At 36.1% G+C, this 72,089-nt stretch overlaps 3 protein-coding genes and 1 long non-coding RNA gene across 4 annotated transcripts in view; all 4 read left to right on the top strand.

Moving 5' to 3' along the window:
- Positions 1–19,180: 19,180 nt before the first annotated feature.
- Positions 19,181–43,109, top strand: LOC144436483 (glutamate receptor ionotropic, NMDA 3B-like). The gene is made up of 8 exons (XM_078125284.1): positions 19,181–19,761; positions 20,599–21,637; positions 35,397–35,586; positions 36,561–36,728; positions 38,434–38,570; positions 39,803–39,931; positions 40,840–40,913; positions 41,393–43,109. The coding sequence occupies exons 1-8, from the start codon at positions 19,181–19,183 to the stop codon at positions 42,237–42,239; spliced, it is 3,165 nt and encodes a 1,054-aa protein (XP_077981410.1). The 3' UTR covers positions 42,240–43,109.
- A 14,192-nt stretch (positions 43,110–57,301) lies between these two features.
- LOC144436482 (C-type mannose receptor 2-like) lies at positions 57,302–61,316 on the top strand. Its single transcript, XM_078125283.1, has 8 exons — positions 57,302–57,635; positions 58,037–58,319; positions 58,753–58,823; positions 59,001–59,271; positions 59,765–59,835; positions 60,013–60,283; positions 60,781–60,851; positions 61,033–61,316. The coding sequence occupies exons 1-8, from the start codon at positions 57,302–57,304 to the stop codon at positions 61,314–61,316; spliced, it is 1,656 nt and encodes a 551-aa protein (XP_077981409.1).
- A 742-nt stretch (positions 61,317–62,058) lies between these two features.
- Positions 62,059–63,644, top strand: LOC144436774 (uncharacterized). The gene is made up of 3 exons (XR_013480979.1): positions 62,059–62,137; positions 62,881–62,951; positions 63,441–63,644. It is a non-coding gene; the product is annotated as an uncharacterized LOC144436774 (long non-coding RNA).
- Positions 63,645–69,918: 6,274 nt separating this feature from the next.
- Positions 69,919–72,089, top strand: part of LOC144436481 (nucleotide sugar transporter SLC35D1-like) — a 24,631-nt gene continuing 22,460 nt past the window's right edge. The window contains exons 1-2 of the mRNA XM_078125281.1: positions 69,919–70,043; positions 71,604–71,637. Coding sequence (XP_077981407.1) covers positions 69,919–70,043; positions 71,604–71,637 — 159 coding nt within the window. The remainder of the gene's footprint in view (positions 70,044–71,603; positions 71,638–72,089) is intronic.

Raw genomic sequence — 72,089 nt, 5'->3', positions numbered from 1 at the left:
TGATGGTGAAGACAGGATACAACAGTGTTAGGACCATGACTTTTTGTGCCATTTTCACCTATGGTTTCCTGTTCACTGATTAGATAATTAACTTGTCTTGGCACACCTTCACTACATATGCCAAATAACTGAACTTTCAATGGTGTTTTAAAAAACATTGGCCCAACCTGCCTTACTCTATGAGGGAGAAAGACATTTTGGGCAAAATCAAAAGTGTAATGAACTGAAATTAAATCATTACTACATGGTTCAATTGGCAAATCATACTCAATTGGTAAATCATAATCGATCAGTTCTTCTTTAGCTGCATTGATACATTCTCTATAGTATGCTCTGCCTGATTTAGCTTCATTGATGTGTGTTGTCAGGTCACAGCATGCATTCAACTTTTCTTCTTCAGTGCGTGCATTGAACACTTTTTCTCGAAAGTCCTCACATCTCTGACAAACATCAGATTTTGGATTTGCAAATTGCACATGAGGACAAATCTGATGCCATACAAGTCGAAAGCTGTCATATCCAAATGGTCTCAGCTGGGCTTCATCACAAGCTGTACAGTACAGGCCATGCATTGTTTTATAATTTTCAGATGCTGGTAAATGCACTGGTGGTTTGTTATCTGTACCTCTTGGGGCTGCTGGCTGTGGAAGTCCATGGTCTTCAGCATACCGAAGAATAAATTCAACACAGTGTTTAACTTGTTCGTATGTTAAGGCATGCTTTGGATGTTTACCAGTGTTTCCATGAATGCGTGGGACTGGACCATTTTGTCTCATATGTGCTTTTATGGTCTTCAAATACTTCAAAGTAATGTTGTGTAAAAATAAAAATGCTTCCTTACAAACTTCCCTGTCATCATATGCATACTTGTGTCTTATTCTTTTCTTGGCTGCATCTGGGTCGTCATCACATGACTTTGGATCAAACCCAAGAACAAGTAGTTTACCCATTATCATGGCATCTTTCACTTCACGGTTGCAATCAAGTATTGAAAGTCTAATTGCAGTTATTTCATCAACGTCAAAGTTTTTGAGACAGTTAGCACTGCAACAACCATTTCTGACTTTGTTTTCAACTTCCTTACGATCGCTAGTACTACTGGAATTTAGATCTGACTCGTTTTCACCACCACTAATTGATCTTTCATTTGACAATTGTTCTGTGAGACGTGATGCCGCATGTGACGAAAATTCATCAATATCGATACTAAGCTCGTCGTGGATATCATCTGAATCAGGACAATCGTCAACTTCGTCATCACCAACAACTTGCATACCTGAGATACTGTTTCCGTTGATATTGACATCAGCGGAGGATTCAGTTGACGGCGACGCTGGTACTTCATACTCGTGTTGGCTGCTCGAAAATTCTTGACTGAGATCTTCATCTGGGAAGTAGATTTCTCGCTCCGGTCGCTCACAACTCATGTCTACTATGGATATGTCTAAATTATAGGAGAGTTAAAGGCACAATACTTATATTTCAGTTGTAATGTATGTCCGCTGCATCCGAATTCGAAGTAAACAAGGTTGACCTCAATTTCATGAACAGCTAAGTGACCTCAGAAAATCTACTTCCCGGGTCAAGTGACCTCGATCGCGATGAGTGTACATCGCGCTGGTGACACGACAATATATAACGTAATACGAGAGCATTCAAGACTAGAAATGTGTAGGATATCATCATTTCAACTAAGATTGTACCATATTTATTATTATTACTATCTAGTAATACCAGCTTTCAAAGACCGACAATCTGAAATGAAGTGACATGTGACACACGCCTGTCGTATGTAAAAGTAAATCAACGCCGCTTGTTGAAATACTAACCCCGTCGCACAACCTTTGTTCATGTATTTAATCTTTAAAAACTTCGGGTAAAATCCGCAGGAAAATTCATTTTGGCTATTTAACTACTGTATTTACATCGTATAGAACGTGAGTGGTAGTTCTATAACTTAGTATAAGTATAATAACAGTATAAGTACACAGTCATGAATGAGTGAAAGATTCGTTTGTCACTGCGACTCTGCAGATTTACAGTGGACGCGTACCACGTATAAATCGAACGATTACTCGATTTCTATTGGATGGCGTTAAGGTCCCTTTTGTCATCTGACGGCTCATATATATATATATATATATAGTTTGTGTCTGTATGTCTATGTGTCTGTGTGTAACAATATCAAGGGCATTTTTTGTAAAACAAGTCCCACCATAACTCACAAATCAGTGACTGTTTTTAAAGAACATTCTACTAGATATATATGCAATCAAGTAATGAAGATGTCTGTTTATGTACATTTTAAACAGACTTTTACTTTCTTAGTACATGGTAAAGTCGTTCATTGAATAATGAAAGCCGATCTGTAAACGTACAAGCCCGTTAGGAATAGAAACACAGGAATTTACCTGTCTAACACGACATATATGCAAATGTATTCTCAGTTAAGACTAGCTTAGTGCGATGGTATAACATATGATAAGAACAGACCATGTTCTTGCCTCTGCATCTATTTATTTTATATGGATAACCCATGCTCCGTAGAGAGCTACCCAAAGCTTTTAACGTGAGTTGATTGTAAGTGGTGCCGGTGTAGCAAGTCTCAAACAGATCGGCTTTGTTTATGCTGTCGTTTATTCATGAAGTGCCTTATGTTGAATTCACCAGGAGGTTGATTTATAAATGCAAGACTTTCCGGATGTTATTTACTGTCAATGTTGCAAATATGAATTGCTTTGTTACCATATAAGGTGTTGTGGATGTTTGCAGTTGTCACTCTTTTCAACTTGTATATTCTGTTAGCAATATTAAAGAAAAGCAATTGCAATTTGAAATAAATGTTGCCGAAACAATTTACTTACAACGGAAACGGTGTTGGTGTTGGGTTTGGATGTACAAACTGACAAGTAATCAATTTGCTTATCAGTCGGAAAGTAAACAATTATATCCATTAAAACCATCCTGTTCATGTACAATTATTTCAGCAGAAACCATTTTTACTATACTAGTAAATAATATACTTTAAGGCGTAAAAGATTGTGTGGTTCCGATTACATTTTAGAACAGGTGGGGGCAGGTAGATGTTTTATTTTATTTTTTTAATTTATTTTTTATATGCGAGTGTCTAGTTCAGGTAGTTATGTTTTTCTGTTGTTTTCCATATGGTCTCTGTGTTATTGGCTTCTTCTCATCAGATGTACAGCCATTACAGATTGGAAGAACCGTCTTTTTCAGTTGATATAAGTTTCCGCATCCACTATTTCTTGCGAGACTTCACAATTTTCGCAATTTTCTTATTTTTTTCTCGAATATGTAAAAAAACAATTTAGGGTCGGCGTGAAAAACTAGGTGGGGTCGGGTAAACGGAACCAAACAACTTTTTTATTTGGCCTAATCACCTGTCAATGTATTGGGTTAAAGAACCCTACTGCTGTATGTGCTGTACTTCATTCATTGGGTTTAACATGTGACCACCTTTTCCTTTTATTCTTCGGATGTTGGGAATTGCTCCCATCGATTTTCTTTCTTTATGTACACATATACACACAATCACACATAATGTTGCCATTATTACGTCCATTAGTGGACTGTCCCATCAACCCCATGACCGTTGTAAAATGAAATGTTATGAGGAGGGGGACAACTACAAAATAAATGTTACGAAACAATACAAACGTGACTGTTAGAATGAAAAAACAATTTGAACTTACAAATTTCAGGACTGGTGGCATTGTTAAAGTAAAAGAAACCTCAATATAAATATCACTCACAAATCAAAATTACATTACAGGAAAACAACTTCAAAAAAGCAGGCAGTAATACATCAATGAAGTCTAGTGATGCAAATCATAAGAGTTTCCGGTTTGATAGAAAAAAAATACAATCGTAAATAAACCGTAGCGGTCAAACTTGTCTAGAAAAACACCTGTTGCAGAAATTTCTTTTCCCACTCCAATTGATCAGCTGGGAAATTTACCAGTTCATTAAACTGCCCTCGTACAGAGTATTATATATTCAAGTCAACAGCTTGTATTGACATGGTGGTTCCGTGTCCAAAAATAGTTATGGAAGTCCCAATTAGATGGACAGACCAACCATATGCTACATGTTATATCAGCAGTATATGCAAAGACTTCACCTCATTTTCCACTTCTCATATTGACCGACAGCTGTATAAATGATAGTGGGCCATAAGCCTACCGATCTCTGTAGGACAACGATATTCCAACAATTCACACAGACGATAGAGTTATATAAAGTTGTATTCAATGAAACTCATAGACCACTGATTATTTTCAATTAAGCTATCATTAGAGGGATTGAAGTTATTTGTACACGTAATTCGAACCTTCCCTACATCATAACAGTTTACTTAAGGGGCATTGTATGTGATGTTATGGTCTTCAATGGCAAGTGGTAATTCATATCGAAAAGTATGTATGTTATTCCAACTGCTGAAACATGTCTACCAATCTGTAGTAAGAGTTGAAAATGTGGTTTGATACAAACATTACTTTACGACACATCTTTAGGGACACATGCCATCGTTTACGTTTCTACGCTGTTGCGTGCATGAGTTAACCATCTATTGCATTACGCTGTGTTCGACTCAAATATTTGTATTATTAATTAGTAATATTGGGTATTACCATGTACCTATGCCCACATCAATCGTTCTTGATGACATTTAACGCGAAATATCACTTCTGATATGGGACGTTAAACGTCATGATATTCAAGTTAAACGTCATCAGAAAACACCTCTCTGATTGGACAAAGCATGTCGATTCTGAATTTAAACAAACATAAATAAAATGGTGGGTGATCTTCGACGTTGATGTTAGAGATATCGCGTATGGCCACAACACTGAGGAATTTTCAAAACAGGGAAATTTAGACGGAAATATCCATACCTATTTATGGTCGTAAATTCATAACAACATAGTACAGGTACATACATTTCATAACGGTATCACGGGCACGACTGTGAGTGTAAGCCATCCACTGTCACTGTGTACGCTACCCATACCACACTATCGTACTGCAGTATATTTAGGCTCGCGGCCGACCATCTAGTGTTATTAACATTGTCAAGCATTTTCTGAAACTTTTAGAGAACTCTAATACCAATATTGTATTTCGAAATAATTATGGAAAGTTACATCGAAATCTGATGAAAATTGATGATCCTCGGAGCAGGTTGAGCAGGGTTAGCAAACTAAGTGTACGTGAATGTCACTTGATAACAGGTCACGCAACACATGAAGGGCACTGCATAGCAAGCCGTGCTCTTTTTATTTTTCGTAATATCCCTTTGAACTACTGGGCATAGCCATATGACAAATTGGTTATTCCCCGATATCACCTTCATTCGTCGTACCACCGTCCATGCAGTTTCCGTAACGTGACACTCGTCTAACGACTCGTGTTACGTTACGGAAACTGCACTGAAGGCGATATGACGAAAGAAGAGGTGATATCGGGGAATAACCTCATATTATTATTTATTTAGTATGTGTAAATCAACTATAGCAACAAATGAGGACCGTCTCAGTTAAGAATGTGTGATTGTACAAATATACGTATACGATGAAGAGTGCTTTTGTTTGGTGGGGGTGGGTATGTTCAAAATTGATATGGATGTGGAATGCAAGTACATTTTTAAGTATAAGAAAACTAGTTTACTGCAGGATTACGTTTCATACACGCCATGAAAATGACACGGAATGTCCACTTTATCGCTGCGTCGTACGAATATAATGAGTAAACCATATCACCTGCTTTCAAAGTTCACAATAAATAGAAAGTACCCTCGCTGGGATTTTGATGTCAAACTCATTCGAATGACAAGTGCAGTTTGATGGACAGTTCGAAGTTCTTTGAGCAAACATACAAATGTCTCACACGACTCATGGCAATTTCTCATACTGCAATAAAAGATATTTTAGAGAAATTTACTATTTTGTACAATTTGAGAGGAACATTCCCAAATAAATGTTGTTTATTTTCGGAAAGTTTAAGAGTTGTCTGTGTAAGTACAAGAGTTTTATTTTAATTTCAAACCAGTAAATTTACTTCACTTATTATGTCTCTTGATGTTGAATTGGTCCAAGTGTATGTAGGTCTCTACGGACGGATAATTAAATTATTCAGGTCTTTATAAAAACTTATTTTTTAAATGCTTTTTTCCAATAACGCGTAATAATAAAACAAATTCTGTAGTTCCAATTACACTGAGTCTCAATTTTAGAGTAGGTGGGGTAGGCAGATTTTTTTTTATTTTTCATGTGTGAGTGTCTTGTTCAGTTTTCCATTGTTTTCCAAATTTTTCTCTGTGTTATTTATTTCTTCCTATCAGATGTACAACCATTACAGATTGGAAGAACAGTTAATTAACTTTTTAAGTTAATGTCTGTTTCCGCATCCACTATTTCTCACGAGACTTCAAAGTTTTTGCGATTTATTATTGTTTTATCGAATACGTAAAACAAGTTTAGGGTCGGCAGTGAAAAATTCGGTGCACTTCGAATTCACCCGCCTGACGAGTGTGACCAGCTCTACTGGCCATACGAAACAAATTTGTAGTGGAGAATCGAATGTAACGAGTAACTAAGTCACCTTTTTTCACTCATTTATCAAGCTCTATATCCGTATCGAGCACTTTACACCAGAAGATCTAGAACCTACATTTGGATATATATATATATATATATATATATATATATATATATATATATATATATATATATATATATATATATATATATATAGATATAGATATATAGACGAGGATAGACATCAAGTCTTGAATTCTGCCTATCAAGTCTATCTTCATGTGGAGACAGTTGTCATTGAATAGTAACATTGCTATTCTGTATCCATATATTACCATCTCATTGGACCAAGATATGACGTCACCTATAATCTGAGTGTGGTTTAAAGGCTAGCCTGTATAAATGGCGTCAATGCAACGTCACGCTTAACATTGTAAACAACTAAGATTTTATCAGAAATACATTCGTACAATAATACGGTTTCACTGCAATTTTCATATTCACAGAATTAGTGAGTGGGTAACCTAAAACAATTGATGACGTCAGGATCAAAATGACCATGATAATTATTGCAATATTTATTCTATATACATGTATTTTAAAAAAAAAAAAAAAAAAAAAAAAAAAAAAAAAAAAACGGGGATCGGATGCCACCCACACTACAATATCAATATCAAACCGACAGTTTCGAGATAAAACGGTGTGACTCTTTCGATATGTTAATACAGGTGTTTCAAACGTGTAGGTGGAATGGCTATTTAGATACTAAGCATTTTCATGATCAAACGAAATATGAGAAAACGACAGCTATTGATTTAAGTTTGATAACTTCATAGGCAACACTCCAACCCTTACTTATAGTTGATTTATCAATCGCTAACCTATTCAGCAATACTGTGATGTGATACAATTTTAATTAATATTTCTGTACGTGCCCAGACGTTCAAATATCTAGCAAAGCCCTGTAGGACACTCGGCAGAAATTGAGTTATTTTTCACGCTGTGTTCCGTTATTTGTTTAATGTGCACATATAACGTGACGTATAGAGAGTGCCCACTCGTTACTTCTTCAATTCTAAGTAGACGGAAAATGAAATTCTCCTTATGTAGCTTTGCAGAGGAAGACACAGACGTCTTGTTTTTGTTCCAATTAAGTCAGTACCTTCATTCAAGGGCATTGAGGAACTCATCCTGACAAGTCAGTGTACTGCTAGGTTGAATCAATATATCTCCTTTGGGTATGTGTATCGCCGCCATATATCTCACGATTGGAAAATCGAAAATGTACTCGCCCTTCGCGGAATCCTGAATATTCATGACACTTTGTCATCAATAAGTACTTTATCTGTACCTACAACAGTGGTCTTTGTTTGAGCAGTTATATACCTCCTTATTTGGTGTGACATTCGGAGTGGACACATTCGTCGTAAACCATCTTCATGCAAGAATGGAAAATAATTTGGAAGATATATGGTATATCAGGATTCATATCTCGTCCAGATTGACAAAAGTTAAATATTTATTACCAGCTTTTCTAACACTGTGTCTATCTCTCGTTTATGAAAATAGTTGATAGCCTTGCCCATTACATATATGTATGCCATTCAGTGTAGTTCCCTTTTTTCTTTTCTTTTTTTTTTTGGGGGGGGGGCAAGTATATTCAGTCAAATGGAAGGCCCAGATATTGATTGTTGATACAACCTGTGCTTTTGATAGGAAATAAATCAGTACGGCTTTCCGTTGTTAGTGATTGCGATGTATTAAGCCATAGTTTGGTACGTTCCATTTATTTGCATGTTGATGAATTGCGTAACAATATTATGTTAAATGAGGTGTGAATGTAAATGATCATTTAAGACATGACCTAATGACCATATTAGTCACAATACTCGTGGGAAAGATCAAAATTGTTGTATGCACGAAAAAACATAAATAGTTTGAGTTGGTGTTATGTAACTCAAGTTGGCATGTTATTCATAATCTGTAATTCATCAGCTAAGAAAGATTTTCGCATCTGACATTTCGAAACAACGACTTGAGAGTATTAATCTTTATTATGCTGTTCTTAACTCACACATATTTCTTGTAGTTTGAATTGACAGGCATACTTATAGCATTAACCCAAATTACAGATATTGTGGAATAATTTTCATGTGTTTTAAAGTTATTATTCTAATCTGATTGTATCAACCTTGTATGTTTTTTGTTCGACGTGACCTTTTTTACCGAAGTGATTTCTTTTTTATTGTATATATATTTAATGAATGTCTTCAGCGTAGACATTATCATCGACATGTTGCGATATTATCGTGATCATGCAGTCTAATGATAAATTGATATTATCGTGATCATGCAGTCTAATGTTAAATTGGTAGTGGTCATAACATGAAGTGACATGGGACGACACATCGTGACAAGGCACGAACTCACACGTCACGTCACGTCACGTCACGTCACGTCACGTCATGTCACGTCACAGCACACCACACCACATCACATCACATCACACCACGGGATCACATCACATCATACTAAACGAAACGAGACGAGACGACACAGTATGATACGTCACGACATGACATGACATGACATAACATGATACCATATGACATACTTGTCATCACTGCCATAGAATATATATGCAAAACTAATATATTTGTGATATCAATGTGTGCTGAACTTTTCAAAATATAACATCCTGGTCTCGATGGGGGCCACATATTCATCAACCTTTTGTTATCAAAATCAATTAATTGAATGTTTCCACGGTTCTCTTCTATTCTCTAACTACCCTGGCCACAGAAAATGGATTGTAATTTACCACAATAAATATCCTCCGCTATGACGCTGATAGATAAATAAATCTCCAACTGACTCTAGCACAAGGGAGTTACTTTTACTCCCGTGATAACATATTTGCCTTCTATTGGCAGTGGTGTTAGAAACAACGTCAGATCAGGTTTGTACATAGACGTTCTATGATTCAGTTATAGCTTTGGTGGGCAAATATTGTCGTAAAGCACGGCCTCTTTTACGGCACCGTCCAGTTTCAGCAGAAATATGTGCTCTAGCTTGCGGGAATGCTGGCAAAAAAAAAACAGATGAAATAATTTGGAACCATTGCATCTAGATTTACTGTGAGACACTTTATAAACAGAGCACGAATCGATAGCAATGAATATTCAAAATTGATAATGAATCATTTTGATTAAATTAACATACGACAGCAAAACTCATTAACATATCTAACATAAATAAATAAATGAATACCGATTGCCCTCGGATTATGTGTTAGATGTGTTAAGACTTTTCAACATACAAAAAAAATCAACATTCATTTCCGCAGACTATAAATGTTGTAGTGGATTAAGTTAACCACCACTGTTGTCCCGTAAGAGAGCTATGGTGAGAAACACAGCCAAGACGAAAATCGAGATTCTATAAACGTCTTCAGATTATCCGTCGATAACGAATGGTCTTCGCCTGCAAGCCATTTCTTATGCTGTTGGCAGGCAAGCCATGTATGTGTAATTCATTGAGGCAATGAAATAACATCAGTGGAGTGATTCATTAAATTGGCACATATTTTCTTTTGCCTATTTTCAAGCAAAACTGATTTGTCTATCCTGGAGTGAGTCAATAAAATACCTAGAATCTTTCCTGTGCTTGATGTTATATCCACTTAAAAATTTGTAATTTACTGCTTTGGAAAACATTTCGGGTCAAACTGAAATTGAATTGTATCACTCGCCAATTTGATATTCAGCCAAATAAGAAAATTACGATTGGGGGTCGATGAAAAGGAAATAACGCGTTCAATTGAAACCCAAATGTAGTTTTCGTCTGTAAATTACATTTTCTGAAAATGTGGCAATACGAGAGATGATTGCTTGTGCCTGTTTTCTATTGCTTCTATGGTTTCCATGGAGACAAAGTCTCCGACAATTGTAATTACTGGTCTGTATGTATTGATAATCTATCTGGTTTTCAAGACTAGTTTGTCTTGCTATTGTTACGATGTACCATGTTACTTATGCACTGACATATACCTATCCAAACGCCCCTTACAAATTAATGAAATATAAAATTTATTTTGTCAGGATGAAATTCCATCAAATAATGTGATTTGACCAATTACCCGCTGGTGGACAGTTGTAATTGATTTAAGTATAATTCTATGCAATTTGCATCGTTATCAAAATGTGGCTTTCATAGAGAACATTGAAGAATAGAGAAAATGTGTGAGATAGGTGACAGTGTAAGTAAAGTACTTGATTCAGATATTTAAATAACGGCTGCAACTAATATGGTTTTCCCCTAGTGTCAGGTCATTCATGACAGGGGGTTATATTTCATCAATGTTGAACTCTCACCTTCATGTATACATTGCATCACAGGGGCCGAAAGGTCAAGAAAATGGGTCATGATTTGATTTTTATATTAAAAAAATGAAGCATTTACTTTTTTCCGTCTACCTTTCACTAAAAAACGCGGTTTAATTAAACATAGAAAAGTTTCAGACGGTAGAGTACGTGTATCATACAATAGTGGTGTATATAACTGCATATATATTGAAGAGTTTATTTCACAGATTAATCTTCCGGCGACGTCGCTAGAGATTGTTAAAATTCATTATTTATATAATGGCACTGTTGATCGGTTTCAAGTATATTTTATTCGACAAAAAACATGACATGTATAGGAAAAACGTGATATGCAAATTATATTTTCAAAGAAGAAGCGACAGAACAGATAATTATTTGCATAGCGCAGGGAGAATAAATGGTCGCGTTGAATATTTTACCTAACACTCTAAAATATTGATTAAAGGGGCTTAAGATACGACTTTATACGTTTGTGGACGTACTGCTTGCTACATATTCAAAATGTACTCACAGTAATGTATTTATTGAAACATATACAAAAACATCACTTGCAATTGACTGAATTCAAACGTGGTATAAGAGATACCTTGTAAACAATCCAATGACGTAATTCTTCATACGTATAAATAAAATCATGAGTAAATCCTTACTATACAATCCAGTGTTTTAACATTGCAAGAAAACAACTATAATATCATACAAGACATTCACCGACAGTAACATTATACCAATATAGGTTAATATATGTTTTATGTCACTTTGATCACACGTTTTTAAGCTCAAATTGTGACACTTTAACCAAGTAACTCATTTCCTGCGTATACAATATACCTGTTATATTATATTAATATTAATATTACTATTAATATATTTTGTTCGCTCCACCTTGGGCATCGATATTACATGCATTTGATAAATATTCCAAACATTGCAATATAGTTTCTTCTAATTCTCCGACTGTATTTAATACGGTATGGTGACCAGGTATACAAGCCGAATTGAAATGTCGCCGTTCAAGGCTGAGTTAAGCTTTCAGATCGATTTATTTGACTAAGTCTGTGAACAAGGCAGGTGTTTATGCAAATCACACAAGTAAATGTACTTATACAGCCACTGCCATATAATCTAAATGTCTCATGTTTCTACGAAGGGCATATTTGTGTTTTCCAACTTCACACTGCTTTTCGTTAGCACAACATTTAAAATCAATATTTCACTTTTCACAGTCGTTATATATGTATGTATGTATGTATGTATGTATGTATGTATGTATGTATGTATGTATGTATGTATGTATAATGTATATATATACAATGTATACATATAGTCATTTCCTATATATTATGTGTATGTGTACAGACATATATCCTTTCTAGATATATATACACACACACACACACACATATATATATATATATATATATATATATATATATATATATATATACATATATATTATATATATATATACATATATATATATATATATATATATATATATATATATATATATATATATATATATATATACCTATCTACTTACATTATTATTATTTAATTTTACATTTAATCTAGTAGTCTATTTATTCATTCGTTCGCTTGTTCATTTATACAAGAAATTGGCTTTAAATGCCCACTAGTACTATTTGTGAATTAATTTTCTATACCTGGTTATATAAAATTCTACAACTGTCAACTCCTGACACGACATAGTTGATATTCCGTACAACGGTAGCAGTGTGACCCATATAGCCTTCTATCCTTGAAATCCCCTTCGGGTTATGAATGAATGATCATTTTATACGGATGACAAATGGCCAATTCCCTAGTTCTTATGCCTTCCTGGTAGAGTCAGATTTACACTCGATTTCAGACATTTTTCGTGTTCCTCGTCAGATGATTTGATGTATATAAAGTCACGATTTTTTATGGTTCACAGAACGATTGGCTCGTTCAAAGCACCGATGTCATTAACGAATTGACAGAGGTCAAAATGCAATTTGAAATTACACTGAAGTGATCTTACTGGCGGTAAATATGTATCTGACATATATATATATGGGTATAGACAGTTCATTGAAGAAACAAGAGATGAATTACCTAAGAAAGTCGGTATCTGTAGTAGTTGTCTGGGGGGTTTTGAGGCAATTAAATTGTTATCAATTCCAACAACCATTCTTGTTATTTGTGTCTGTTGGATTCTTTCTTGATAATTGATGGCGATGATGATGACGATGGTGATGGTGGTGGTGGTGGTGGTGGTGGTGGTGGTGATTTTAGTGATGGTGGTGACAATGAGGATGGGGTAATTATAGTGGTGGTGGTGGTGGTGGTGGTGGTTATGCTGGTTGTGCCGGTAATTATGCCACTGTTGATTATTTGGACACCAGCTATTGCCATGTTATATGTACGGTTATAGCTAGTCTCATCATATTGCCATGTTATATGCATGGTAATAGCCAGTGTCCTCATATTGTCATGTTATATGTATGGTAATAGCTAGTCTCATCACATTGCCATGTTATATGTAGGGTAATAGCTAGTATCTTCATATTGCCATGTTATATGTATGGTAATGGCTAGTCTCCTCATATTGCTATGTTATATGTAGGGTAATAGCTAGTGTCCTCATATTGTCATGTTATATGTATGGTAACAGCTAGTCTCATCATATTGCTATGTTATATGTATGGTAATGGCTAGTGTCCTCATATTGCTATGTTATATGTATGGTAATGGCTAGTGTCCTCATATTGTCATGTTATATGTATGGTAATAGCTAGTCTCGTCATATTGCTATGTTATATGTAGGGTAATGGCTAGTGTCCTCATATTGTCATGTTATATGTAGGGTAACAGCTAGTCTCATCATATTGCTATGTTATATGTGTGGTAATGGCTAGTGTCCTCATATTGTCATGTTATATGTATGGTAATAGCTAGTCTCATCATATTGCTATGTTATATGTATGGTAATGGCTAGTGTCCTCATATTGTCATGTTATATGTGTGGTAATGGCTAGTGTCCTCATATTGTCATGTTATATGTAGGGTAACAGCTAGTCTCATCATATTGCTATGTTATATGTGTGGTAATGGCTAGTGTCCTCATATTGCTATGTTATATGTGTGGTAATGGCTAGTGTCCTCATATTGTCATGTTATATGTAGGGTAATGGCTAGTCTCATCATATTGCTATGTTATATGTATGGTAATAGCTAGTTTCCTCATATTGTCACGTTATATGTAGGGTGACAGCCAGTGTCCTCATATTGCCGTGTTGTATGGTAACAGCTAGTGTTCTCATAATCAAGATAGCTCTAGTATATTGTAAACGCATATGTCCAAATGTTTCGTCGTATTCTTTATCCCTCTTGTACTATTCTGGTACGTCCCTTCATCAGTATTCCTGACACGGTCCTTCAAATGTTCAATCATCGAGTCAATAAGCTGTTCATTAACAATTTAGTTTCTGTATTCATAGTAGTTTATCGCTCGCTTGAGGCTGCATTTTCACACGTCTTAAAGGGGGCAATGCGGCTGATCACAGCATTATTTCCCATATTTCTTATTTTAAATGACGTCTGATTATACAGTTCTACTCGCTGGAACACGATTAGCTTTTCAAGTGACGGAGTTCGGTGTAGGTCAAAGGTTACGACTCAGTTACTATGTTTGGTAAACTGAATTCGTTGTAGTACAAGCAACGCAATCAAATTGACTTGTTTCGTGGTCATTATCATACGGCTGAGTTGCCAATCAAGCTTTGTAACTCACCGAGTGGTTATCTTTCAATAGGAGAGATATATACACGAGTAACCACTTAAATAATTATCCCAAAAAAAACAAAATGTCACGTTAAAATTTCTTTCAGTGTGAAAGACATCGTGGTGACAAAAATAGTCTTCAAGATGAACGCCTGCATATTATAAGAGAATCCCTTAGGTCGATATTAAAAATATTCATCTTAATTAGCATATCTTCTTTTCTAATTATCCATATATCACCGCATCTTATATATAAAGATTACTTTGGCAATCTTTAATTGTTAACATGTACTGATACATTGAACGGTAGACAGAGTTTGACCTATGGTATTACCGAAATGTCAAACTGATAACCTAATTATTCCGTTGATACTACGTTGGTCTAGATGTGAGCAAATAGTCAATCGTGATCAATTTGCAAATTTCGTCATCTTCAAACCAAAATTTTAGCAAGAAATGATAATTTACTATGACGTGGCTCTACTGCAAAATAAAATTAATATATTTTTTATTAAAATAGCAGAAAGGTTGACATTTTGTTCAGAAGAAATGGCGGAAAAGTTTAGGTATTTTCCTTATAAGGGGAACGATCCGCGATCAAGCTTTACATAAACACTAGTATTAAATATGTCGGATTTACGTATTAACCAAAACATATATTTTTATAGGTGCTTTTTGATTTTAGGCACATACCATTTGTGATATACTGGTAATTGTACGGATATGATCGTTGTTGCTTTTACCAAAACTAAAATATAAATGTCCATCTGCTAAATAGATGCCATGAATGAAACAACACTTCAGAATTCCCGAAGTTATGAACAACGTTTGAGCTCTAGTGTCAAAGAAAGACAACCAAACGTCTCAATAGTACAGTGAAGCAAGTTTGTTATCACTACTATCTCCATCTGTAAAATCTTCACGTGTCTTGTGTGTCGACTATACATTATGCCAACGTTGTACAAAACACTATTCCATGCGGAATGCGAGTTTCATCGTGGCGTTAGAGAAACAAGCTGCTTAAATGCACTCGATTACTGTAATGTAAAATTACGCTATTGTATCGCCTTCTTTATCATGTAATTGCATCTTCAGAGTCTTCACTAGTCTTACAGATACAGAGATTGCTTTTTTTGCCTTCATTGGCATTCTTCTAATAAGAACACGGTCTTAGTTTCAGTTCGCTGAGAGATACAGATTTACCAAAGCCGGATTTAATAGTAAGAAAACAGCTATATGAGGCAGGATATCATTTTGCAATTGTTTTACGTTTATATGGTTGATTTCTATCCGTAATTATCAGTTAGTTTTACATCATAATAACTGTGCTTTATCTGTACTATTAGTCAATCTCTGTATCAGACGTTTACAGGTTTATACAATATATAACAATGAACTTATTAATTATTCAATATTTAAAATAAATTACTGACACACCAAACTTAGATGACAACAACTTAGATAATGAACTCAGATACTACTGAGGAATTCGAAGGTAATGACTTGTGTACAGTTTGTAAACATATATGTAAGAGACGCATATAACACAGGTAATATATGTGACGTTTGCCGTCTGCGGGCGCTATTTCATTTGCCAAGAAATCTTGTTTGGCTAACGCAGATTTAGCGTTAAATTTAAATCCCATAGCGGGCTCTGTTAAGAACACAAATGTGAGAAGCCGGGACTGTTAAATTACTTGATTTTTTGTTTCAAATTGAAAGGTGCATATTTTATTCCACTTATCCAAGTTAATTTCTAAATGTTTACACCACATTTCCAGATTTTATTACAATAGACATGTACAGTCGGTAGCCAATTGACTCGGATTGTATGAATATTTGTGAAATCTGAATACAAGCGAGGCGGAATGCACGTAGTGTCCAGGGCCATGACAGACTTCACTAACATGCAGCGAATTAATCTACACAAGGGTGGTTCACCTGGAAAAGAATACAAGGGCCTAGGTTTTCTGTCGACAACGTAATTGAACACGACCAGACTGACATTTTGAACGTTCTAGAAGAGATGTCACTGTTGATTGTCGATTTCTTGATATATTAGGTACATAAGATTGCAGTATCAAGCGACGACTGTCATGTATATTGATATAGTCCGAAAGAGTTGAGTTATAGAGATTCCCTCATTAAACTACAGTACATCACAGTCTTTGCAGTATTTACATTACGTGTGTAGTGATATATCAGTTACATGTACATATTGCAAACCTGTGTCATTATTTTACAATGACTCCTAGTCTCAAAGTACATTTGTACATTAAGATAGAGCGAGTTGCACAAATTGATGTTTAGCTCGAGGGCGACTAGTGTGCGCAATTAAACTTTAGCAGTAACGTTCCGAGGAGTATGACTTCCCATTTCATCTTGAACTCTGAAAACTTGTTCATTTAGAGACGATCGTATACACACAATCTCAACAAGCGAACTGCGTTCGTGTAATTAGGGGAAGAAGGGGGTCTGGCGTCAATGCGATTGCTGAACTTCACTTTGAATCGCACTTCTAAACAAATTTTGAAAACATTCACGCCTTCAGTACGGCAACTTCTTTATTTACTACTGAGATGTTGATAAGGTGATACAAATTTACTTACGATGGGAGATACAGTGTTGGGTTTATGGTAGTATTTTGATTGTGTTTACCATCATCTCAGTAAACAGGTTCATAAGGTTGAAACTTCACGTTTATCATAATGTTTTTACATTCCATCGATCGTAGTGGTGTGACCGCGACAGTTTTCATCATGGATTATAATAACCTCATATATAAACGTTTGATGTCGCATTTGTGAATGTTCGTTTAGGGGAAGGGGAGGGGGGTATTGTCCTAAATGAACGATGTTCGTTTATTGACCTTGTGCGACATTGTGCAATCTCCCGTCCTAGAATCACATTTATTTTCTTTCATATAATGTAGAGTAGGGTTGATATGGAACAGTCTGTCATTGTATCGAAGATATAGATACTATATTTTATTTGATGATTTGATATATTATTTGATGTGACGAGATGTGATGTGATGTGATGTGACGTGACGGTATGTGACGCGAGGCGACGTGATGTGATGTGATGCATGATGGGATAGGATGCGACGTAGCGCGATGTGATGTGATGTGGTGTGGTGTGATGTGATGAGATGTGACGTGACGTGACGAGATGCGATGCAGTGTGATACAATACGATACGATACAATTCGTAAAGATATGTTACATGACATGCGCGAACGTGACGTGATGTAATGTGATGTGGAATTTTTTACACGAAATACCAAAAAGTAACTACAGTGGTTTGCCACCCTGTTTTAGTCTACAAACTATAGATATATTTCTACGATTATCTTTCTCCGCGTACAGTCGAATGGACAAATTCTACCGAAAATCTAGTAATTATCTCCTGCTGGGGAAAGGGTGAAAAGCGTTTGTCAGTAGTAATCCATCACACGCTGACAGGCGGTTGTAATTGTTTACTTTGTTCACTTTACTACAAACTCCACCGCCATTCTTAAAGTAAGTCACGTGAGAACTCGATAACGTCATCCCGTTTATATCAATACTCCAATAACATTACACTACCGTTCTTGGTGGTAAGAACGGAGTGTCGTGCTATAGCATGCCATGTGACTGTACGGTGGAGAGGGGTGGGGGGCGATCATTGAAAACGAGCTCACAGGTATAGTTTCTACACTGTTTTTTTTTCCAATCTTAAAAAGAAGAATGTAGATAAACAGATAGTAGATGTATGTTGACAGTTGTAATCAAGTATTTATTTTCCGTTGCTAGCAATATTACACTTGTATATTGTACAAAACAGATGAAGTCAAAGAGTACAGTGGAATGTGTCTACTGGACATATGAGGCAAACATTTCTTGAATACTTTAGGACATTAAAGCCAGGGTCTTTTCATCCCTGCTTGTTCACCTTTCCCATCTGTATTGTCCTACATGATGTACAGAAATAGCAAACTGCGAGGCAAAAACACCTTCTGTCAAGTGTATACAAGTTTAGTGTAGGTGTAATTTTAACTGTGTAAAGTGGCCAAATAATTAATCTGGGTAAACACAGGTACTCACTTATGATCACAAATATATACAAATAAACAAACTAGTCATGCATGGTAACATAATGGGTAAGTATTAGAAACACGTACACGTGTTGTAGACTATGTGATGTGGTTATTCTTTGTGTTCATGTAGTTTATTTCCAAATCACTTCGTGTATGTACAGTAACAATGTTTTTACACATTTTATTTTTTCAATATATTGAGTTACAAACATGGACTTGGTCTTTGTTTGACTGTCGATTTTCAAGCAGTAAAGTGCATTGTTTCAGTCTTTAGAAAGCCAAAATAAATATCTATTTCTCTTTTATGAGATCAAGATCAAAATATCTGAACAAATAGACAGACAAATAACAGTTACACTTTTTATTTCTTGCAATTCCAGGATGTCCATCCAATGTATCTGAGATTAGAATCATCAGAGACTTTCCAGTCACATGCCATCAAGAGAGTTCTAACACGCCACGGCTGGTTTGATTTCACTATCATTGCCAGTGACCATGTGGATTCTTTAGCATTTGTGCAGTACTTAATCAATATCACGGCTACCTCATCGAAGAAATGGAACGTAGTTAACAGTGTGGTCTTCGGTTACAATAGACGAGACGTCAACATTAAGTTGGCAACGATCTTTGGAAGTCCAACGCGTGTGTTTGTGCTCCATGCAACACCGGAATATGCAAGCATGCTGTTTGAGGAGGCTGAAGATTTCGGCCTCTTGGGAAAGGGTAATGTTTGGTTGGTCACTGAGAATGTCGTAACAAAGGATCCATTCTACCTAAACCGTTATCCAGAGGGCTTATTGGGTTTTAAATATATACATGATATGGATGATGTCATCCCCAAAATACTAGACTCTGTTGAATTATTAGCAAGGGCTTCCATGAAATTCCAATCTAATTTGAAGTTAGAATCTAACAGAAGTTGTTGGTATCCACCTACCAAAGCCTCGCTAGAGTACGGTAGGCAATATTATAGGTGAGTCGGCCCTCTTTGATTTGCATAGTTAATGGAGGCTCAAAGCAAAGCTATGATCATGTGTGTCAACCTAGAGTTTTTTTCGTGGCATGAGAAAGCTGTTTTCACCACAAATATGAAACGATTGTACATTCGAAAATTGTTTTTTTTTCTGCAATTTTTCGTGCTACTAATATTTAATATTTACGATCTCAATACGTTGTCTTGTTATACACAGTGAAGGTTTCCTTTTTTAGTCAAAAGTTTCGTATAGAAAAAACGTAAATATAACACATCTGCAAAAATTAGATTTGGATGTACGAATCGCGAGGTTTATCAACAATGCCCAGTCGACTTGAAGAGTTACAGACATGTTGCCTACAAGGTTGCGTCATCCAATCGAGCTCTGATCGTTTTTGTGTATTTTTAGAGAGAAACAGAGTTACAGAAACAGACAGACGGACGGACGTACGGACGGACGGAAAGACAGGCAGAAAGAAAGACAGACAGATGGACGGACGGACGGACGAACGAACGAACGAACGGACAGACAGACAGACAGACAGACAGACAGACAGACAGACAGACAGACAGACAGACAGACAGACAGACAGACAGACAGACGGACGGACTCTTGTCATTTTTCTCGAAAACGCAATTTTCATGTTGTAAGCAACTTTAGAAGTAAATTTATGTTGAGTATTTCAGTGCCAAACAACGAATTAAATGAGAACAGGTATAGATAAAAGTAATTACAGTGAGCCATCAGGTCATCTCTAACTGTGTAAGCATTTGACTGTGTAAGTACTACAAGTAGCTGATACATAACATACCATTTCACCTCTCATTTCCTGGCAGTTCATTGGTCAGCACCCCTTTTGAGGGACACTCAGGCTTTATATCTTTTGACGAACAAGGAAACCTCGACAATGCCGCTTATGAAATTGTGAATACAAGACACTCAAATGGACATATCCGTTGGAAAAAGGTCGGATACTGGAATGCTACGGAGTTTAATCTGGAAGGGATACACTGGCCTGGAAATAACCGTGAATTACCACATGGTATCAACACTGAAAAAATCATGGTCGTTGCCAATGAGGAAAAACCATTTATTTTTGAAAACGAGCCTCATGATTCATCTCACGCGTGTTTGACTGGTGTTCCGTGTTTCAAAGCCTCCAACAGCGACAGGGCAGATATCGAGAAGGCATTTGCAGCATACGAGGAGCCGACTGTGCATAGCAACTATACTAGTATGAAACGGTGTTGTTCCGGTCTCGGTGTGGATTTGCTAGAAAGGTTGAGTGATAGTGTCGAATTTGAATACTACTTATATTTAGTCTCAGATTTAAATCATGGTGCTAGAGTGGAGGGGAAATGGAACGGTATGGTCGGGGATCTATTACAGTCGACAGCTGATATAGCTATTAGTTCCTTTAGTATTACCGCTGAAAGAAGTAAAGTGATAGACTTCACAAGCCCATTTTTTCACTCAGGGTTTTCTACATTAGTTGCTAAGACGCAAGTGGAGCCACAACTAGACTCATTTTTAGCGCCATTAGAATGGACTGTATGGATATTAGTATTTGTCACTGTGAACATAGTAGCTATTGCAATTACTGTCTTCGAGTGGATGAGCCCCTATGGATTACACCCGAGGGGGCGGAACAGACACTACACATTCGGTTTACCGTCTGCTCTGAATATCGCATTCTCCATTCTCTTCAGTCACACTGTAAAGAGCAAGCCGCCAAAATGTATGACCAGCCGTTTTCTTCTTAATGTCTGGGGAGCGTTTTCGTTCATTTTCTTTGCTAGTTATACGGCAAACTTGGCAGCGTTCATGGCAGGTCAGATGTCACATTTACAAATTGATGGGATCCAAGATGACAAGGTAAGGATAGTCAATCATTGCCGTAAGCGGCGCTCGTAGCTTTTATTTCCACAATTAATCTTCTGAATATACGTGTTGGGTTGTGTTGTGTTGTTGATTGTAATATTACCTGTCTGTGTCTAAATATAGGATTTTCAAAAGGCTCACCATTTTTCGAAAGCAAGTTCCAAATTAAAAAAAAAATAGTTGCTAGGTGGGAATTATACACACATAAACTTTTCTTTCAAAAATGTTTTTGAATTGTTCGTAGTAGATTCACACTATACATACTCGAATTTAGGCTTTTTATATAAATGTCCCACTTTCCTGGACTGAGTCTTTACAATCATTTTACTGCGTCCAAAATATAATGTACATGTCGATGCCGACGCCAGTTTGTAAAATATACATCATCGTCTGGCCGTCTTTGATGAGGTCACTTTTATTCAAATTTCTAACCTTTGACCTTCAGTCTTATTCTCATTTCTTACCCTTTTCGAGATAGAAAAATGGATTACATATATTTAGACGAAGCAAACTTATAAGGTTAATATATTCTTTGTTAGCATTGTAGAATTATCTATATTACTTTCGGCAAAATGAAATATTTGATAAACCTACTCGCTGATCACACACAAAAAATAAGGAATGAAAATATGATACATAATGAGCAACACCACTTCCTCTAAAACATTCCGTGTGCATAAATTAATACACACAATGGCAGACAGGTAGCAGTGGGTCATTTATTAGTCTAGAGTTGGAAAGTGAAGGGGGGGGGGTAACAATCCCTGAATTTCATCAGATGAAATTTGTCACTTTTTTCTTTATATTGATAAAGAGTAAGTGTTAATTACGTGTCAGGTGTATTCAAGTCGTCCTTGACGATCTTTGGATATTTCGTGCGCGTTTTAATTTTCAAATGAGCGGCAAAATTATTTATAAGTGTTCACAATAAATAGTCTGTCATTATCCATTTTCCCTCCTTTCCCTAGGTAATGATGGCGTGTGTAATATTTATCGGTGATATTGTAACATTATATTTTCAGGCAACGATTTGAGGACACTGACATTTGTGAATTCTGTACTGAATGTAGTTGCCATTTCTCATATAATACTATATTTTTCATACAGCGGTCAGTGATTGGCTTAGATAATGTCACGTGGTATGGACTAGTGACAAATAGTGACCTCAAGTTGCATAGAGTGAGCCACTAGTTGTGCTGCATTTTCCATAGGGCTCATATAGTCATGTACTAATGGATGTTTCAGTGATTTGCTGTGACTATGGAAAGAATATGTGAATGGGAAAGTGATCATGCGTTGTAAAATACTTATAACCTGGCGTTATTTGGGCACTAGTAGATGTCATATTACCCCTCGTGTTGTTGTGGGGCAACTATTTCCCTCCGCTTTCCGCATTGGGAAATAGTTGTTGCATACCAACCCACAGGGTAATAGACGTCTGCTAGTGCCTAAATAAAGCCAGGCAATAAGTGTATACTATTATTTGATGCCGTTCACAGGGTATCACATCACTTCTTTTTCTATGTTATATTTTGTTTCTGTTTTGAATGATATTGTGATATTGTGGGAAAGATTAACCATTCACCTGGCTTTATTTCACTTATATTACATGGTTACAAATCTTAAGCTAAAGTATTGTTTTCCGATCTCGGGAGGGGGGGGGGGCTGTTATAGAAGTATAATGTTTACTGTGCGACGACGGTAAAATTCCGTTGATTAGTATTTATAATTTAGGCAAGGCTTCAGAGTGGATTTGTGATATTATAATCTGGTGAAAAACGACAAACTTTAAACCAGGTGGTGTTATTCCTTGCACAATATTGCAACCGTTGATTCTGTATTCACTCCATGTTTTCGAAAGTTGCATTTAGTCCCCGTGACACCAGTCTACAACAGAAAAAAAGACAAATTGCATAATCGGACTTAATGATATGCAAGTGTCTTGAATTTTCCTGCGTACTCGTTTTCCACCTTTAGACGGTTACACAGGGAAATACTGTCGTTAGGTTGACGTCACTCAATTTTTACGTGCCACAAAATAAGGCAGTGCTCATACCAAATAAGGTCATTTTCATACCAAATAAGTCTTATACTAACATGATATGATTGGTCGGCAAAATGTATAGTTCCTGCCGCCGACCAAGCTTAAATTTGCCACCCAGAACGGTTCCAGTTGTGAAAATTATATAAAAGCGAATTGGCCTCTCAAGGCTGAGTATATGGAACAGTTTAATGTTGCTGATGGTGATATGGCCATAAATTTGCTGAAGTGAGTGTTACTTGTCCATCTTTTATTATTATTATTGTAACTATGAGTGACTAAATGCACAACAAGCGGTTGTAGAGCATTGTTTCTAACTGATATTTTGTTATCATACATTTCTATCAAGTAATTACTGTGAAACCTCGTCAATACCAGGCAGTTATCTCATGAGAGATACTTTGCTTTTTCCCAAGTTGTATTTATTTGTCACTTCTCAACTTTAGGTTGGACTAGAAGCATGTTACGAGTGCTTATTGATAAAATGACACCAATTCGTTGGTCTACAAATTATTTCAAAACCTTTATGCAGAAGTCACAGTTCCTCACGTACACCTGGTCGTGAAGAGGACGGAACAAACGTTTTGTTGAGGTTAACATATTTACAATGATCGTAACGAAAATTATGGGCTTGTAAATCGAGCTACTGTTAGAGAAATGTTCTACAACCAAGGTCCCTATTTATTCCTGGAGTAGGTATTGCTGCGGTATCTTTTTTCCCGAAAAAACGTCACCCTCCTAAAATTGAGGGCGTACGGATACTTGATATAATCGTGAACAAAACTATAAGCAGTGATTCCTATTTCCATACTCTTCTTAATGTATCATAGTGGCCACTATATCCTGTTTGTGCCCATTTGTCAAAAATCTCACTAGTTCGTATTGTGCTCTGTTGTCATGGTAACATCAAGCTTATAAATCCATCCGGCGAACTGAGTATAGGAACAGTGACCGGAAGTAGTATTCAAGATTACCTGGCGGGAATTCACCCAAAACTAGCTGAATTTATGGACAACTATATACAGAACACCACAGAGGAAGCTATGCGCAAACTGAAGTGAGTCATTGCACACTCGACATAATACGGTGTTCTCGACTCGGGAAATGGGTCGGTACTAAGATTCAGCATTCGCTTGTATACTCTTCCAATGTAGGATAGTATCCCGGATATATTCAACCCCCTAAGTTAGGATTACAATGGCAGAAAATGTGCATGACAAGCACTAGTAAAAACCATGATTGTAAGTGATATAGAATATTATGATTACTAAAGGAAATCGAATATGGAATGACATTGCACGGATAAGTATTACTTTATATATAAAAACATTATAATTAATTAGAGAATAATGAGTATCATAAAACGGAAGATCGTGAATAAAGACCACATAATGAAGAAGGTACATTCAGAAAAATGGAGTTATCCTAGACATGTTAGTACAGAATAGCGCCCTCTAAGTTGTTGGATATTTTTATCCCGTTCTTACATTGGAAGAGAGAGGTGCGGATGTATGGATTTTGTTACTGATGCTGTTGTCCATACCCTTCACCTGTTAGAGTTAACTGCCTCGTCGTCAACTTCCCTTAGGGACAAAAAGTATACTTATATAAAAATAGAACGAAAAAGACTATACAAAATGTATTATCAAGTAATGAGGAGGGACATGGGGATTGTCAACGAGGCAGTCAACTATCTTTACGCATGTGCAGTGGAGGTATATATATAACTGGACAATAGTCACCCAAATCCCGCCTTGAGAAATAAGAAGAGTGTGCACTACTTCATTTCATTGGTTTTGCCACATCACGTGGCAAAGTATTGCATGTACTGCGTATGCTTCAAAGCTGTGGACTGCTGCATATCATAGCCAGCTAAGGGCATTTGTCGCTAAAGGCATTTCTAGCTAAAAGCTTTCCCTGCATATCACACCAGCAAGGCATTTCACGCTAAAGACATTTTCGCTTATAAAGGCATTTCTTAATAAAGGAATGTGTTGATAACGATATCTGCTCCGTGCATATTGTAAAAGGCCTTTCCCTTAACCTATGCATGCACGACAACAAAATATTTCTTGCATTTCCCGCTCACAATATCTCTCCCCTCGACCTTGATAATGAAGGACGGCTCATTATCAATTCAGCATGTTGCTTTGATTAATTATATTGGTTTTATTTTCCACTATCAAGCGCTTCTTTAGTCTTATTTTTTGAAAGGTTTTGGTAAACTCATATAGTAATACGTGTTTTTTATTTTGTTTACAAACGTTGTCTTTCTGTTGGTCTTGGTTGTATTAGTTTGCAATGAACTATCTTAAAGATAAGAATTTAATTTTTTTCAATGAAAATTGGCGCTTTATCGATTTAAAAGTAAAGCTGTCTGTCTATAAACACCATTCAATGTTGCCTTGAAATGGGTGGCGATGGTGGTTTATATGATGAATGGCAGAGTTATCTTGATTTTATCATTGGTATTATTTATACAGCGTATTCCAGGTCACTATTCATTTCATCTGTTTGATACAATCACACGGTATGCAATAAGAAACTTCATATTCTACAGTGACTAACTTTCAGATAGCAAAATATCAATTTCTAGCAACATTTAGACTGAATAAAGTCAACCATTTAAACGTACTACAACTGGACGCAGACAAGCGAGGGCCAATGTTTTGATGTCTGCATTTGATGTCTACATGGTGGCACCATTGACAGAGAGAGTGAACAGTAACCTGTGATGCGCTATACATATATTTTGTTTAAATGTTACTTAAAGGGGCGTAATTCATGGCTTTGCGGTTTTTGAATTCATGGTTGGTTTATTTTCTAGTGGAATATTGTGTACGTGAATCCGATCTTAATGTTACAACGTACTTTCACAACGTACCCGTCAGTAAGGTCACTTTGGCTATATTATGTACTTGAACGATGATGGCGAGTCGTTTTAAAAATTACGTCATTAGTTCATTTGCATATAACGTCAAGTTCTGCTGTGTTAATTTATAAACGTTAATGGGGAACAAAGGCGAGACTTTTTTTCTGAGTTGTATTTCTGTGTGATTCAGGGGACTCATGAAGAGTCGTTTTAACACATCCTACATAGCGCGACCTCTCTTAAAATAAAGCTGCAAAGATTAGCCATTCTGACCTAGAAGAGGCCTACCGGCACTGACATAAGGCATTATGGGATCGGAGGTAAACAATGAAATGAGAACATGTGTTCTCACAGCTGACTTCGTCATTTTATGGACCTTGTCTCAATTAGCCTAGTTCCTATACGACACGTTACGATTACTACGATCGTTTCCACTCACATATAGGGAAAGTCCTTATTCTAACACATAAATAGGTGTTACCCCCACTGGGCGAAGCGTAAATGACGCGACGCATGTCAGTAGTAATCCATCTCTCCAGTCTGAAACTAACATCATGTGGGGACGTGATAACGCCATCACGTTTATATGAACGCAGTCGGGAGTAACACAGATGTCTGTATTATAATAAGAACTTTCCATATATTGTTAGTTGAGATGATGATAGTCAAGAGGCGTGAAGCTCCTAACTATGTTTATTCCCACAATGCCTAGCGTACAGTAGTCCTCTTCTAGGCCAGACTTACTTAGAGAGTTCGCACGATGCACGATTGGTGAATGTGACTTTTCTGAGTCTGACCAAATGTAAGAAGCTGCCCCCTCAAACCTAAGATCGTAAAATCATGGCCTGCAAAGCCACGAGTTGCATCACTTTACCATTCAAAATGTATATATACTTCATGAAGCTAAGCCACCTTGCATATTTTAAAATGTTACAACATATCATTTATCATGTACAAAGGTTTGTCTCGACGGCAGTTTTTTGACGACGTCCATCTTAATCATAAAAGTCAAGCAAATTAAGGTTGTACAGTTGGTTGTCATATCTGATGTCACAGTTTGCCCTTCGTTTTTGTATTTATAGACTTTACATTACATTTCAGTGTCGAATACAAGTATAAACCCATGTTGCCTTAGCTAAAGAATTCAAATAATCTTTATTTATACTGGATAGTTCTTTTAGTATATAAACACTTATCTCCAAAGCAAGATCCATACTCCTTTAAGACGGTCTCAGAATGTCAACAAAATAAGGTGAGACGAGACGAGACGACACGAGATGACACGAGACGAGACGAGCATAGACATAGCATACGCAGACCTAAATAGCGCATATTAATCATATTAATGACTCGAATTAATGCAACCAACACATTCAGCTTAGCTATGACATTTACAACCATTAAATGAAGTTGTGGACGATAAGAGAAGAATACTGCACGTACCAACAACATTGGTGACGTGAATGTAATAATGTACCATTTTATGGAAATAATTTTGAAAAAAATTATATCATAAAGAATCCGCGAAATTGAAGTTCGTTAATTTTTGCCATTGCGTGCAATTTCTGACTGTGATCATCTACAAGTCGAAACTTACACACAAGAAAAGCAAACAAGGAGCTTGAACAATGAAAACAGGAAGTTCCAACAACAGATGTGAAGTTAAAAATAACAAACAAATCTGGATACCCTTCTCCCATTGTCCAATATGTGTCGGCCCTTTGTCCAATGCGCTCTTCGACATTTGTAATCAAAAGCTTAACACACAATTAAACAACGCTATATGGGGAATATTGTTAGAATGCTTACATGCTGTATCATGTTCAATATAAAATATTAACCAGTAGGCGATCATTTCGACTTACGTCATCGAATGAGCAATACAGGTATTTATAATGAAATCACGAGACCAAAATCTAAACATCGTCTGGCTGAACAGACATCTCTGCTACATTTCCAACAGAGATTGTTGTGGAGTAAGACGATAAGACTTACCAATGTTAGTCAGGTGTTTGTAGAGTAAGACATTAAGACTTACCAATGTTAGTCAGGTGTTTGTAGAGTAAGACGGTAAGACTTACAAATGTTAGTCAGGTGTTTGTAGAGTAAGACAATAAGACTTACCAATGTTAGTCAGATGTTTGTAGAGTAAGACGGTAAGACTTACAAATGTTAGTCAGGTGTTTGTAGAACAAGACGATAAGACTTACCAATGTTAGTCAGGTGTTTGTAGAGTAAGACAATAAGGCTTACCAATGTTAGTCAGGTGTTTGTAGAGTAAGACAATAAGACTTACAAATGTTCGTCAGATGTTTGTAGAGTAAGACAATAAGACTTACCAATGTTAGTCAGGTGTTTGTAGAACAAGACGATAAGACTTTCCAATGTTAGTCAGATGTTTCTAGAGTAAGACAATAAGACTTACCAATGTTAGTCAGGTGTTTGTAGAGTAAGACAATAAGACTTACAAATGTTAGTCAGGTGTTTGTAGAGTAAGACAATAAGACTTACCAATGTTAGTCAGGTGTTTGTAAAGTAAGACGATAAGACTTACCAATGTTAGTCAGATGTTTGTAGAGTAAGACATTAAGACTTACGAATGTTAGTCAGGTGTTTGTAGAGTAAGACAATAAGACTTACCAATGTTAGTCAGATGTTTGTAGAGTAAGACAATAAGACTTACGAATGTTAGTCAGGTGTTTGTAGAGTAAGACAATAAGACTTACCAATGTTATTCAGGTGTTTGTAGAGTAAGACGATAAGACTTACCAATGTTAGTCAGGTGTTTGTAGAGTAAGACATTAAGACTTACCAATGTTAGTCAGGTGTTTGTAGAGTAAGACAATAAGACTTACCAATGTTATTCAGGTGTTTGTAGAGTAAGACGATAAGACTTACCAATGTTAGTCAGGTGTTTGTAGAGTAAGACAATAAGACTTACCAATGTTAGTCAGGTGTTTGTAGAACAAGACAATAAGACTTACCAATGTTATTCAGGTGTTTGTAGAGTAAGACAATAAGACTTACCAATGTTAGTTAGGTGTTTGTAGAGTAAGACAATAAGACTTACCAATGTTAGTCAAGTGTTTGTAGAAAGACAATAAGACTTACAAATGTTAGTCAGATGTTTGTAGAGTAAGACGATAAGACTTACCAATGTTAGTCAGATGTTTGTAGAGTAAGACGATAAGACTTACCAATGTTAGTCAGGTGTTTGTAGAGTAAGACATTAAGACTTACCAATGTTAGTCAGGTGTTTGTAGAGTAAGACAATAAGACTTACCAATGTTAGTCAGGTGTTTGTAGAGTAAGACAATAAGACTTACCAATGTTAGTCAGGTGTTTGTAGAGTAAGACGGTAAGACTTATCAATGTTAGTCAGATATTTGTAGAGTAAGACAATAAGACTTACAAATGTTACTCAGATGTTTGTAGAGTAAGACAATAAGACTTACCAATGTTAGTCAGGTGTTTGTAGAGTAAGACAATAAGACTTACCAATGTTAGTCAGGTGTTTGTAGAGTAAGACGATAAGACTTACCAATGTTAGTCAGGTGTTTGTAGAGTAAGACAATAAGACTTACAAATGTTAGTCAGGTGTTTGTAGAGTAAGACAATAAGACTTACCAATGTTAGTCAGGTGTTTGTAGAGTAAGACATTAAGACTTACCAATGTTAGTCAGGTGTGTGTAGAGTAAGACAATAAGACTTACCAATGTTAGTCAGGTGTTTGTAAAGTAAGACAATAAGACTTACCAATGTTAGTCAGGTGTTTGTAGAGTAAGACATTAAGACTTACCAATGTTAGTCAGGTGTTCGTAGAGTAAGACAATAAGACTTACCAATGTTAGTCAGGTGTTTGTAGAGTAAGACGGTAAGACTTATCAATGTTAGTCAGATATTTGTAAAGTAAGACAATAAGACTTACAAATGTTACTCAGATGTTTGTAGAGTAAGACAATAAGACTTACCAATGTTAGTCAGGTGTTTGTAGAGTAAGACAATAAGACTTACCAATGTTAGTCAGGTGTTTGTAGAACAAGACGATAAGACTTAGAAATGTTAGTCAGGTGTTTGTAGAGTAAGACAATAAGACTTACAAATGTTAGTCAGGTGTTTGTAGAGTAAGACGATAAAACTTAGAAATGTTAGTCAGGTGTTTGTAGAGTAAGACAATAAGACTTACAAATGTTAGTCAGGTGTTTGTAAAGTAAGACGATAAGACTTAGCAATGTTAGTCAGGTGTTTGTAGAGTAAGACAATAAGACTTCCAAATGTTCGTTAGATGTTTGTAGAGTAAGACAATAAGACTTACCAATGTTAGTCAGGTGTTTGTAGAGTAAGACGGTAAGACTTATCAATGTTAGTCAGATGTTTCTAGAGTAAGACAATAAGACTTACCAATGTTAGTCAGGTGTTTGTAGAGTATGACAATAAGACTTACCAATGTTAGTCAGGTGTTTGTAGAGTAAGACAATAAGACTTACCAATGTTATTGAGGTGTTTGTAGAGTAAAACATTAAGACTTACCAATGTTAGTCAGATGTTTATAGAGTAAGACGATAAGACTTACCAATGTTAGTCAGGTGTTTGTAGAGTAAGACATTAAGACTTACCAATGTTAGTCAGGTGTTTGTAGAGTAAGACAATAAGACTTACCAATGTTAGTCAGGTGTTTGTAGAGTAAGACGATAAGACTTACCAATGTTAGTCAGGTGTTTGTAGAGTAAGACAATAAGACTTACCAATGTTAGTCAGATGTTTGTAGAGTAATACAATAAGACTTACCAATGTTATTGAGGTGTTTGTAGAGTAAGACAATAAGACTTACCAATGTTAGTCAGATGTTTATAGAGTAAGACGATAAGACTTACCAATGTTAGTCAGATGTTTGTAGAGTAAGACAATAAGACTTACCAATGTTATTGAGGTGTTTGTAGAGTAAAACATTAAGACTTACCAATGTTAGTCAGATGTTTATAGAGTAAGACGATAAGACTTACCAATGTTAGTCAGGTATTTGTAGAGTAAGACAATAAGACTTACCAATGTTAGTCAGGTGTTTGTAGAGTAAGACAATAAGACTTACCAATGTTAGTCAGGTGTTTGTAGAGTAAGACATTAAGACTTACCAATGTTAGTCAGGTGTTTCTAGAGTAAGACGATAAGACTTACAAATGTTAGTCAGATGTTTGTAGAGTAAGACAATAAAACTTACAAATGTTAGTCAGATGTTTGTAGAGTAAGACAATAAAACTTACAAATGTTAGTCAGGTGTTTGTAGAGTAAGACAATAAGACTTACCAATGTTAGTCAGATGTTTGTAGAGTAAGACAATAAGACTTACCAATGTTAGTCAGGTGTTTGTAAAGTAAGACAATAAGACTTACCAATGTTAGTCAGGTGTTTGTATAGTAAGACATTAAGACTTACCAATGTTAGTCAGGTATTTGTATAGTAAGACATTAAGACTTACCAATGTTAGTCAGGTGTTTGTAGAGTAAGACAATAAGACTTACCAATGTTAGTCAGGTGTTTGTAGAGTAAGACCTTAAGACTTACCAATGTTAGTCAGGTGTTTGTAGAGTAAGACATTAAGACTTACCAATGTTAGTCAGGTGTTTGTAGAGTATGACAATAAGACTTACCAATATTAGTCAGATGTTTGTAAAGTAAGACAATAAGACCTACCAATGTTAGTCAGGTGTTTGTAGAGTATGACAATAAGACTTACCAATGTTATTCAGGTGTTTGTAGAGTATGACGATAAGACTTACCAATGTTAGTCAGATGTTTGTAGAGTAAGACAATAAGACTTACCAATGTTAGTCAGATGTTTGTAGAGTAAGACAATAAGACTTACCAATGTTAGTCAGGTGTTTGTAGAGTAAAACGATAAGACTTACCAATGTTAGTCAGGTGTTTGTAGAGTATGACAATAAGACTTACCAATGTTAGTCAGATGTTTGTAGAGTAAGACAATAAGACCTACCAATGCTAGTCAGGTGTTTGTAGAGTAAGACAATAAGACTTACAAATGTTAGTCAGATGTTTGTAAAGTAAGACAATAAGACCTACCAATGTTAGTCAGGTGTTTGTAGAGTATGACAATAAGACTTACCAATGTTAGTCAGGTGTTTGTAGAGTATGACAATAAGACTTACCAATGTTAGTCAGGTGTTTGTAGAGTAAGACAATAAGACTTACCAATGTTAGTCAGATGTTTGTAGAGTAAGACAATAAGACTTACCAATGTTAGTCAGGTGTTTGTAGAGTAAGACGATAAGACTTACCAATGTTAGTCAGGTGTTTGTAGAGTATGACAATAAGACTTACCAATGTTAGTCAGATGTTTGTAGAGTAAGACAATAAGACCTACCAATGTTAGTCAGGTGTTTGTAGAGTAAGACAATAAGACTTACAAATGTTAGTCAGATGTTTGTAGAGTAAGACAATAAGACTTACCAATGTTAGTCAGGTGTTTGTAGAGTAAGACGATAAGACTTACAAATGTTATTCAGGTGTTTGTAGAGTAAGACAATAAGACTTACAAATGTTAGTCAGATGTTTGTAGAGTAAGACAATGAGACTTACCAATGTTAGTCAGATGTTTGTAGAGTAAGACAATGAGACTTACAAATGTTAGTCAGATGTTTGTAGAGTAAGACAATGAGACTTACCAATGTTAGTCAGATGTTTGTAGAGTAAGACAATAAGACTTACCAATGTTAGTCAGATGTTTGTAGAGTATGACAATAAGACTTACCAATGTTAGTCAGATGTTTATAGAGTAAGACGATAAGACTTACCAATGTTAGTCAGGTGTTTGTAGAGTATGACAATAAGACTTACCAATGTTAGTCAGGTGTTTGTAGAGTATGACAATAAGACTTACCAATGTTAGTCAGGTGTTTGTAGAGTAAGATAATAAGACTTACCAATGTTAGTCAGGTGTTTGTAGAGTATGACAATAAGACTTACCAATGTTAGTCAGGTGTTTGTAGAGTAAGATAATAAGACTTACCAATGTTAGTCAGATGTTTATAGAGTAAGACAATAAGACTTACAAATGTTAGTCAGGTGTTTGTAGAGTATGACAATAAGACTTACCAATGTTAGTCAGGTGTTTGTAGAGTAAGACGATAAGACCTACCAATGTTAGTCAGATGTTTATAGAGTAAGACGATAAGACCTACCAATGTTAGTCAGATGTTTATAGAGTAAGACGATAAGACTTACCAATGTTAGTCAGATGTTTGTAGAGTATGACAATAAGACTTACAAATGTTAGTCAGATGTTTATAGAGTAAGACGATAAGACCTACCAATGTTAGTCAGATGTTTATAGAGTAAGACGATAAGACTTACCAATGTTAGTCAGATGTTTGTAGAGTAAGACAATAAGACTTACCAATGTTAGTCAGATGTTTATAGAGTAAGACAATAAGATTTACCAATGTTAGTCAGGTGTTTGTAGAGTATGACAATAAGACTTACCAATGTTAGTCAGATGTTTATAGAGTAAGACGATAAGACCTACCAATGTTAGTCAGATGTTTATAGAGTAAGACGATAAGACTTACCAATGTTAGTCAGATGTTTATAGAGTAAGACGATAAGACTTACCAATGTTAGTCAGATGTTTGTAGAGTAAGACAATAAGACTTACCAATGTTAGTCAGGTGTTTGTAGAGTAAGACGATAAGACTTACAAATGTTAGTCAGATGTTTGTAGAGTAAGACAATAAGACTTACCAATGTTAGTCAGATGTTTGTAGAGTAATACAATAAGACTTACCAATGTTAGTCAGGTGTTTGTAGAGTAAGACAATAAGACTTACCAATGTTAGTCAGATGTTTATAGAGTAAGACGATAAGACTTACCAATGTTAGTCAGATGTTTGTAGAGTAAGACAATAAGACTTACCAATGTTATTGAGGTGTTTGTAGAGTAAAACATTAAGACTTACCAATGTTAGTCAGATGTTTATAGAGTAAGACGATAAGACTTACCAATGTTAGTCAGATGTTTGTAGAGTAAGACAATAAGACTTACCAATGTTAGTCAGGTGTTTGTAGAGTAAGACAATAAGACTTACCAATGTTAGTCAGGTGTTTGTAGAGTAAGACATTAAGACTTACCAATGTTAGTCAGGTGTTTGTAGAGTAAGACGATAAGACTTACAAATGTTAGTCAGATGTTTGTAGAGTAAGACAATAAAACTTACAAATGTTAGTCAGGTGTTTGTAGAGTAAGACGATAAGACTTACCAATGTTAGTCAGGTGTTTGTAGAGTAAGACAATAAGACTTACCAATGTTAGTCAGATGTTTGTAGAGTAAGACAATAAGACTTACCAATGATAGTCAGATGTTTGTAGAGTAAGACAATAAGACTTACCAATGTTAGTCAGGTGTTTGTAGAGTAAGACGATAAGACTTACCAATGTCAGTCAGGTGTTTGCCGAGCCAGAAAATGAAAAGAATTAGATTCCTGCTTTGTATGGCGAAAAACGAGGAGTAATCTGTGATACAAGGTATGACAACAAAACACTATTTAAGTATGAAATTATGAAGACAAAGTCAACGAAATTTATCAAGAACATCAGAAACATGTGTTCCACTGTCCACTGAAATTGAGCCTTACTTGTATCAGAACTGTTGGGTGTTGTTATATGTCAAATTACGCATTTACAAATGACGATGTCTGACTACGTTATCACAATAATATGCATGGAGACAAACCTTTTTAACCGATTAACCATTATCTTAAGTAGCTTTAAAGGTTAAGTCCTGACATAGTATATTTAGAGGTAGTTTACTTTTTTACACTGAATGTAGTGTTATGTTGTCGTTCATTTAATTATTGATGTTGTTATTTCAACTGCAAATGCAAGGAGTGGTGATTTAGATGCATTTATCTATGATTCGCCAGTCATTGAATACCGTATGGCGAATGACCCACATTGTCGACTTATAAGTGTTGGCAAAACGTTTGGTGAAGAAGGATATGGTATTGGTCTGCCCAAAGGTAAGTAATAATATACATTGAGCAGTGAAACGTGTGTAGATATAGATGCCTGAGTTCAATAGATTACTTATATTGGAGTAGGGAGTTGGGAGTGGTAAGGCTACTAGATAAAGATATGGTTGCAGGTCCTCCCAGTTGACATACAGATGAATTGTGTAATGAATCATCCTCCGCCATACATCTTTAGATTTAGATTTTAGGCGAGGAGAGGAGGAGAAGACAAGAAAACAATTTATAATATAAACAAAAATTCAAAATGGCTGTTGGCAAAGAACTCTGCTCACACAATTGAAGCAAGTTTGGACACAGAAACATTAAAATGACTCCTAGAAATGGCAATACAACTAATAATATATATATCAATCATTTGTACTGTTGACAAGCATTTGAGACATTAAGTGATTTTCTCCCATACTGTAGTACAAGTGTACCTAAATGAATGAATGCCACGGCCTTTTACTTTGGCAACTAGTCTTGAAGGATGAAATGCTGTTTCTTGTATTATAACTACTTCTGTATTTTTGTACTTGGTTTCTCGTGTAATGAGGCGCATAGCCATTATATATATTTATTGGTCACTGTGCTCATGTTGTTCCAAATTATTTCCAAATTAACAATTGTAATAAATGTAAAAGTATACATATGTGAATGCAAAAGTGTGGGTGACGTAATACAGACTGCCCATCCCCCCACCCCTTTCCTATAATGATACAATGAATTATTAGTATCAAAGGTTGGAATATCATGGACAGACAGGCAGACAGGCAGACAGACAGACAGACAGACAGACAGACAGTCAGTCAGCATGGACGATTTTATGAGTCCCTGTTGATATATAGTCAGGACGAATGTAGAACTTGTCTATGAATAAGAATATTGCATTATTCTGACTTGTACCTAAGGTGTGAGTCTTATCAGTTTGTCAAGCCAGGTTGGACAGATATTGTAACAGCTTATCGTAATTTATTTAATAGGTTCACCTCTAAAAGATGCTTTATCGATCTTCATTCTGGAGTACGAAACTGATGGCTATTTGGAAGAGTTACAAAAGAAATGGTTCGGCACGATGACTTGTTACAAGGAGAGTAACATACAGACAGCAGACATTGGTGATCACAAGGTTCGACTTGCTCATGTTGCAGGTATGACTTGTCATGATATTAACCTTACGCTACATGTATTGATATATCATGATTGGCTTCTTAGGTTGACAGCCACCATGTGCATTAAGATGATCCGGTGTGCTTCTATGATTCCATACAAGCGGAATGTATGAAGAACGTTGACAAGTGAAAGACGGATACTCTCATCTAATTCCCTTGAAGGGATCTGTAAGAATATAAAGGTTGTAATGTTACTACCCCAATATGTACGTTTATGCCTGATAATAGAGAGCTTTAGATACACGTTAGAGAGCGTACACGCACGGGAGCATTATCGTGCAGGCGTACACGCAATGACGTGTACAAATTTGTGTTTAGTTACGCGTTCAGAACACAAGCTTGAAAAACAGTGGAATGTGCACTTGGGCGTTGGCATATTCTGTCCAAAATGCCAAATACATTACTTTGATTTCCAAACTTGTATGTGCTTTAGACAATTTTATGGAGGCTTAATGAGGACACAGGAGTATTTTTTTAAACCATGTGAGTAATTTTTTTATACCATGAGAGTAGTTTTTATTTCATGGGGGTAGTTTTTATACCATGGGAGTAGTTCTTTTACCATGTGAGTAGTTTTTATTTCATAGGAGTAGTTCTTTTACCATGTGAGTAGTTTTATTTTAGTTTTATCATTGGAATAGTTTTTATACCATGGGAGTAGTTTTTATTTCATGGGAGTAGTTTTTTTTTACCTTGGGAGTAGTTTAACTAAAAAAGCTACTCCCAAGGTAAAAAAAAAACTACTCACATGGTTTTAAAAAACAACTCACATTGTAAGAAAAAAACTTCTCACATGGTAAAAAAAACTACACACATGGTAAAAAAAAAACTACTAACATGGTTTTAAAAAAATTACTCCTGTGTCCTCATTAAGCCGCCGTACAATTTTCATTTAAGTAACCAAGGGAAATTTCAGCAATTAGTTTACACAGTTACATTTCCGAACTGTAACATAACAAATTATGACAGAAATTTAACACATATTTACAGTTACGTGTAGACAGCCTTTTTGATGTAGCATCGTCTGATACAGAACTCGTACGTTGCTTTGAATCAGGTACCTATGATGTTACACGTATAGAACACGCGTAAATACGCACATCTTTACATACCGAGTGAACAATTATATGACGTTGAATGTAATTTAACATAATATTCTTTTGTCAAACTTTTCATCCGATTAGATTGTTGTCTTGCAAATTCTGGTATTTTAAGAGGTTCTCGTGTATCGCCCATGGCAATGTCACTTTCCTGGGTACAACCCGGATTTTTATCAAACATAGCATTTGTTTATTGATGCATGTAACACACTACATGTAGACAGTGGTCTCCGAAGATGGATGACAAAAAAAACTCGATATGTACTGTATGCACATGACACACTTTGAATTATATTGTTTTATTTTCTATTCTTTCCTGTACATTCGCGTTTTTCTAAGTCAATAGTTCGATAAATTCTCTCCGTAGAATTTTTATATAAATTCGAAATGATGATGATGATGATGATGATGATGATGATGATGATGATGATGATGATGATGATGATGATGATGATGATAATGATGTGAATAGTAGAGTTCTTGTTTTTTTATGGGGTGCAGCAAACATTCCGGTATGATTTACTGGAACAGGATCAAGCAATATGGATATACTATTATATTAATAGTGCGTTGAACTTTGACAGGTCTTTTCCTGATGTTATTGATGGGTTTTGGTATTGGTTTTCTTATACTATTGTTGGAACATCTCGTATACAAGTACGGAATACCTAAACTACACCTACATGCAGAACACAAACGTAACTGGTTGGTTCTGAGTCAGGTAATATATTTTACTGCTTTATTTGATTCATCTTCCTTTTAAATTATGCATGGATATGTCTATAACTGTGACTTAAGGGACCGTAAATGCCATTTTCACCCGCAGGGCATTGCGCGATCTACCTCTCTAAAATAGTAGACAGACAGACAGACAGACAGACAGACAGACAGACAGACAGACAGACAGACAGACAGACAGCGTACTAGTCGTAGCAATTTGCGTCCGTCCATTTTGTATTCAGTGGGAGGACTTTCTTTTATAGTATGTGTGTACACAAGTACACCCTTCTCAATACTCGTCAACTTTACAGCACTGACGACACACATGTACACCCTTCTCAATACTCGTCAACTTTACAGCACTGATGACACACATGTACACCCTTCTCAATACTCGTCAACTTTACAGCACTGACGACACACATGTACACCCTTCTCAATACTTGTCAACTTTACAGCACTGACGACACACATGTACACCCTTCTCAATACTCGTCAACTTTACAGCACTGACGACACACATGTACACCCTTCTCAATACTCGTCAACTTTACAGCACTGACGACACACATGTACACCCTTCTCAATACTCGTCAACTTTACAGCACTGACGACACACATGTACACCCTTCTCAATACTTGTCAACTTTACAGCACTGATGACACACATGTACACCCTTCTCAATACTCGCCAACTTTACAGCACTGACGACACACATGTACACCCTTCTCAATACTCGTCAACTTTACAGCACTGACGACACACATGTACACCCTTCTCAATACTCGTCAACTTTACAGCACTGACGACACACATGTACACCCTTCTCAATACTTGTCAACTTTACAGCACTGACGACACACATGTACACCCTTCTCAATACTCGTCAACTTTACAGCACTGACGACACACATGTACACCCTTCTCAATACTTGTCAACTTTACAGCACTGACAACACACATGTACACCCTTCTCAATACTCGTCAACTTTACAGCACTGACAACTCACATGTACACCCTTCTCAATACTCGTCAACTTTACAGCACTGACGACACGCATGTACACCCTTCTCAATACTCGTCAACTTTACAGCACTGGATATTCTTTACATTTACTAAATAGTTCGTAGTTGACAGTAGCTTCAAACAAATTTCATATTATGTGATGGAGTCTACCTAATAGAGTACGGCATTCATTTGAAGGATAAAACATTTTCTAAACATTTTGCAGAGATTGCACAGAGCGGTGAATACAGAGGACTTGATTCCATCCCGAACCAATATGCAGGAAGTTATCACCATGTTTAAAAAGGGCCAGTTTACTAGAATGTTTCAGAGAGAGCAATTACGAAGGAGGTCGGTGAGTAAATATCATAAATTCGACATCAATGCATATTGCTATCGATACGAGAAGTCATATTTGACCATGTGCTTCTACCGGCACGGGGGTAAATATTGAGCAGAAGATGTTTAAATGTGGTGAGTATGATCATGAGACGAAGTTCCACCTTTGACTTACTCTCAATGATCTCTCCTCTGGGGGCTGTAGACAGTCAAAAGTGGTACTGCGTCTCGTACTACCCCTGGACAGAGATGGTGGTTAGGTGGGTCACACGTAGGGTAAAGATTGGGTAAAGGTGGGTAAATTGAACTTTTCATGTAGTGCCGGCGTTTTGTATATTTAGTGACATTTACAAACTGTATCAGCTCAGATCAACATATTGGAAGTCGAAGGGGTTCTGTCGTGGTACGAGTCACTATGACTACTATACAAATATGAAAATATCAAAACACTGAAGAAATGGTTATAGATTGGATCACTTTTAAACGAAATGTTGACGTTGATCTATTAATAACACTGTTTCTAATGTTTTAGTCTAACATTGAAATAATATTGATCAAAATGTTATGCATGCAAAAAAATAATTATCACCATCACTGTGGCGGGAAAGTGCAATGGTTAGGTATAACCCATTAATATCAAATGTCATCTTGCTTTCGTTTACACCCCTCCAATTTGGCAACACTGGGCCACTGCTAGAAAAACCAATTTGGGTTTCCTTGGCAATAACGTAAAATTCGTGCGATGTTAAATCATGCAATGTCTGCCCAAAACCCAACTTTACGAAAAGATCCTTCATTTCCTGGTATGGCGTTTCCCTTTAACGATAACCATTTGCCATTCATATTTGGTTATAAAATAATGTTAAGAGTATCTATCTGGACCAGTAAATCATTGAACAGCTGTATGTTGTATTATGATTACAGATGCTGAGAAGAGAATCCAATTACGATGCTGAATCCAATACTACTTTCAAAGACCTGATTGATTCGATGGCGTGGTAAGGCTGAACATTCTTTCCCTCATTTAATTTCCTGGGTGATGTGTTAGTGTTACCATGGATACAACGCTGCTCTCAAATAAAAATATGTAACTTGGCCGATCGATAATAAACTAATTAAAGACACATACTTAAAAGAGGTTAATATCTTTTATCCATTTAAAAAACTATTTCTTCTGTATATGCAACAGCTCTCATGTCATTTTTTGTGTTTATTTTTTTCTTCCTGCATAGTTATTGCCCTAGCAATGCACATTTGACGATGGTTATATTTTAACCCCTTTGTGTCTGATCCTACATTGTCCACTAGCAGGATGAAAATAGTACAGATGGATATGACTGAAACGGTCTTGAATAAGTCCCTGTAAAACATGAATCTCATTCATGGTTTTTTTTCATGAATAGTTCACTATTCTAGTTTTATTATCAATCATTGCACATATAACAATTTCACAAAATGCAATGTACATCTTTTACAGGGCGCAAAAACGCGGAAGTGAACAAAATGATGGACTACAAGATCGACGTCACAGGACAGACAAACATAGAGAGGCTATTATGATGGGAGATCTCGACAAAGATAAACGGAGGAATAGTGATAGCAGTGACAGTGATTCCTCATACGATAATCTCGCGAGATTTTCTCCAACAGGAGAACTTTTACGATTTTCACCACACGGTGACGTGATTAGTCAGTCACTGTCCGAATCCATCAATAATTTGGACCAATTAGAAAACACTAGATGGACAGAAAACGAACAAGACAGCTTCATCAGTCTTCATTCGAATCCGGAGAGGCGTAACACAGGTGGCAGTTTAAAGAAAAAACACGGCAGGGGTCAAAAGTCAGATCTTGAGGAGAAAAAAATGAGGCAACGATTCCCAAGTGGTGAAGACACTGTAGCATTCCTCGGACCCCATTCAGGGAATAACGAGGGTCAGCATAGACAAAACGGGAGAGCTAAATTTGTCACGTGGACAGATGATGATGACGATGACATGTTTGACCCCGAACCGAGTGAAAACCATCCGATGATGCCTGACGAGGATCTCCCGCAGTATCATCAATGTGTGCAGTCTAACTCACGATATGCAAATACTCCGTACAAATCATCTCAATCCGAGGAGGACTATTATAATCCATATTCATACGATCCATATGATCCTACAGTGTTCGATGCAAGAAACTTATCTAAGGAAGAACTTTTAGTTCGATGGAGATTGTCACAAAGAGAAATGACCAAACGTCTTGGTAAAGCTTTAAGTGAGAAAGCAAAGTTGGAGATGAAAGTGTCTGAATTACAGGCTCAATTAGATGACAGGTGATATTTTGCCCTAATCTCAGAGGCGCAGGCTCTTACTGCCCAAATTGATAAAAATAAACGCAAACGCGCCAAAAGCAAAAGCGGTACACGCAATTATGAAGAACTGCCCAAGTGAAAACGATTGGCTTTTGTTAAGCACATTTAGTTGACATGTGAGGAATATATTGCCAAAATACAAAGCTTTTGTTTAATGTCGGCAGTGTTTATTAATGCTGCATGTATGCTTGGCAATGCTGTAACTTATACAAGACTATTTAGTCTTTTACCTTTGATATACTATTCAGCTGGCTTAATGCGACTTCTATAGTCACTGTGTCACTGTTTACTCGTATACTATTAGTATTTCTTGGCCTTTTACATTACACTTCGTTCTACTGTGTTGTAATCTTGAAATTGTTCACACTGTAATATCTAATAAGAAGGGTTTTGTTCATCCGAATCAACAAGTCAACTCAGACAAGAGCTTCTCTATCTACTTCGATATTAACATGCGTCAAATGCATTTCCTGTTCATATAGGCCGGTGCGAACACGTAAAAGAGGACGGTATTCCTCGCTTACCCCCGGACGTTAGACAAAGGGCACCCAGGCGGAAGTGAAGAGCGTCCTCCTTAGATGCTTGTATTGGATCATTCCTTCGTACTCACGTTAGTGTGCTGTTTTTCTTGCCACATAGCAAATGCCTGGCGGTTATGTAATAATGGCAACTAACACATTCTCCCACCACTTGCAGACATCACTATGCATAAGAAATCGTCATCCTCTAATTTATTCAATACATGCAAATAACATAAACCATACAAGAGAGCCTGTACAACTGAGATTGGGGAATACGTAGATAGTTATTTTGTTTTCTTTGTAGTCTATTTACCTTAGTGTATTGTTATAGTAGTAGTAGTAGTAGTAGTAGTAGTAGTAGTAGTAGTAGTAGTAGTAGTAGTAGTAGCTGTAGTTGATTTTGATGTTGTAAATAGTTTCATTTTGAATTAAATCCCCAGTAGCTGTAATTCCCAGCTATTTTTCTGATTTTATGTTCTCGATTTTCAACATCTGTATGTTGTTTAACAATTTGGCATATATGACATGATATGACAGCATCGCACAAACTTGTGATTTGTTGACAGACAATTAATTGATGTGGACCGTTCATTCATTCTTTTTACACACGGACGTCAAGCAAATGTGTGTAGTACCATCAACAACTACACTAGTTCAGCCAATAGGAATTGTTTTGAGCATTTTTAAGCCGACACAAATTAACCAAAATAGTCAAGGGTACAGTCACTGGGGATTAAACCATGGGTTTCAAGATATTTTACAGTTTTTAACAGCAGGCAGGACCATGCTGTAATTTCATTTTTCTAATTTCAAAATGATTATTTGATTGATCAAACTCATCCAATTTTACTTTTGTTGAATGATGATCTTCCAGAATATAGCTAATTTCAAAAAATTAATAATGTGGATACATGTCCAAATGAGATATTTAAAGCAACTTCCAAATAGACCCATAGTAAGCGTGTTTAATTTAGAAGAAGTGTTTAGTCTTCTTGAGATAAAGTTATTTTTGAACATAGGAATTTCAACAACCAAGTTGGTCTCATGATCTCATTACCATACAGAACCCAACAAAATAATTTTAAAAAAAATAGAATGCTTTAAACTGTGTAAATCCAAATTTGGCAGTATTCCAGCCCTCCTATTGAATCTTATGGGCAAATGTGTTGATGCTTATTTTCCAAACTTTAACAATTTAGCTGTGAAGTTAAAACGAAAGAATAGAAGTCAGTTAACTATTTGGCACATCACAGTTGTCTCATCCATGTCCAAATCACTTGAAATAAGATGAAGACAGTTTACACGAAGCTATTAAGCTATTGCGTTATAATCAGTTTTGATAGCAGACAGACAATTATGATTCCAGCATAGTTACTTTTAGTAATGTATTTCATTTCTGTTAGGAGAAATTGGGGTGTAGATGTCCAATAGCGAACTTGCAAACCTACCATCTTCAATGGTGCAGTATGGGCATTCCTATAATAATCATGAGGTAATCACTGTGACATATTGTCTTTTAACCACAAATAATACAAATATTGGTTAATACGTAGACCACAGTACCAAATCCCTATAACTGAGCACTCCTTCTGATCATCTCAATTTCGGTATTGTTACTGCAACTTCAAACAATTCCCATGTTCAGTTTGGAATCCACTTTTTCAATGGTAAAGTTCGTAGAATGGTATACTGAAATTAACTACTTTTAAACAGAGAAGTTGATTGCTGTACTCAGAATGTAATCTTTCACTATATACGACTCAACTACACATGACATATATGCAATCCTTTTGCATTTGTACATTCAGCCATCTCCCATAATGACATCTTCATTTGGTGATATCTACACTGTGGACAACTCCGTTTGGACATAGGGACAGTTAGCTAGACAGTGGACATCTACATTTTTTGCATTTGAGCATCCACATTCAGACATGTGAAAATCAAAAGTTGAATGTGTGGACAGATACATTGGAATATGTGGGCAACTACCTGCGGATGTAAGACCATCTGTATTATGACACATGGACATCTACAGTCGGACTGAAGTATGGCCATTTAACGTCTGTTTAGTTATTTTACCCCCCCCCCCCCCCATTGTCTGTGACATTATAATACGGAATAACTGGTACAAGAGATAACTGTCTTTTCTGAATGCAAATTATAAGAGTTATAAGAGTAATGAGGATGATAGTCGAAATTTCACACCACTATGATTGTATTTATTTAAGTATTTTTAATAGTCAAATTTGAGAGATTGTGATATCATGCCATGCAAAATACTTGCAAAGAATATTATACTGGCAAAAAATCATTGTCATGATGGCGATACCAGGACGAGATTATTGAAATCGAGGTAAGGGGCATATCTAGTATGGTGGTTGGTTATTCCTATTGCCAACTCTGATCTGACACTTCATAATTTTGAATGCAAAATAGGGGCACTAATAGAACATGTAGATCCCAAAATCTGATTTTAAGAGATACACAGATGGAATTTAAACACATGAAAGCATTGATAAGGAAAGTGGAGTCCAGCTGGTGATTTTCATGGTCGTGTTGACCTCTGACATCGTTACTATGAGTAAGATGATATCTGAATGAAAAGGAAATGACGTTATGTTGTGAATTCTGGGATCAATGATTGAATGGGGGGTTGCACATACCAACAACCTCCACTGCAGCAATCCATTCCAGGACATTTGAATATTACAGTGTTGAACTTTCATTAGCCAAATTTCCATTTTTACGTTAGATTTACTGAGTATACTTATTCAGCTTAGCTTTGAACTTCCAAAATGATAGGTCAATCTTTCAAATTGTATATATAAGAGAGAGATTTTTTAACGGACTGGAGACAGATCCGACTGGACTTTTGAAAATAATTTCTTGAGCTGTTATTTATTATTTATTTGAAAATGTAGCTTCAGAAAAAATTTGCAGTTTATAGATATGTAGAAAATATTAACCTCTGACCCGTACGTCATCATAGACGGCTGTATGATCACCGAGAATGCCTCGTTGTGAGTATCTAGTTGAGGTCAATCATTAACCTTTGACCTGAGCATCACCATTTAGTAGGTTTACTGAGTAAACCTCGCTATGACTATCTAGTTCGGGTCTACCATGACGTCATAGAAAAGATACAGGACGATACTTTCACAGACTAAGAGCTTTGGCATAACAAGATTTAACGTAAACTGTATTCAGTGATGTGATACAGTAGCGGTACTCAGTATTAACAGTATGCACTATGGTTTCCGGAAGTTTATCATCTTATATAGTTTAAATTATAATCAGCAATCAAATGAATAAACTTTAGAATTCTTATAAACAAGTTGCTTTACTCTTTACTTGTGTGTGGTGAATGTATTGGGGTGATTATTGTGCTTGCTTTGGAAAAATATACCGTATTGACCTTGTTAGCGCCCTCAGCGTTTTGACATGATTGCTTATATTCCAATCCTTGTCATAAATGCATAGTATTTGGGCGTTTGAGAGATACACGATCCTTGCCAATTTGTTTAGGTTTTGAAAGTGTAATATGCAACCATTGGCTCTTAACCAGATCGCATCACGATCACAAGATGCGCCAATCCAAGCCGACAAAAGAAAGTCTAGGTCTGGGGGGGGGGGGGGGGGGGGGTACTCCCACCTATTGGGTATACGTATATGTGCCGCCCTTTCGGGTAGGGTTTTTCGCTCTTTGGTCTAACATGGGTACTGTCTTTTGAGAGCTAATGAGTCTAAAATGGGGTCCACATTTCACAATTTTTTATTTTGTTTGGTCTAAAATGGGGTCCTGGAAGGATCTCCTTAAGAAATTCTCGACGAGTTCAGGATCCCCCTTCTAATTCACTGGTTAAGATAGCATGCACACCCCCTGAAACGCTTGGTTCTAGATATTGCCCCATAATGCATTGTTATGTTAACTGAGCATGCGCAAAATTGCATCCTTCGTTCAACCATGCGTTCAACATTGGTCTAAAACGGGGTATTGGTTTTGGGTCAAAATTGGTCTAAAATGGAGTCTGGGGTTGACAGCATTGGCCACACACACCTACCAGATCTGGCCAGTGGTACCCCCCCCCCCCCGGTTCCAGGTAACAAATGTTGTCACTGTAAAAGACGATTTCTTGTTGCTAAGTCGAGTAAAAAAAAGCCATCGATATATTGTAAGGTATATGAAAACATACATACACACCACATTTGAGCTTTAAATATCCAGAAATAACAAAGTCACTGCGATATCCTGGGTACCGCTATCAAACCTGACATGTTTTGAAGTCTAGGAATCGACCATAACATTTTACTTAAGTATTGAGACCTTGTAGAGACCTTTCTGACGATGTATCGCATGCTATAAAACTCTTAAAAATAGCCGAGATAGTAACGAAAACCGAGCCGAGGTGGGATTGAACTGCTTAGTTGGGTATATTGCACCTTTTACTTTCATTTTTTAGAAGTTAATTTGTGGGAGGTAGGGTGTTAGAGGAGGATTAGGGTGATTAATATCTACTACCAATTTGGTCACAAATTACCCCCACAGTAGGGCCGGTGCAACCTCTGAAAAATTAAAAAATAATTATGTACCATTGGTACCTAAATCTCGAAATATAGGGTTAGGATCATACCATCAAGTTTGCATGGTATTGCCCAATTTTCGGGATATTTTGGGAAAATGCTAATTTTTGCTCAACCTCACTTCTTGACCTTAACCCGCCCCCTGTCGTCATTGAGTCCTTGTACCCATCGACACTGATTATTCTTAAGTGTTACAACATATTTAATAACTTTCTATTACACATGTTGGGTTAGTATTACATAGGGTTACTTGTATATATTGGGTTAGTATTACATATTGGATCAAAGGTTATTACATATTTGTTACATAATTTACATATATCTGACATACATGATATATATATATTGGGCTATTGGTTTAACTTTACATATATCTGACATACATGTTACAATATTGAGCTATTGGTTTAATTTTACATATATGTGACATAAGTGTTATACATATTGAGTTGATTATTGCATATATGTGACATACATGTTATACATATTGGGCTATTGGTTTAATTTTACATATATGTGACATACATGTTATACATATTGGGTTATTGGTTTAACTTTACATATATGTGACATACATGTTATACATATTGGGTTATTGGTTTAACATTACATATATGTGACATACATGTTATACATATTGGGCTATTGGGTTGATGATTACATATTGGAGTGATACATCGTCCAATGAATGTGAATGTGATCCTGAAACGGAGACTAACTTATAGTGACTGTTATACTGCTCAATTTGATTTACGCAGAGAGCATATGTGCAGTTGAGCACAAAGGTGAGGTAATATTGTTGCTTCCCTGGAGGGTCTTCAGCTAACCTAGCACCTGGTAATATGGCTTCATTAATATACAAAAGAGCTGCCTTAATTAGTATCAAGAATGGAGTAATCAACAATCGTGCATAGTCTCGAGTTAACTGCCGCAACTGCATACTGGAACATTTGGTTTTTGACCCTCAAATAGGACGATGAACCCACAAAGCAATTAAGTATGCTGATTCATGTCTGCAATATATTCCCAATCAAAAACCTAATGAAGCCACGTGTCGGGGATAGTAGATGCCACGTGATACATCTTTGAGCGCCACGTTATAGTAAAGTCACTGTGACAGGAGTACCATCTTTGTGAGAAAAAGTTACAAAAATATTTAAATTGCCTTAAGAGCCATTACTGTAACAAGAATTAATCCGTATATTCTGCATATATCTATATTGCAAATTACTTGTCGAATTCATGTTGGAACTTTACCATTTGGCTTTTCACCCTCAAATAGGACGATGAAACAGCAAAGCAATTAAGTTTTGCAAATTAGTGTGTTTCATTAGATTCCATGCAAAAGCCTGAGTGCAACATTTTTGTTATGTGTTTTAGTAATCAGATTAATGTTTAATGCACAAAATGTCTTAATAGTAATGACACATTACGAATTACACATACATACATACATACATACATACATACATACATACATAAATACATACATACATACATACATACATACATACATACATACATACACACACATATTACACGTTTGTAATAAACAATCTTTCGGATACATAAAGTGCAAAATAACAAATGTAATGTATGGTACACATACTGTGAGAGGTGTGGACACTGATTTATGTGAAGACACGGGAGATACCATCTACACCCGCATACAGAATCTGATATCACTGACACGGAACAACAACAGAACAGATCAAATACGAAACCATTTCAACTCAAACAACCACTCCCTTAAGCCGACTTCAAAATAGTTGGACTTGAAAAGATATGGAAGAACAAATCATACTGACTAACATGTGAAAGCTTCTGGGGGAAAAAATCGACGATTCTGGGGAAAATGGAATAAACCACAAACAATAGCTATTCTGATTACATTTTGGGTCATGTGACTGGACATAAGCGATAATTAGTATGATGGATTGGGCCTATTAAGGCAGCTCTGCAAATTCTTCGCCAGAAACACGTTATTTTTTTTAATTATATATAGATATTGTCAACCATGAAGGAGCTCATTGGTTATGTGCCCAAGTAAAAGTATTTGTGACATGTTGAATGAAGCACAATCACAGAAAATAATGATAACAATAATGTTATCACTTGACAATTATTAATTATCTGGAATGAATCCTTAGCTGCACAGTGACCATTTAGACTTCCTTAACTCCCTTGGGAAGGTGCGATCCATTGCAGCCTCTATATGCGCTTAGGACTAAAGACTTCATATTACAAACCCTATACTATGAGGTATTCTGACAACTACAAAGTTGGGTTAACTGGGGTAAATTCATATTTCAACTTTTGCCCTAGGAATTTCACTATTTTAGAGCAAACGAAAACACATTGGCTCAAACCTGCAACTGTAATCCAAGCCGATCACTATATTTGTTCGACAAGCATGACTCCACAGACGATACTGTTGTTTCATTAACCTCCATGACAACCATCCTTCCTTTATATAAAGAGAGAGAAAACATGATCTATCATTTATATACACATCTGAGATGAGTTTCACTGAAAATATAAGTTTTTAAAATATTTCCAAATTCTGCTATGTGGAAGCTTCCTCCTGTTTCCTTTGAAACTATCAAAAAACAACAAATTTTGAAAGAAACTTTATAAAGAAACGCTGGGACCATCATTTTGTTTTCGCGGGGAATTGTCAACAGTAACACAGTATTTGGCGTCCATATTAGATTTAAAATGACTTCTATTTACGGTGACCAGTGACAAGGTTTCAACTGAGAATGAGTTTTAGCTTTCTTGCCAAAGTTAAAACTTTTCATTTCCAAGGCGTATTTCACCTTAAACATAGTATATCGATCATTATGTGCAACTCAGCGACTACTTGTACAAACAAATCGCTTCCAGTGATTATAAAAACTGTATATTAATGTAACCGAGTCATAAGGTGTCACAGTGTTTGCTGAACGTAATAGTAAACAATGAACGAGTTTCCGAATTCTTGAGTACTTCAAAAACGTTCCAACACTTCTGCGTAATAATTTTGTCATTATAAGGGACACTCTCTGTACACAATACTGCCCTAATACAGTACTAACTACTCCTCTTGGGTGAGTAGTGTTGTCACTTTGCATAAACAATCGTACTTCATAACTGAAGACAGATGAGGTGATGTACACGTTACACACATACTGTTTTGAATACGACGGACAACTTTGTTCTCAGACTGGGACATTGAGTATTGAAGTTTATTTTGGGATGACGCATACCATTTCCTAAATATCATAATAGTCTCCTGTCACTAATGAGACAAGAGGTATTGGGTTCCAGCAGTTTTATTCAGTCTACACTAACAACACGCCATTACAAGGAGTGCCTGTTTCTCACTCCCGGAAACCCATTGAATGTTTGTAAAAGACAAGATTGAGTTGTATTTAGTGATTTGAGTCCTATCATTTTCTGAGTCCAATTGATAGTTCGTTTCTTTTCTGTCTGCATCTCATATCTTGTCAGACAAGAAAATGATAACCTCTCATGGTAAGATATTGGAAAGTAAAAAATATATGTTTGTTCTCTGATGTAAAATAATATATTAGTATGCCATGAGTGTAAACAATTAGCGTTGCCAAATTCTATTCTTAGAAATACATAGCTGTACACGTGTTGGGGATAGTAGATTCCTCATGATGTTGTTACCGATGACAGAACAGAATTTACTGATATTAACAAAGAGGCCACAGGGATCTCTCAGTTGGCATGAAGTAGTATTTAGAAGATATATGTATATTCCATGATGACAACACTGAGAGTTATTATTTGCATTAAAATATGGCAAAGACACTGTTTGGTTTATTCATTTATGGTGTTGGTGATTTTATCATCCAAACATTTTGAATATTGTATATTTATAAGATATTAGAAAAGAGTTGGAATGATAAAATAATGATAAAGATGGGATTCTCTTTTAGAAGATAAGCGAGAGAGCTGACGGCAAGGCAAGGAGCGTCCATCTACCCCGTGGCTACTTCTAAAATGGCTCCAAGTTAACCACGAACATTGCTTGTAGTCTGAGTTAATTCCCGAAAGTTCAAGTGATCCCGTGTACAAATGAAGATATGGGAGTGATTCTTGAATATTTACATGTTTTGTCAGCTATATGTGAATTTCAAAAAGTATAACTATATATATATATATATATATATATATATATATATATATATATATATATATATATATATATATATATATATATATTATATATATATATATATATATATATATATATATATATATATATATCGTTGAACAACATAAATGTGTAAAAGTATCCTTACAAAAGTATTCTCTTTCTAAAATAAGATTACAAAATGTTCAAAATTTAAGAATGCCATTACAGTAACAAGAATTATTCAATTGTTTTTCATATATCTATATTGTAAGTGTCTTTTTGGAATTCACACTGTAACTCAACAATTTGGCTTGTAACCCCCAGATAGGGCAATGAACCCACAAAGCAATTAGTTATGCAAAATCATGTCTGGCATGTGTCCCCATGTCCAAGCCTAATGACGTGAGGTGTTTTTAAAAACAGAAAAGCAAACAGACAATTAAGAACAGGGCTCCCTATTTTGGCAGTTTAAGCAAAATGATTGTACAGTATGAGACTCAAATATTGTTCCAGTGTTCTATCGGATAAAAAGAGACATTCAACTTAAGACAAATTATAGTAGTTATAGAAATATACGGGGAGAATACTTATTTCAACATGGGGAAAGATTACCCGAACGCATTATATTCCAACTTTTCGTAATTCAAGGTAACCCTACAAGAAAATAAAAAAATGTAAACATGTTCATGCTATCCTATTTAACAAGATTGTCAAAATAACGCTTCTAAATCCAAAATATACATCAAACATTTCTCCTTAACTTTTAAACATCAATATTCCATTAGTTGAACTACATTGCGTAACTGTCGATATCATTTTGATTAACAGAATATTTATCTCCCCCTCCCCATTTTTGTCATACTTACTAACGGATAATGTAAATATGATTTTCTCTAATATTTAGTTTTGGTTGAAATTTTCTAGTCAATCAATCTTCAAACAATGATGATAATCATTATTTGTGTCAGCTGTTTCCCAAATCTGTTTTAATTAGGTATGCGAGCAAAACGTGTCGAACGTTGCATATATCATTTGCCGAATAACGAATCAGCATATGTTGGCATCAAAACACAGTTTGGCGTAATTCTTCATACTCTATTAATGATATCTTAAACTGATCCTTAATCAAAAATGCCGACAATGTGACAATATCAGGATTTAATTAATATCATGTGTATATTATGCAATATTGTTCAGGGTTTACACAATTTTTTTGCTTGGGTAATTGTGAATTCGGTGAGAAAAAATAAATGATCCACGGAATAAAATGTGACTTTCCATTCTTCTAGACCTTGGGGTACCAAACGTTTGAAAGAACAGTCTACACAGCTAGATGTGTATGCATGTTACACTCCCAAAGATAGAAAAGTCAGAAGGGGATAATTGCATAAAACAAATAAAAAGCCAATTTATTGTATTCAAGTATTGCTAGGCGTCAAAATTCAATTTGTATATTGTATGCAATTCTGAACATGCTACAGCGAGGTTGCGGACCGGCCTTCCATATGGCGTATCAAAGGGAAATTACCACACTACATGTTCGCATACATTTTTATCCTACTTCTGCATAGCTTGATCAAACATACATATATCAATTTTCCGATGAGTATGTTTTGATGAAGTGGTCAAAACGCTTTTCAGTATATTCTTGCCGAGTGTAATAGCATTCACTTAAAACTGCATTATGTAATCAAGTGGCAGGGTAAGATATCTCATTAGCTCTAGCTATCTGTTCGAGCTATTTGTCATGTCCTTCACGGTTGTAACTATAGTGTCTGTAAGTGTACGCATATTATTCACGCATTAGTAAAAATATATATATAAAGCAATAAATACAAACAAATGTTGGAAATTTATCAGTCCAAACTGATTATGACCCGTGTCGAAACTATGACAAGATAGTGTCCAATTACTATCCAGGCTTTCATGATGCGGGAGCTCTAAGTGATATCTATCAACAGAAATAAAGTCACATTGTTATATTCAATATTCCGACTACAAGTGCTTCAATACACCCCCACTATTTATCATGGTGGAGAATAAGTCTAGCCCCATTTGGTGCTGGAAGTTAGGCAATATAAATAATGCATACGTTCATCGCATGTCGATATTTTTGGAAGTTAATTATGCGACACGTGGCACGGTACGGACTATAAAGTGTTCCTAAAAGTATTGCAATAGTCAGTTGCTAAAGCGAAGAGGAACAGTAGAGATATGGAACGTGTACTGTTGTGTTGTTTAGTTGTACTCGCCTTGAAGGTAAGTTTTGTCCTAAGTATTATAAAGAACGTCTAGAAACACCACCTCATCACTCTATATCACTCGTATTTCTAATTTCTTATTATGTTTAAATAGTCTGCGCACGTGACATACACGTACATTCAGAGAGTTTGCAATATCATGAACACTATATGCTGTAACTGTCTTTGCTGGCAAGTCTATTTTCAAAGACGTCAAACGATGTAAGATTGGTGAAAATCACCTCGCTTACAACTGTAACAAATTTGAGATCCTTGATATTAGATGTAATTACGGAATTCGAAACTTCAGGAAAATAGTCTCTCTACATTTGATGCAGTGTATGTGGTAACATGTGCCATTTGAGAAGTTTTCCCATTGAAGTCGATACAACTAAACTTTTAAACGTTTTGATGTGGTCGCAAACTACATGCAAAAAATGTTATTTTAGAGCCCTGGTCGTCATTGTATTGCCACAGTATTATTGGAAGAGATGTTCGTGTCGCTATTTTCAACTATCCTCTGTGTACGGTTTCCAGACTCAACTTTGGTTATTGTAACAATAAAAAGTATGAAGTGTAACACAAAATTCACAAACAATCTGTGAAAACAGGAAACCAAAACAGAAATTTGTAGACCACTTCTAGTAATGTTTTCAGGCACACAGAGCTGCATTTATAACCAAACACTCCAACTGTTACATGAATGCCAGATATTAAAACCAGAATGTAAATTGCCACAGTAATTTAAGAGGAGAATGTGTTGTTATGGTGGAAACATTACAACGGTGTCTATATATTGCACTTATACCCCATGATTAGCCCATTACACCCTTGCTAGTAAAGGCACACTGTCACGTCCCTTGACAGACTAGATTTGTTCATGTCCAGAACCATTACTTGGATATGAATGGACAGATTTCTATCAAACTTGGTACAAGGACAACATACTATGGCATACATATGCATGTCAATTTATTTTGTGACACAATCCAATATGGTGGCTAGACAGTCATTTTGGTATGAATTTTTCATATTCAAGCCATTAAGCAGACATGCTTTTGAACATTTTGTTATGATTTTTCCATGTTTGGGACATTACACAGCAAAATATTTCGCCCCTTTCAGACCATCTGATCTGTTATACCCCCCCCCCTTTGATCCTAAATTCTTTTCATGCCCCCCCCCCCAATTTCTCCCCTGCCGTAAATCCAACCCCAGCCTTAGTGGAATCAATTTTCAAACCATACACATGATCTAACGCCTTAGAGTACTTGAAAGTTGTCTTCAATGCCCCAATGTTACTCTCAATACATTATTATATACCTGTTTGACTATATTGTTTATACTTCAACTTATAAAGAGAAGTTTTGGCAGACACACATTCACTTGGCCATCGACTGCCTAGCAACCCTTTTGCAAACGTACAAGGTAAATGATTGGTCTTGAGTTTTACAAAAGTAAAATGCAAAAAATTAAATATACGACATACATACATACATACATACATACATACATACATACATATATCAAACACTAACACATTTGCATGGCAATCACCCACCTCATCATTGAATACAGGCTTTAGATAGAATACAGGCTGAGGTTTGATTTGGTTCACATAGTGAGTAAATTACTTCGTGCTTCCATCCCTTTCAGACTATCAGAATTTTCAAGGGCTCCCTAGATCTAGACCGTAGACGTATCAGGTGTGTCGTAGCAGTACAGTCTATGTTTACTCACAGTGCTATAGCAAAGTGGCTAGCTAGCCTCACAAATAGCAAAGTCATCGGAAAATTTTGTCGGATTACTATCTATGGTGAAAACTACGTACTCACTTTTAAAAAAATTATTTCATTCTCTATTGATTGGGTTCATTACCATCCACACAGTGACACAAAGCAGTTTTGTCATCTTTCAAAAAACAACCCGTGCTTACACAGTGTGTCATGGTGCCGTATATCGTCTATGACTATTTTGTCTTGCAAAATAAAATATAAAATTTGAACATGCTGAAGAGAACTATGGCTAGGCATGTCTTAGAGTGCAAATTTGTGTTTTATTTATTTATTTATTTATTTATTTATTTATTTATTTATTTATTTATTTATTTATTTATTTATTTATTTATATATTTTGTTTTGATTTTTGACGTGGGAGAGTGACGTTTTCACTGTACTGTGCTGTGTCCATATGAACCCGAGTTTACCACGATGCATGTAATTTTCCAGGTAGACACCGCAATTCCAACACTGAATTGTAACATCAGTGTTGCGTCTTTTTACATTGATTGCGACAATGGTACATGTTATGTATAAAAATAAAAGCAATTAACTCTCGGCAGTCTGCTTGAAAGCAATACAAACAATTCAATCGGACTATGCATTATTGTTCCAAAGTTCAAACACAATTTTCGATTTCACTTTGATCATGAGCCACACCCGGGGGAACTCATAAATTGGTCAGGGAACCCATTTACATTTATATGCTTACTGGACTTCAAAAAGTTTGTTGCATCAGTAAAAGTCATTATTGTGATGGCCAAGTATAGTGTGTATATTTTAGTGTGTTGTGTTTCTTTGTTCATTGTGCACGATTGAAATAGAAACAGGTGAAATGCAAATAAAATCGTAAGTGCTTATTCGGTTTGGGGTAGGAAACGTGGTCATGGCATGGCACTAACCACAGTCTAACGTACTTCTACTAACACACATGTTGACGTTGACCTGTATTACATGTAAACAGACATGTAGATCTCAACTGGTCATGCTATACGGGAATGTATGATGGAGCAAACTGAATGTTTACAACAACAATAACGATGTTTCAAAGAGATACAGAACATCGAATAACAGGTTTTAGGTCAAATACGTGTATCGGCCAGGATATGCTATGTAATTCCCTAGACGTAAATAACCATTCCCCACGTCATCTCAGTTTCACGCTTGCTTGTGATTTAGACAACTTTTGACTACTATTTCAAATCTCCCCCCTCAACAAGTTTTTGTGAAAGCAGCCTAAAGGGTATGAAATGTTTAACTTCAATTCTTTCATCCAAACTCATTTTAAATACAAGCGTAAATGTATGTATGTGATCTATACTTAAACTCAGCTTCATTTCTCTCCACAGACTGCTGATGGCGCTAGCGGTATGTATTTTTACACATTCACTATAAAATGATAAAATCATTCTCGTAAACATTTAATTCGTCTTAAGTAATGGGGCTCGACCTTTTTGTATTGGTGGAACGGGGGTTCATATTATAAAAGCTCTTATAATCCTAAGTAATTACTGAGTGATTAACTCTTACTTAATCAGTGAGTTACTGCCTTCTCGAGTGACGAACTGACTGTCTGTCTGTCTGTCTGTCTGTCTGTCTGACAGACTGACTGAGTGGCTGGCACACACACACACACACACACACACACACACACACACACACACACACACACACACACACACACACACACACGTTTAGAAACAACAAAGTTTATATCTGCAGAATCAGCGTTAATCGGTGTAACCAAGAGTAATAAAATGAAAGGTCGAGAAGAGGCTGATGGTGCATGGGGTTCACCTCAGTCAGGCAATTGTTGTATCACCAGTGTTGGATTTATGCCCGACGGTTCACTTGTTGGTGTTGGAACTGACCAACAACTGTACACGAAACCGGGATATGCTGTTGGTGAATGGAGTGGTCCAGTAGCCAATAGTGGTAAAGTAGTTGACGTGGCAGTGATGGACGATGGCACACTTCTCGGTGTCCAACCACCAAAGATGACGTTGGTATCTCGTGATGGTTTGAACGGGCAATGGAAACTCGTCTCTAAAGGAATGGGTGTGGTTCGAGCAGACGTAATGCCGGATGGTCGTATCGTTGAAAGGATTAAAGTTAAATATGAAAAAGTATTTGTCCTGTAGAGGATGAGTTGGATCCGCGTAAAACAACAATTCCACCTTATCACTGTGGTCAAACTGATAGGGTAGAAGTAATCTGAGAATGCAAAATTCAAACATTGACGTCTTTAAAGTTGCATATATTCCGGTAATTAGGCAATACCTTAAGTATGTAAGCTTCACAGTATTTCGTATTATTGATTTGCCATTTTAGGAATACGTTATGGCTACAAGTCAGAATTTTACATTCCAGCAATATGGGTATGAACAAAGTTTCATCATTACGTATGGTATTTTGTTAAAGTCAAGTTTCATTAGCAAGGCAGGTATACCAAAAACTTTACACATGTACTTCTTTTATAATTTATTTACCAGTAGTCACAGCAACAAAATACAAAGTATTCAGTGAGCAATTATCCCAAGCTGAGGCTTCTACTGCATGTCACAATCGTGGAATGCAGCTAGCAGTTGTAGACAGTGCAGAGGTACAACAAACTTTGGTTGATCTTTTGAAGAGCCAAGGCTTAGATGGGAACGTGTGGATAAGTTTGCATCGTTTTGGTGATGCTGGTTTCACAACCATGAATGGTAAAACGTTGGACTATACAAATTGGGATATTGATGAGCCTAATGGTAATGGTAGATGTGGTTACTTGAGGTATGTCAAATAATCAACCATGTCAATTCATACCATAATGTTATTTATGTAACTTTAAATAACTAGATTCTAACATTATTATGGTCAGACACTGTAACACATTGTCAACAAATATTGCAGAGTTGTAAATTATATAATACAGTGATTGCATTCGTTTCAATTTGAAATAAATCACTAGTTTCAGATAGAAGTGTTTCATATCTTTGCATCACAATACAAACTATGATGGGTAGTGTAAATAATATAAATCACGATTTCATCTTCTGTGTAAATAAAGGATTAGTAGCACTCCCTCTTAGAATGGCTGTTAAGAAGTTGGACTTCTTTTGTTTATCTATTCGACTCTTCATCCCTGTTCACAACTTATAAATACATAACGTAATATATATGTTCGTAACCGAGATTATCTTATATCCCCGACTTATAATGTTAGGAGTGTCAAAGACTACCGTTGGGATGATGTTAGTTGTGATCTGAAATTCTACTATGCATGTGAACCTGTGGGTAAGTACATTGTACAATTCACTTAATTGTATGCATAGTTGAAGTTTGTCGATTGTTTATTCAACCCCGAGTTACTAACATAGCATATACGTATTGCCTTTGATTATAATAAGTTCAAATATCTTCCCATCACATATGTTAAATCGCAATCTGGTCTCATTTTACTTTGACTGACAGAAACATACAAAGTATTCGATGAACAATTATCCCAATCTGAGGCTTCTACTGCATGTCACAATCGTGGAATGCAGTTAGCAGTTGTAGACAGTGCAGATGTACAAGCGATCTTGGTTGGTCTTTTGAAGAACCAAGGCTTAGATGGGAATGTGTGGATAAGTTTGCATCGTTTTGGTGATGCTGGTTTCACAACCATGAATGGTAAAGCTTTGGGCTATACAAATTGGGATGTTGATGAGCCTAATGGTAATGGTAGATGTGGTTACTTGAGGTATGTCAAATAATTAATAACATTAAATTATTCCCTATTTAAGTTTCTGTAATAATACCTAGATGCTGATATCGTAAGGTTCATACCTTGTACATTGATTTGAAATCTCTATTCTTAATTTTAAATAGCAGTATACATTCGTTGCACTCATTTTAGTTACGTAAATTATCTACTTCTACATGTTGTAATTACTGATTTTGTCATCAAACTACATACCAACTTTCAAGGTATATCGTTGCGTTCAGGTAGAAATTGTTAATTTTCTTAAAGAAATAATAACACATGATATGTCATGTAATACGATAAATCACTCTTTCGATGTTTCTCTTGATTTCAAAGACTGGTATCCGTCCCTCTATGAATACTAATTGCGATATTCAATTTTTGGTTTGTCTATCTGTTTCCTCATTTACGTAATACATTATGTATGAATACGTTATATAATATATGTTTTAAACCACAATTTCTTGTTTCCCTCTATTGCAATTTTTAGGAGTGTCAAAGACTACCGTTGGGATGATGTTAGTTGTGATCTGAAATTCTACTATGCATGTGAACCTGTGGGTAAGTACATTGTACAATTCACTTAATTGTATGCATAGTTGAAGTTTGTCGATTGTTTATTCAACTCCGAGTTACTAACATAGCATATACGTATTGCCTTTGATTATAATAAGTTCAAATATCTTCCCATCACATATGTCAAATCGTAATCTGTTCTCATTTTACTTTTACTGACAGAAACATACAAAGTATTCGATGAACAATTATCCCAATCTGAGGCTTCTACTGCATGTCACAATCGTGGAATGCAGTTAGCAGTTGTAGACAGTGCAGAGGTACAAGGGATCTTGGTTGGTCTTTTGAAGAACCAAGGCTTAGATGGGAATGTGTGGATAAGTTTGCATCGTTTTGATGATGCTGGTTTCACAACCATGAATGGTAAAACTTTGGGCTATACAAATTGGGATATTGATGAGCCTAATGGTAATGGTAGATGTGGTTACTTGAGGTATGTCAAATAATTAATAACATTAAATTATTCCCTATTTAAGTTTCTGTAATAATACCTAGATGCTGATATCGTAAGGTTCATACCTTGTACATTGCTCTGATTTCAAATCGCTATTCTTAATTTTAAATAGCAGTATACATTCGTTGCATTCATTTTAGTTACGTAAATTATCTACTTCTACATGTTGTAATTACTGATTTTGTCATCAAACTACATACCAACTTTCAAGGTATATCGTTGCGTTCAGGTAGAAATTGTTAATTTTCTTAAAGAAACAATAACACGTGATATGTCATGTAATACGATAAATCACTCTTTCGATTTTTCTCTTGATTTCAAAGACTGGTATCCGTCCCTCTATGAATACTAATTGCGATGTTGAATTTTTGGTTTGTCTATCTGTTTCCTCATTTACGTAACACATTATGTATGAATACGTTATATAATATATGTTTTAAACCACAATTTCTTGTTTCCCTCTATTGCAATTTTAGGAGTGTCAAAGACTACCGTTGGGATGATGTTAGTTGTGATCTGAAATTCTACTATGCATGTGAACCTGTGGGTAAGTACATTGTACAATTCACTTAATTGTATGCATATATAGTTGAAGTATGTCGATTGTTTATTAAACTCCGAGTTACTAACATAGCGTATACGTATTGCCTTTGATTATAATAAGTTCAAATCTCTTCCCATCACATATGTCAAATCGCAATCTGTTCTCATATTACTTTTACTGACAGAAACATACATAGTATTCGATAAACAATTATCCCAATCTGAGGCTTCTACTGCATGTCACAATCGTGGAATGCAGTTAGCAGTTGTAGACAGTGCAGATGTACAAGCGATCTTGGTTGATCTTTTGAAGAACCAAGGCTTAGATGGGGATGTGTGGATAAGTTTGCATCGTTTCGGTGATGCTGGTTTCACAACCATGAATGGTAAAGCTTTGGGCTATACAAATTGGGATGTTGATGAGCCTAATGGTAATGGTAGATGTGGTTACTTGAGGTATGTCAAATAATTAATAACATTAAATGATTCCCTATTTAAGTTTCTGTAATAATACCTAGATGCTGATATCGTAAGGTTCATACCTTGTACATTGCTCTGATTTCAAATCGCTATTCTTAATTTTAAATAGCAGTATACATTCGTTGCATTCATTTTTTCCTCCCGTAAGGGTACGGGAGGTATTAAAAGGGGAAGGTGTGTCTGTGTGTCTGTCTGTCTGTCTGTCTGTCTGTCTGTCTGTCTGTCTGTCTGTCCGTCTGTCTGTCTGTGTGTCTGTGTCATCATTTTCTAAAATTCGGCTGACTCAATTGTAATGAAATTTGGAATATATAATCTTTAGGGTAATAGCTAGACCTGATTAGGTTTTGAGCCAGATCGGTTAATGTTTAATTAGAGAAATTTGCATATTAATGAAATCAAATAATTAAGCAATATCTTAAGACTCCATACTTCGATTTCAATAAAAATTAGTATATTCATCAAACATAACAAAATACATTTGTTCATGTACTTTAAACTGTTAAGACAATATGAATTAATATAATATAATTACGCTATATTAATTTGAGTAAACTCGGAACGCTGCCCTCAGCGGCCGGTCACTGCCAATGGTTTTATGATGTTGCGTCCAGTCTGACGAATATAAAGTTGGCTTCATATTCAGATTCAGCTAGCGTCATATTCAGCGCCATATCCAGCATCAGGTGCTTAATAAGACGCTCGATATGACGCTATCTGAATCTGAATCTGAATCTGACGCCAACTTTATACTCGCCGTTCTAGTCTGCCCAAAAAAGTAGCGGATCGAGCAGACCAAATCCGAAACGTTTGGCGAGTATACAAATACTACATATTTTGTAGATCTTCCCTTTGGCTCTAGTGTCTACATTTCAATTGAGTTATACCTTTACGAAGTTCAATTCCGTGAGAGAATGCAATGAAGACTCGGCTGAACGTAGCAAACCATGAGTGTAATATGGCAAGATGGCGTCCATGACACGATCATGTTGACAGTATATACACGTATTGTAATTTGTAGTAGTTTGCTGTGATTTTGGGGCTGCTTCTTCTATTTTTGTGACATTGAATTCGGCGTGAACCAAATCCTACAATGTAAACGCAAATAGAAGCGATTCACATCTAAATTGCAAAGTTGAGTGGGTTTTCAGCTAAATTACGCCTCGCTTGGCATAATTGGTGCTTCCCTTACGGGAGGCGCTCAGTTTACATCTGGTAGTTACGTAAATTATCTACTTCTACATGTTGTAATTACTGATTTTGTCATCAAACTACATACCAACTTTCAAGGTATATCGTTGCGTTCAGGTAGAAATTGTTAATTTTCTTAAAGAAATAATAACACATGATATGTCATGTAATACGATAAATCACTCTTTCGATTTTTCTCTTGATTTCAAAGACTGGTATCCGTCCCTCTATGAATACTAATTGCGATGTTGGATTTTTGGTTTGTCTATCTGTTTCCTCATTTACGTAACACATTATGTATGAATACGTTATATAATATATGTTTTAAACCACAATTTCTTGTTTCCCTCTATTGCAATTTTTAGGAGTGTCAAAGACTACCGTTGGGATGATGTTAGTTGTGATCTGAAATTCTACTATGCATGTGAACCTGTGGGTAAGTACATTGTACATTGCACGATATTGTGTACATAGTTGTATGTCGATTCTTTATTAAACTCCGAATTACTAACACAGCACATTGCTTTTGATTAAAAAAGGTTTTCATCTGTAGAATAAACAATTTTTTAAACTATATTTTAGTGGAAAGGAGACTTTTTCAGTTGGTCCCATTCGTCCGTGCATCCATTCATAATACGTCATTTCCCAGACACTTTAAGTATATTTGGCAAAGAGGATGAAATTCGCCGTGTAAATAAATAAGTTTGTTATATACATTAAATACATTTTGTTTTCAGTTATTACAAGATATAAATGTACAAATGCCCTAACTGAGTTCAAAAACACAATGTTGCACATACAACAGACATGATTCCAGTAATTTGCCATGTATTTGGTCTGAAGAGTTTATCCCAGTGACGCTAAAATTATGGCTTGCTTTATCTGATATGGATAGTAACATGTATCTTTTATTTTTGTATTAAAGGAGTGCATATATTGGTTTAAGCCTGATGTGAGATGGAAAGGTTTACATGTATGAGAAATAAGATCTGACAACATAATATGGTGATCGTACGAGAAGAATTGCATGATAAAGTTATTAACTCTATTTTCCTTACCATTTCATTGATAAACTTCGATAGTAATCTTCATTCTTGTTTAAATAAGTTGAGATTTTAATGAATGACTGACTGAATTAATTAATTAATTAATTGATTGATTTATTGATTGATTGGTTGGTTGGTTAGTTGGTTGGTTTTTTTTTTTGTTTGGTTGGCTGGTTGGTTGGCTGGCTGGCTGGCTCGCTGGTAGATTGATTGATTGATTGATTGATTGATTGATTGATTGATTGATTGATAAGGATAATATTCTTACAAAGGTCTTTTCTTTCGGAATAAACTATTAATCTGCAAAATATGTTCTGGTTTTCTTGTGATTTTTCTCGTTTCCCTTGATTGATAATTTTATGATAAGATAAGGAGGTGAACATTTCAAGTATAAACATTCATTGCACAGTATGTATCAAAAGTAGAGCTGAAGATATTTTGGTTAAAGTTCAATAAACTTTACTATGATCTAATTAGTTTGGTATGAAATGTACGAGCAATATATTAAATTGTATTAAAAATCACTCGGAAGACAAGTTTCTACGGGTGTTACTGTTCATATTTAATGTGTAAGAGTATAGTAGCCATGGAGAACTTATCATATGAACACTGTTAATGGCTCACATTCAGTAATATTCGATTTCAATGTTCAAAAGTCATGTACCCATGCTTGCCATTAAGATTTCAAGAGAACCTAATGATTGCCAAGTTATGAATGTTGCTTCTTCTTATTCTTACATTATAACAAACAATGACATTTGTTGCGTGGTTAGAATTAGAAAGATGTGATGTTATTCTGATGATGAAGGCTAGTAACATATTTATGTAGTCATACCCCAAGAAGTCGTGTTATAATGAATCGGGGTCCAAAACAATGCGCAGTTTTAGTTGAGTACGAACTCCGGATTTCAAGAATTGGCGTCATACGGGCGATAATTAATAATTTACCATGCACCCTATACACATTGAAATGATGGCGTGTTAGGTGACACTGAACGCCTAATCAACGTACTATTTAATATCTATCTGAAATTGTAATATGCCAAGTTAAGATACACTTTCAATTGTCAGTGCTCAGTAATTTATACATACTACTGACATTTCCATTCACCAATAGCGATTCCGTAAGAGTGGAAGAATTTACCAGGTGTTTAGCAAGAAAAGCAAGACTATGTAATTATTCCTTTTTAGTAAAAAAAAAACAGAGGAAAGGAAAAACAACAAAAACATCAGCATATCACATGCCAAATACTAATAATGAAAAAATATTCTGCCTGAAAATGCATCAACAAATTTATCCATAATGTACAATGCTGATAATAGGTTCCATTAATGACCTTGTTTAAATTCATTAAACAAGACATCACCTCGACTATCATTTGGACAGGTAGGACAGTCTCTTGTTACAGGATATGTTGCATTCCTTTGAAGTGTGGACCCCTTCAAACATTACAAGCAAACAATGTGGTTCAGATAATGAAAATAACGTTTTACCATTCTGAGCACAAGTCCCTGTACAATTATTACCCCTGGCATGAACCTATAACGGCACAACGGCCTTTATACTTCCTCAAATTCGGCCTGTGAAACATACAATCCGTTACAGCCACTATAAGTGCATAGGAATAAGGCATTCACATACCAACCTGTCCTATCAGGTACCCACTTGTAGAGCTGTGTTGAGTTGGACACACTCGTGATTTAATCTTACCCAAGGACTTATGCCACACCAAAACAAATGAAACGGACAACTTGCAGAATTCAAGCCATTCACACTGACGATTCGACTGCCATGACTTAGCAAAATTAACTGAAAATATATCAGCTTCTTTTTCAGTATACAACACGCATAATAACAGAAGGTTCCTTAACTTTCAAATCTTGCATCAAACTTTGTTTAAATTTTGAGATTTTGACGTAGGTTTCGTAAATATATATAGCGAAAACACACTACTTGATAGCCAACCCGTTGTGGCGACGGAAGGTCCAGTGTACGCCTCGTCTTTCTACCAGATGAAGGCCTATAACCAATATCACTACAACGAAGTTTGGTACACTCTCCTGTACATGTGCAGTAAAGGTAGAAAAAGAAATATATCCCTATTAGTACACATTTCAGAAACAGATTTTGATACACCAATAAAAGAGGAACATATAAATGGACAATAATCCTTTATAATTATAATGTATTTCTGCAAAATTAAAATGACCATCAGCTAGGTTTATGCAATTTATAGGGGTTTTGCTTCGTATTAAAAGGTACCTGTCGTATTCAAATTACTACTTTAGAAGCACATTTAATCATAATCTGCTACTGGCAAACCCCACACCTGATAATTCTGGAATAACACATAAATTATTCAATGACATAATAACTGAACATACAAATGTTGGGAGACCATTCTTATACCACTAACTGTACTAACAGAGCAAGAAGACCATTATAACACTCTCGAAGGCATGCACGGACACTGTCATTTGTTTTTACAATACTTATTAGTTTGCTACATGGAGGTGTAGAATGTCTTTCACTGTAAAATTGACAATAAAATGACCCCCCCCCCCGCAAAATACAATGATTCTTTGAACACTAAATAAATTGTGTTCGGACAGTCGTCACTGTATGCTCATGTCCGCGTAGTATTTCGTAATTTGTTGTTTTCTTACTCTACAGGCTAAGTATTGCAACTTTTTGTCTTGAATATATTTCACCTACCTTTACACATAGCGTATATTGATACATCCGTAGTATATTAGTAGTAGCAGGATTCGGGTCAGTTAGGAAAACAGTAATATTACGTCTTCCAGTGCGCAGGTTAATATGAGTGTGCGTTCAACATACATTAAAGAGCACCCGCACTCGTTGATAAAGATTACATGCAAAACGTACCTTCGCCTCTGGCTTGTTTAATAAAAGAGGTGAGAATTAGCCTTGTAAAAACACAAACGTGACAGTTGTGAAATTAGATTTATTAATTCAGATATTTGGGATTTTTATTGTCTTTCATTTTAATCTCTATCACTAAAATTTCAAGCCACTCCTCCATGTCAAGCCGTGGTCAAATTTAAAATGGTATTCTTTTCCTTCAGTAATCCTTGTGGGGTTTGGCCGGAGGAAGAAGGGGTGGGAATTTTGGTTCGGGGTGTAGTATTTTATGAAATCGATTTAGGGGAGGGTCAAATTTTGCTATAACAAATCTTCTGCTGTCTATTCTCTGCATTGTTTTATGGTTGTTTGGCATCCCACCGCTGCCACCACTACAATTGTTAGTAGTGATGTGAGGAGATGGTTGGATCTCACAGGAGAAGAAGAGGGAACAGTGCAATGTGCTAAGACATGCCTGGAGCAAAGTTGTTGACTTCGATCCAGTCTATATATATTGGTACAGCATATGTGCTGGTATTTGGGGATCTAGCCTTCAGCTCTGTAAATTAAATGAGGTACAAGCATAGGGATTAGTTAATGTAGTACCTCCACACATATTAACTATGATGGTAGAAATTGGAAACATCCAATGCCATTGAAACTACCGAAGTGGTGGCAGCGGTGGTATAGAGTCATTATCATTGAGTCGCATACCTATTATATGTCCTTTTTCATTTCTGACAGTACTTAAACCCATAAACTGTTGAAATATTTGACATGAAGAGGGTCGTGTAAGATAAAAGAAATTGATGGATTGCTACTTTTCAGAAAATAGAATCGGGGGAGGGTGACGTTTACATATGTAATCGACGGGCCGAGTTTGATTTCTCTCCGTTCCTTGTAGTTGGATCTCACAGGAAAGCTACCTTACAGTATTTCATAAGCCTCTATATGAAAGTAAGGCACACCTTTAATAGATGTCGGAATTAAATTAATAGTAAGCTTATATTATGATGAAATCAAAATCGATATTTACATTTTCACATCGAACCTTATTTTTAAACTCATTTATTTATTTATTTTCCTTCAGTGACATATGTGCAGTCAGATTATATTGAACTACGATTTCACTGCATAAAGAAAAGGACATTAAAAGCGGCACAAAATACTCCCCCCTTTCCTTCATTATTTCAAGCGAAAGCTCATCTCCCTTTTCCATATCGAGTATAACGCGTATTTGCTATAGTATCGTAGGCGTCGTTAGCCCAGCATTCATTCACAACCAATACAAATGTATTTATTCCTCTTCAGGTACACGATAGGAGCTTGTATTGCCTCTGCTCTTCAGTGTATATTGATGTTATAGAAACCACTAACGTGTCGTGTGTGATAAACGTTAAAATGGTCCCCAATGTTACCGAAAGCTGACTGAAAAGGAACCCTCCCCTCCGACTTTCATTTCCAAACGGTCCGAAGAAGGTTGTGCGAGTGACGGAAAATGCTACTTTAGGTGTCGGTACAATCTGATTAAAATCCGATGTGGTGAAAGCGGCTAGATGTCCTTATTTACCTCTATTCATCGTGTTGTGACATTTGTTTTGTTCGGAGTGATCGCCGCCTTCCCACTCTGAACAAAACAAATGTCACAACACGATGAATAGAGGTAAATAAGGACATCTAGCCGCTTTCACCACATCGGATTTTAATCAGATTGTTGTCGGTATAACTTGGTCTTCTTCCCCAGCCTGACGATGGTCCACCAACTCGGGATGGTGATGGTTTCAAGTCACCCTTTTTCAAGGATAATCTCGACACACGGTATCAAACCACCGACACAGAAATGTTCACAATAAACAAACAAGCAAACAAAGACAAAGACACCAATACTAATAAAATTAACACATGAGACATTGGCAACAAAGTAGCTTATTGTTTAAAATAAACATGTGACTTGTTTTATGTTAATTTTTACGTTAATGATATCTACTTACAATTACTGTCAAATTGTTGTTTATATCTGCCAAATATTTGTCTGTGATGATAATATAGTTGTTGTTTTTTGTTTCACATTTGTTTGTTTTCATATTTTTTATTTTTTTACGTTTAATAACCAATTAATCCTTGGACCATATTTGGTGTGTGCTGATAGTCAAGTCTCTGGTTTTAACATTATAAGTTTTTTCACAAATTTTTCAACATAAATAGTCTTTTGAAGGACATATATCAAGATAGAGTTACGAATTCGTTACATTTTGTTCACAGGGGTGTTAAGAAGTATGGGCTTGTGGATCCATTATATAGGTTAGGGAGTCTTTAGTAATTGCAACTAGGACCGGGGGATGGGAGGGGGGAGGTGTCAGTTTTACGACTCGGTTCTAGATTGAGCTGAGGGGAAACATATTTTAGAAAATAGAGATAATGGCACATTTTACTTTGACTCATTGTATTATCTAACTTTGCATTATAATTGTTTTGTGATTTTGGCATCCCATCGCTGCCTCAGATTTCACATCCCACTGCTTCAACATCCCACCACTGTACACTAAAATCAGAACCACTAGTCAATTGCTACGGACAATCATGCAGTGAATCGTATCAATTGTTAATTGTGAGGAGGGAGTGGGCCCGGGAGTGGGTCTCAAAGAACTGGGGGAATGATAAGATATTACAATTTGATGGTAATGTGGTGGAGTGGGGATGTTGACCTTGGTCCCAACAAGGTCGTCCAATACACCCATCTAAGCTTTGGGAGTTCTGTCATGTAGATTCAAACGTGGGAATTAATTTATACAGAGTCTTAACACGAGTGAACTGTGGTCGTAGTAATGTGAAACAACCATGCATTTCCTTTCATTAAAAAATACGTTAACACTATCTACTTAGTAAAAGGTGCAATCCCTCTAATTAGAAGATTTACCTGTCTACGAGTTTAATAGTCGTCGATGTTGTGATATATGACACGTACCGTGTGAATTATTGCATCTGCATATGGAAAAAACAATTTGATGCAGAACTGACAATAGAAAAACGGTGATGGGGAAAAAAATTCCTTAAATATTAGACAAGTGGTGTGTACTTTTAAATCGCAACGACGGAACCGGACACAATATCTGTACAATGTTAACCCGTTGTGTGCTATGTTGCCTGTGGACACCACATACACAGATTTATATAACACGGTGATCTCTTTGGTGACACAACACCAGCTGTGTACAATTCGATTCAACAGGTTTGCGTTCGACTGTCCTGAATACACGTACAGTACTTCGATTGGCGGAGTCTTTGCTGTCATAATATTTGTTACCAAAACATTTCCATTAATTCCGAAGCTGGAGCCTCCACACTCTGACAGTCTGTTTATGCGTCGACAAGTGCTACAAGTACAAGGGTTCGTGAAAAGATACAGTAACTTAGGGGACGTAATAATGAAAGATATGACGGAGACGTCGAAACTTGAAGATCGTAATGACGTTAGGGAGTCAGTGGACAACATGGCGGACAGCTCGAATGGCAGTTCGCCGAAGAGCCGGGCGGCTATGTTAGCTTCAGCTGTATTTTACGCTGTAGCTTCGTTTTCTATAGTTATTGTGAACAAAAATGTCTTGACCAATTTTCAGTAAGTATTCCTTTATTTGTGTGTGTTCGATCTTCGTGGTACTGCCGCTACGCTGTACTGTGTACACCCGGGATCCCGGGACTGTACACAGTACACTGTGTCAAGTTTGGTGTGTGTATTGAACTCATTGGTGAACCTCGACTTCGAATACTTGGAGTAACATAATGTAGGACTAAACTGTTGTCATCTCAATGAATCATTGACTAATAATATGTTATACAGTCTAAAGTAACCTTCGGAATACATGTCTAGGCTACATTGTATGTTTCTTTCCGGGGTGTCGGACTCGAAGCGGACTAGTACTACTAGTAGTAGTATACACTCCTTGGAACCGGGGTTCTGCTGGCAGACGGAGTAATCGTGGACCCCGACCATTCTCTTCTCCGGACAGCATAGTCGAGTCCGGGCTTACTCTAGTCCGAGGAGGCTCTGACTTGAGTAACAGAGTAAGATATATATGGGTGACGTCTAGCTGCAATAATTTTATCGTTTTGCTGCGATTTTGAGGGTTTTTTCGTCTGTTTCAAATGGCGACTTTTTAAGTTTTGGTGTTTAACCCGCACCTAACATAATGCGTTAATTTGTCAAATAGTGAGTTTGTTCTAGCAAGCTACTAATTAATGCAAAGCTGATAAACAGTGATATCAGGTACAAAATAGAATGGGGGAAAAAACAGTGAGAGGAAACGGTATTTAAAACTTTATTTGAAATATACAGAAAATAATAGAAATCTGGATAATTGCGAGAGAACAAAATTGATTATTTGTCCTGTTCCCTGTGGGTATACTAAGGACAACATCAACTTTATAAATACTAGTATACACGATAGAAGACCCTTCAAGGGTGTAGGAATTAATCAGTAGATCACTACAAAACTTCTGAGAATAACATTGGCTTTCAAAGAAATACATGCAATGAAGGAATATGGAGAGTAATACTCTGATGCTGATAGTCCTAGTAGTACCCCCCACCACAACTCCCCCTCCCCCATTTAACATTTACTCTATATATTGTAGGACTACTATTGCAAATGGTAATCCCCCCCCCTCCCCCTTCCCATCCCTACATGTAGTAATGAAAAGTTTGGCATGCTTCTGATTGCCTTACCCAGTTTTTCCCTGCTGACCCTAAATGTTCAAATTGTATGCCATTAGAGAAGAGATCCACTGACTAAAACTGGAATGGAAATCATAAATTGAGACTGTGAAAAATGCAAATAAAAAATATTACCCAATACAGGTCTGTGCTAATTTTGAAAGGTACAATGTATGTGAGTGGAACATCACTTATAAGGTCTAAAAAAATTGTTTGGTTCCGGTTACCCAGCCCCATCTAGTCTTTCACTGGATCTGGTTACCCAGCCCCACCTAGTTTTTCACTGGATCATGTACATCTGATGAAAAGAAACCAATAACACAGAGACCATATGGAAAACAACAGAAAACATAACTACCTGAACTAGCCACTCACACACGGAAAAAATAATAATTGAGCAAAATCGGAACCACACTATTTTTTGTGTCGGCCTAATCACAATTAATTCATCTTTTCTCTTTTTAGGTTTCCTGCTTTCCAGGTGTTAGGAATAGGACAAGTAAGTATTTTGTGTTTGTTAAATAAATAAATAAATAAATAAATCATCAAACAAATCAAACAGGATTTGTTTCTGGTCAGGATATTTTGTTTAAAGTCATGCAAACATACAAGTTTTTTATTTATTTTTTTTTTTTTTTATTCTCAACAAACCTGTCAATCTACTATTTATGGCAGCTACTGTTCATTTTATTTTGTACTTTACAGCAAGTATGTATTTGGGGCAGATGTCATTTGCTTGTTCATGATTGACTGTGCAGTTGTCTTACCTGAAGTAGGAAGGGTTATTTTTCTGTGTCCCCCCCCCCCCCCCCCACTCTCCACCTTTTGGTACTTAGACTTTTTTCCTTGTAACTGGTAGTCTTGATTTCACCACTGAATTGCAATCATTCACTCAGGTGACTGATTTTACACAAAAGAAAAAGAGAATGTTTGTTTTTCAAAATACTTCTT

The sequence above is a fragment of the Glandiceps talaboti genome, chromosome 6 (genome assembly GCF_964340395.1).
Source record: "Glandiceps talaboti chromosome 6, keGlaTala1.1, whole genome shotgun sequence".
Classification (NCBI taxonomy): domain Eukaryota; kingdom Metazoa; phylum Hemichordata; class Enteropneusta; family Spengelidae; genus Glandiceps; species Glandiceps talaboti.
The sequence above is the reverse complement of the archived record's forward strand: the minus strand, read 5'-3'. Positions and strand labels throughout refer to the sequence as shown.

What these genes read in the sequence shown, in the direction of transcription:
- LOC144436483 (XM_078125284.1), top strand. Translation starts at nt 19,181, where the DNA reads ATGTATCTGAGATTAGAATCATCAGAGACTTTCCAGTCACATGCCATC. An exon ending in TCGACTTGCTCATGTTGCAG is followed by an intron (nt 36,729 to 38,433) that starts GTATGACTTGTC and finishes GAACTTTGACAG; the next exon opens with GTCTTTTCCTGATGTTATTG. An exon ending in ACTGGTTGGTTCTGAGTCAG is followed by an intron (nt 38,571 to 39,802) that starts GTAATATATTTT and finishes AACATTTTGCAG; the next exon opens with AGATTGCACAGAGCGGTGAA.
- LOC144436482 (XM_078125283.1), top strand. Translation starts at nt 57,302, where the DNA reads ATGAAAGGTCGAGAAGAGGCTGATGGTGCATGGGGTTCACCTCAGTCA. An exon ending in GGTAGATGTGGTTACTTGAG is followed by an intron (nt 58,320 to 58,752) that starts GTATGTCAAATA and finishes TTATAATGTTAG; the next exon opens with GAGTGTCAAAGACTACCGTT. An exon ending in GGTAGATGTGGTTACTTGAG is followed by an intron (nt 59,272 to 59,764) that starts GTATGTCAAATA and finishes TGCAATTTTTAG; the next exon opens with GAGTGTCAAAGACTACCGTT.